Source organism: Oncorhynchus mykiss, chromosome 13, assembly GCF_057628025.1.
Source record: "Oncorhynchus mykiss isolate SJ-2025 chromosome 13, ASM5762802v1, whole genome shotgun sequence".
Lineage (NCBI taxonomy): Eukaryota > Metazoa > Chordata > Actinopteri > Salmoniformes > Salmonidae > Oncorhynchus > Oncorhynchus mykiss.
The window spans coordinates 15,766,414-15,830,000 of record NC_143034.1 but is presented as its reverse complement, the minus strand read 5'-3'; the positions used below and the strand labels follow the sequence as shown (position 1 = coordinate 15,830,000).

General features: G+C 42.7%; 2 protein-coding genes across 2 annotated transcripts; both read left to right on the top strand.

Moving 5' to 3' along the window:
- The first annotated feature begins 3,024 nt into the window (after nt 1–3,024).
- LOC149978733 (uncharacterized) lies at nt 3,025–35,542 on the top strand. The gene is made up of 18 exons (XM_090194529.1): nt 3,025–3,097; nt 3,332–3,676; nt 3,835–4,053; nt 4,206–4,562; nt 4,677–5,009; nt 5,598–5,924; nt 6,419–6,505; nt 6,902–7,165; nt 9,469–9,868; nt 10,828–10,907; nt 32,544–32,879; nt 33,026–33,232; nt 33,460–33,801; nt 33,916–34,146; nt 34,494–34,757; nt 34,951–35,047; nt 35,158–35,209; nt 35,303–35,542. The coding sequence occupies exons 1-18, from the start codon at nt 3,043–3,045 to the stop codon at nt 35,540–35,542; spliced, it is 4,236 nt and encodes a 1,411-aa protein (XP_090050655.1). The 5' UTR covers nt 3,025–3,042.
- Nucleotides 35,543–55,302: 19,760 nt separating this feature from the next.
- LOC149978732 (uncharacterized) lies at nt 55,303–57,710 on the top strand. The gene is made up of 6 exons (XM_090194528.1): nt 55,303–55,708; nt 55,907–56,110; nt 56,652–56,915; nt 57,006–57,093; nt 57,187–57,226; nt 57,348–57,710. Exons 1-6 carry the CDS (start codon nt 55,345–55,347, stop codon nt 57,591–57,593), a joined length of 1,206 nt encoding a protein of 401 aa, XP_090050654.1. The 5' UTR covers nt 55,303–55,344; the 3' UTR covers nt 57,594–57,710.
- Nucleotides 57,711–63,587: the final 5,877 nt, after the last annotated feature.

The following is a 63,587-nucleotide window of genomic DNA, read 5'->3' as shown; positions in this document are numbered from 1 at the left end:
ACCCCCCACAGCAACTCGCCCAAGCCTTCCCCATTTCTCCTTTTCCCAAATCGATTCAGCTGATGTTCTGAAAGAGCTGCAAAATCTGGACCCCTACAAATCAGCCGGGCTAGACAATCTGGACCCTTTCTTTCTAAAATTATCTGCCGAAATTGTTGCCACCCCTATTACTAGCCTGTTCAACCTCTCTTTCGTGTCGTCTGAGATTCCCAAAGATTGGAAAGCAGCTGCGGTCATCCCCCTCTTCAAAGGGGGGGACACTCTTGACCCAAACTGCTACAGACCTATATCTATCCTACCATGCCTTTCTAAGGTCTTCGAAAGCCAAGTCAACAAACAGATTACCGACCATTTCGAATCTCACCATACCTTCTCTGCTATGCAATCTGGTTTCAGAGCTGGTCATGGGTGCACCTCAGCCACGCTCAAGGTCCTAAACGATATCTTAACCGCCATCGATAAGAAACATTACTGTGCAGCCGTATTCATTGATCTGGCCAAGGCTTTCGACTCTGTCAATCACCACATTCTCATCGGCAGACTCGACAGCCTTGGTTTCTCAAATGATTGCCTCGCCTGGTTCACCAACGACTTCTCTGATAGAGTTCAGTGTGTCAAATCGGAGGGTCTGCTGTCCGGACCTCTGGCAGTCTCTATGGGGGTGCCACAGGGTTCAATTCTTGGACCGACTCTCTTCTCTGTATACATCAATGAGGTCGCTCTTGCTGCTGGTGAGTCTCTGATCCACCTCTACGCAGACGACACCATTCTGTATACTTCTGGCCCTTCTTTGGACACTGTGTTAACAACCCTCCAGTAAAGCTGCAATGCCATACAACTCTCCTTCCGTGGCCTCCAATTGCTCTTAAATACAAGTAAAACTAAATGCATGCTCTTCAACCGATCAATACCTGCACATGTCCGCCTGTCCAACATCACTACTCTGGATGGCTCTGACTTAGAATACGTGGACAACTACAAATACTTAGGTGTCTGGTTAGACTGTAAACTCTCCTTCCAGACCCATATCAAACATCTCCAATCCAAAGTTAAATCTAGAATTGGCTTCCTATTTTGCAACAAAGCATCCTTCACTCATGCTGCCAAACATACCCTTGTAAAACTGACCATCCTACCAATCCTCGACTTTGGCGATGTCATTTACAAAATAGCCTCCAATACCCTACTCAACAAATTGGATGCAGTCTATCACAGTGCAATCCGTTTTGTCACCAAAGCCCCATATACTACACACCATTGAGACCTGTACGCCCTCGTTGGCTGGCCCTCGCTTCATACTCGTCGCCAAACCCACTGGCTCCATGTCATCTACAAGACCCTGCTAGGTAAAGTCCCCCCTTATCTCAGCTCGCTGGTCACCATAGCATCTCCCACCTGTAGCACACGCTCCAGCAGGTATATCTCTCTAGTCACCCCCAAAACCAATTCTTTCTTTGGCCGCCTCTCCTTCCAGTTCTCTGCTGCCAATGACTGGAACGAACTATAAAAATCTCTGAAACTGGAAACACTTATCTCCCTCACTAGCTTTAAGCACCAACTGTCAGAGCAGTGCACAGATTACTGCACCTGTACATAGCCCACCTATAATTTAGCCCAAACAACTACCTCTTTCCCTACTATATTTAATGTATTTATTTATTTTGCTCCTTTGCACCCCATTATTTTTATTTCTACTTTGCACATTCTTCCATTGCACATCTACCATTCCAGTGTTTTACTTGCGATATTGTATTTACTTTGCCACCATGGCCTTTTTTTGCCTTTACCTCCCTTATCTCACCTCATTTGCTCACATCGTATATAGACTTGTTTATACTGTACTATTGACTGTATGTTTGTTTTACTCCATGTGTAACTCTGTGTCGTTGTATGTGTCGAACTGCTTTGCTTTATCTTGGCCAGGTCGCAATCGTAAATGAGAACTTGTTCTCAACTTGCCTACCTGGTTAAATAAAGGTGAAATATATATATTTTTTAAAAGGGTTAAGGTTAGGGTTAAGGATTCGTTTTGGGATTAGGGTTAGGGTTAAGGATTGGTTTTGGGATTAGGGTTAGGGTTAGGGTTAGGGATTGGTTTTGGGATTAGGGTTAGGGTTAAGGATTGGTTTTGGGATTAGGGTTAGGGTTAAGGATTGGTTTTGGGGTTAGGGTTAGGGTTAAGGATTGGTTTTGGGGTTAGGGTTAGGGTTAAGGATTGGTTTTGGGGTTAGGGTTAGGGTTAAGGATTGGTTTTGGGGTTAGGGTTAGGGTTAAGGATTGGTTTTGGGGTTAGGGTTAGGGTTAGGGTTAAGGATTGGTTTTGGGGTTAGGGTTAGGGTTAGGGTTAGCGTTAGGGTTAAGGATTGGTTTTGGGGTTAGGGTTAGGGTTAAGGATTGGTTTTGGGGTTAGCGTTAAAGTTAAGGTAAGGGAAAATAGGATTTTGAATGGGAATGAAATCTGTGTCCCCACAAGGTTAGTTGTACAATACTGTGTTAGTGCGTGTGCTTGTGTGTATATGTGTGTGTGTGAGTCACTTGCTGTTTAGCCTCACAGCTTGGGGATAGCAGCTATCATTCAACCTGGTGGTCAGTCTTTAGGCTGCTGTACAGATTGAAGGACCATAGAGGATTGAACATTTATCCTCCTATATTTGGGGTTCTGAGAATAAAACAGCATCAGAATAATCACTGTAGAAATATGTGTTTACAGTAATACAGATCTGTTCCATAAGTGATTGTTGTTGTTGTTGTTGTTTATAATGTTGATGACTACTGTATATATTAGGAATTAATTTTTGCACCATGTCAGTTTAAGTAGACAAACGTAGACATAGTGCAATAGACTTACAGACAGACAGTATTCACATAGACAACCATATAGCACAATACAACACAACACAATATGAGCCTGGTTCATCTTCAGTAATGAGGCCCTGGACCCCATTTACAGTTTCTACTTCAATGTATCAGGTGGAGTTATTCACCAGCTATAGAGTGAGTTGTTGTTTATGTTTCTAAGACTGCAGGGTGGGAGATGCAACAATGGCCTTGAGAACAGCAGGAAGTGTGTTGGTGGTCTTTCTCTGGTCTGTAGCAGGTATGGTCTCATTCATAACTTATATGGTTGTCAATCTACAGACATGTGTATTACATTTGCTTGTGTTCTGTTAGGCATCTCCACTTCACTTTAGTTATGTTTCACACCTCACTGAGTGATGATTATCTGTGGTTTCTAATATGACAACAAAGTGTGGACAAACCCTACCTTCAGTGTGAGCCATAATACCTTGTCCTAATTCTGATACCATTGTGTTGTGTGACTGTGTTTCAGTTGTACTGGGTCAGGATGGCTGGAGTGTGATATACACCACTCAGAGTATCTGTACCTTGAAGGGGTCAACAGTGGATCTGTTCTGCTCTTACACATATCCCAGTGGTACAGTCACAACAACCTTCTGGTTCACTGAATGGGGGACTGGTGTAGAACCTGAAGATCTAGGTCAGGACCCAGAGTATGCAGGTCGTCTGGAGTATCATGGAGATAAGAAGAAAGACTGTACCCTGAAAATCACAGACCTGAGAGAGAGAGACTCAGCTACGTACAAGTTCAGATTACTAACAGATCAGGAAGGAGGGAAATATTCTGGAAGTCCTGGAGTCACTCTGTCTGTCACAGGTACAGTTACATTCAATATAGTTAAACTGTTGAATTTCAATTAGTTCAGGAAAAATGGTTTGTATTTATGTCTGTATAACATAGGATTTGGTCCATCTTTGTATTAGAGTGATAAGTCAGTGATAAAGGGATTTACAGTGATATTGTTTTTTCTCCAGGTCTTCAGTTGAAGGTGACTGGTGGACATCAGGATAAGACACTGACCTGTATCACCACCTGTATTCTGACTGACAACCCCACCTACATCTGGTACAAGAACGGACAACATCTAGATGAGAGCACCTCCCCCCAGTACAAATACTCAGTCTCCAGTAACTATGAAGACAGCTACTCCTGTGCTGTAAAAGGCCATGAGGATCTCCACTCTCCTGCAGTGTGTGAGTGTGAATCTAATATGGAATCTAATACAGCAAGTATACAGAATGATTGTACTACGTCCTGTTGGTCTCACTGTATAATTTGATGGGGCTTTTATGAAAATAACTGAAAATACTGTATAATGTACTCATGTGATTCCATTATGTTTTAGGTGTCCAGGGTCAGGACTGCAACACAGTGACTTACACCAAGAGGACAATCTGTGTCTTGAAGGGATCATCAGTGGACATATCCTGTACTTATTTCAGTCTTTATAACATGACATCATCACTCTGGTTTAGTCCTAAACAGAGATCTAGGTGGAGGGATGAGTTGATCCCTGAGGACCTAACCACAGACCCAGGGTATGCAGGTCGTGTGGAGTATGTTGGAGAGAAGGAGAGAGGTCGCTCCACCCTGAGAATCACAGATCTGAGAGAGGAGGACTCTGCTGAGTACAAGTTCATATTCAACACACAAACCTCAGGATGGGGACACAGCTTCCCTGGAACAACTCTGACTGTCACAGGTAACACTGGATCATGTTTATACATACATTTCTATTAGATGTTTAATTATACATGTTTTTATCCATAATACACTATTGGTTTAATTATATTATTGTCATTGACTCTGTATTCAGACCTGCAGGTGAAGGTGACTCCTGCCACAGAGGCAGGGAAGAGGACGCTGACCTGTAGCACCACCTGTACTCTGACTGACAACCCCACCTACATCTGGTACAAGAACGGACACAAAGTAAAGGAGGACCCTTCCAGCCTGTACCCAGACTCCTTTAGTGATGCAGACAGTTACTCCTGTGCTGTAAAAGGCCATGAGGATCTCCTCTCTCCTGCAGTGTGTGAGTGTAGACTTTTACATACAACATTTGTTTCAGGTTGTCAGACGATCATCATTGAATTTGCTGTGAATTTGACGTCCACTTCTGCTTTAGTTCCGTATGCTTTGCCACACAGTGTTGAATGGGCTTCAAGATATATAATCACATTCATGAAAACGCAGTCAATGGATGAATTTACTTCTACCAGATACCTTTCATTATGTTGTTGTGCCTGTACACCATTGCACTACTTTCTTTGAGCACTGAAGACCCATGAAAAAAAAACTACAAAAGTTCAAAAACTACAAAGCTGAATGATAGTCACTTCCTGGTTACTTTTACAGCATATGATTTAAACATTGTTGTCTTGTTTTCTTCATTTGTACTTGGAGGTGAGGTGCCCTGATTGGTGTCACTCGTTAGTCAGAATGTGTTACAACTGGGGTTTTATTTTGTTTGCCTCTTCTTGGGTAAATGTTGTGGTGCTCATGTCTTTTTGTTCCAGTTGTTGTTGATAGTACATTTTCAATGGACTCCCCCATGAGAGTCTTTCAGAGCCCACTGGTCTCATTTTTGTCTTTGTCAGTGACTCTTTTATTACTTCCCATTTCTGTTTTGTTTAAATTTTGGGTATTCTTGCTGGGGAACGTAACAGCATAAGTGTATACAGTAGATATTGTAATTAAGAATTGTATAAAGGTGTTATATGGTCTTGTATTTCAGGTAAGAAGTGTTGGAAAGTGACTTACACCCATCAGAGTATCTGTGCCTTGAAGGGGTCAACAGTGGACATATCCTGCTCTTACACATATCCCAGTTATCATGAGATCAAACAAGCTTTCTGGTTTACTAAATGGTCTGGTATGGATGCTGAAGATCTAAGCTCAGCACCAGGGTATGAGGGTCATATAGAGTACCTTGGGGATAAGGAGAGTGACTGTACCCTGAGAATCACAGACCTGAGATTGAGTGACTCTGCTGGGTACAGGTTCAGATTCATAACATCTGGAGGAAAGTTGTCTGGCTCACCTGTCTCCCTGACTGTCACAGGTAATCTGTCACACAACTCACATCTATGTCACATATCTAGATAGCTGTAATGTGAGTGTTGTTTTGTATATATGCTAATGAGAATGTTGTGTTTTAATCTGTTTAATTGATTCTATGGAACAAACGACTTCCTGGAAAACAGTGGAAATTATTACAGAGTTGACTGTCCTGTCTAAATATATAAAATGAATGACCGTAATTACCTTATTTAAGGGCAGTCATGCAGACACTGCAGTGTTATGTAACAGGGAAAAAACCAAATATAATATTTCACATAATAGGACATATATAGGAGGAGAATAATGATTTGGTTCCTTTTACTCTAGATGTTGTGTTGGAGATGGATCCTACATCTGTGTCAGAGGGGGAGAGAGTCACACTGAGATGTAGAACCAAATGTACACTGGACCCCATCACAGCCTACAGTTGGTATAAGAATGGACAGCCTATACCAAACAGCAACACCGCCTCTCCTGTCTATATCCTATTCTCAGTCAGCAGTGAGGATACAGGCAGATACTCCTGTTCTGTAGAAGGACATGAGGATCTCCCCTCTGCTGAAGAGACTCTCACTGTCACATGTAAGTACATTGGGGATTTTAATGTCCAGTTTGATATACTGACAATGTTGATACTTGCATTGAGAATAGATTGTTTTACATATAAATATATCTATCAATACATATTTTAGTGTGTAACATCCTGTCACTCCCTGACCATAGAGAGCCCTCGGTTCTCTATGTTGTTTAGGTCAGGGCGTGACTAAGGGGGGTGTTCTAGTCATTTATTTTCTATGTGGCTGGTTTTTATTTATACATATTTTTGTTTGTTTGTCCATTTCCTTGAATTTACCACAGTATCATCATTCTTTTTAATTATTATTTTTCGGATTATCTTTTACTCTGAATTAAACGATTTAAAACCCACCTGTAAAATGTAAACACAAATTGTGTAAAATCCACGGTCTTTTACACCAGATGGTCCATGGAACACCTCAGTGTCAGTCAGTCCCTCTGGTGAAATAGTGGAGGGCAGTTCAGTGACTCTGACCTGCAGCAGTGATGCCAACCCACCTGTGGACAAATACACCTGGTACAAGAAGAACGTAACCTCACCAAAAGCATCAGGACAGAGTTACAGCATCACTAACATCATCTCTGAGGACAGAGGAGAATATTACTGTGAGGCCCAGAATGGAAGAGGATCTATGAACTCTACAGCTCTGATGATCATTGTAGCAGGTAAAGTTACATCTTCAATACTTCTATACAAAAAGATGTTCAATAAGAAATGATGTTTCAAGATAATCTTCTTCTAGTTTGCCTCATTACGCTTTGGTTTAAGTCGGAAGTTTACATACACCTTAGCCAAATACATTTAAACTCTGTGTTTTACAATTCCTTACATTTAATCCTAGTAAAAATTCACAGTCTTAGGTCAGTTAAGATCACCAGTTAATTTTAAGAATGTGTAATGTCAGAATAATAGTTGAGAGAATGATTTATTTCAGCTTTTATTTCTTTCATCACATTCCCAGTGGGTCAGAGGTTTACATATACTCAATTAGTATTTGGTAGCATTGCCTTTAAATTGTTTAACTTGGGTAAAATGTTTTGGGTAGCCTTCCACAAGCTTCCCACAATAATTTGGGTGAATTTTGGCCCATTCCTCCTGACAGAGCTGGTGTAACTGAGTCAGGTTTGTAGGCCTCTTTGCTCACACATGCTTTTTCAGTTCTGCCCACACATTTTCTTCAGGATTGGGGTCAGGGCTTGGTGATGGCCACTCCAATATCTTGATTTTGATGTCCTTAAGCCATTTTGCCACAACTTTGGAAGTATGTATGGGGTCATTGTCCATTGTGAAGACCCATTTGCGACCAAGCTTTAACTTCCTGACTAGTTTGTGAAGAACACCAGTCGCTCCTGCAGCAAAGAACCCTCAAAAAATGATGCTTCACGGTTGGGATGGTGTTCTTCGGCTTACAAGCTTTCCCCTTTTTCCTCCAAATATAATGGTCATTATGGCCAAACAGTTCTATTATTGTTTCATCAGATCAGAGGACATTTCTCCAAAAAGTATGATCTTTGTCCCCATGTGCAGTTGCAAACCGTAGTCTGGCTTTTTTATGGCAGTTTTGGAGCAGTGGCTTCTTCCTTGCTGAGTGGCCTTTCAGGTTATGTCTATATAGGACTCGTTTTACTGTGGATATAGATACTTTTGTACCTGTTTCCTCCAGCATCTTCACAAGGTCCTTTGCTGTTGTTCTGGGATTGATTTGCCATTTTTGCACCAAAGTACGTTAATCTCTAGCAGATAGAATGCGTCTCCTTCCAGAGCAGTATGGCAGCTGTGTGGTCCCATGGTGTTTATACTTGCATACTATTGTTTGTACAAATGAACGTGGTACCTTCAGGCGTTTGGAAATTGCTTTCAAGGATGAACCAGACTTGTGGAGGTCTACAATTATTTTTCTGAGGTGTTGGCTGATTTCTTTTGATTTTCTCATTATGTTAAGCAAAGAGGCACTGAGTTTGAAGGTAGGCCTTGAAATACATCCATTCATTTTCACTTCATAATAATATGTACACATATCATCTATATTTTATTATAGTGAAACAGACCTCAGTTGTGACTGCAGCTGTAGGAATCACAGTGTTTGTTCTGGTTCTCATCCTCTGTCTCTCTGGACTCATGTGGTTCAGGTGAGTGAAGAAGGAAAACTGATATTTGTATTATTCTTTCACCTTAGCACTCTGATTTCTTATTAACTTAATTCATTCATAAATGTATTTATTGGCCCAAAGCCCTGTTTTAGTAACATATCAACTTCCACTAGAGGACAATAGAGAGCAGAACTCACTATGTCCAACTTTACAGGAGATTCACAGGAGGAAGTGATGCCAGAGCAGACACACAGGTGATTCTATCACCTCCCCCCACCCAGGGGGTCCCAGCTCCGAGTTTGGGAAACCCTGAGTTACAACTATTCCATTTTCATTCATTTACTGTGTCACCAGTGTCTTCATACTATTTTCATTGTTACCTCTCTCTCTCTCTCTCTCTCTCTCTCTCTCTCTCTCTCTCTCTCTCTCTCTCTGTCTCTCTCTCTCTCTCTCTCTCTCTCTCTCTCTCTCTCTCTGTCTCTCTCTCTCTCTCTCTCTCTCTGTCTCTCTCTCTCTCTCTCCACAGAGTGTCCGTCCTGACTGTAACAGTGACACGTACACAGCTCTGAAAATGAGGACCATATCCCCTGACTATGACACTCTGGTAGTAGGTCTCTTATAATTAATTTTGATTGTTTGTGAGTGTGTTTGTGTTTTATACAGTACATGAACGTGTTTAGAGAAAATTATGGATTTCATCTCTCCCTCTCCAGAGTGTCTATCCTGACCCTAACAATGATGCATTCAGTGACATGTACACACCTCTGAACATGAAGACCAGGTCACCAGAGTATGACACCCTGGCAGTAAGTGTGTTTTTGTGTGTCCATAAACATTTTAGTGGGAGTGTAAATTGCTAACTCAGTAACTTCTTTCAGAATGTGAGGGGACCCTCCCACTTAAGAGAACCACCACAGATCCTGGACTGAAGAGAACCACCACAGATCCTGGACTAAAGAGAACCACCACAGATCCTGGACTAAAGAGAACCACCACAGATCCTGGACTAAAGAGAACCACCACAGATCCTGGACTAAAGAGAACCACCACAGATCCTGGACTAAAGAGAACCACCACAGATCCTGGACTAAAGAGAACCACCACAGATCCTGGACTAAAGAGAACCACCACAGATCCTGGACTAAAGAGAACCACCACAGATCCTGGACTAAAGAGAACCACCACAGATTCTGGACTAAAGAGAACCACCACAGATCCTGGACCGAAGAGAATCACCACTGATCCTAGACTGAAGAGAACCACCACAGATCCTAGACTGTAGAGAACCACCACAGAACCTAGACTGAAGAGAACCACCACTGATCCTGGACTGAAGAGAACCACCACAGATCCTAGACTGAAGAGAACCACCACAGATCCTAGACTGAAGAGAACCACCACAGAAGCTGGACTGAACAGCTACGGTTCCAATCCAAAGCCAGGCCTCACTCCTCTATTCTCTAGCAACCATATCTAGATGGTTTTCCAGACCATGAACTTTAACTTTTGAGTAAATGCTGGAATATATTTTTTAATTTCTTATTATGATAATTATGTATATTGATGATAAATGGGATGGGTTATGCTTCTGCTTTTTTTCTATGGGATTTTCCCATTTCCATATTTTTTCTTGTGTACCAATCTGTTTCCTATCTATAATTTCAGATTATATTTCGGACCTTTTCCTACAGGATTTTGCTATTTAGGGATTTATAACATCAGTACTTTCCTCAGCAACTAATGTGGATCATATTGATAACAGCTTTTTAATATATTCAGCTCTTGGGCCAAGTTTCTCCGGATGTGTTTAATGATGATTTACTTTGTATTGCTGTCAGACATTATTACTTATTATACATTTTATATTTTATAATATAATATTATTTTTTTGTTTAAAAACATGTAATCAGTTCATTACATACATTTAAACATTTGCAGTTTTTTACATTTTATATTAATTATAATTGTATATTACGTAATAATATATTGTTCAGTGTCATGATATCACGTGTTTTGTCGTCACATTTTCACGTTTCATTATTAAGTATTTTATATATGTTAAATACATGTTTACCGTTTCAGTTTTTACAGTTTAGTGTCAATACAGTAGAAGCATCATGTTGTAAATAAGATCAACATTTAAGACAATAAATACACAGATTATTTGATCAACTAATAATACATTGATTCATAACTATTTCCACTCAGCTCTTGTTTCTTGTATTTCTGCCTATTAGACACATGATGGCGACATTGAATCATTTAACCATGAGTGGCTCGGCCAGCGTCTCCTCAACTCAGTCCTGGGGACCCCAAGGTGTGAACGTTTTGTTTTTTTCCCAAGGACTACACAGCTGATTCAAATAATAAAATCTTACTGTCGAGTTGATTACTCAAACACAGAGGCAGTGTTACTTAGTTGTCTTATTAACCTCAGAAATATGATTTATAGTCACTGAAATTACCCTAGTTTAACCCTGTGTATGTTGCTCCAGTGAAGGGTATTCAGCTGTATAAGCACAGCCAGTATTTATTTTCACTAAAAACAGCTTTTTTGCAATGAATGTCTACAGTAGCCTCAACAGCACTCTGCAGGGTAGCACCATGTAACCGGAGGACAGCTAGTTTTCATCCTCCTCTGGGTACAATGACTTCAGTACAGAACCTAGGAGGCTCATGGTTCTCAAACCCTTCCATAGACTTACAAAGTAATTATGACAACTTCCGGACGATGTCCTCCAACCCATCAAAGCTCATGCAGCATGAACTGACATGTTGTCCGACCAATCAAAGTATTAGATATGTAATCTAGTTCTGAAAGCATAAGATACAGCCAGCTCTCACTACAGTGCATAACATGTGGTGAGTAGTTGACTCAAAGATAATGTCAATAGTTGAACAGTTTTGAAAAATATGTATTTCTTTAAAAATGAAGGAGAAGCAAGAGAGAGTGGGAGAGAGCTAGCAAACTCTACTTTGCTTTTTGCTTTCACTTTCACTTACTTAGCCAGCATCTAATGCAGCTAGCTAGTTAGGTTACTCAAATAACCGTCTCAAACAGAGAGGGATGGTATGTTAACTAGCTGGCTACGGCTATCCTCTTCCAAGCCAAGGTAAGCTTTACGTTTTATTCATTTATTGCCACCTGGGCCCACTGGTGTAACTGCTACACTGCTTGCTGACTGTACACTGTACTGCATGATTGTAGCGTGTTTACTAACATATTAGTTCTAGTAGCTATGTTGTCAATACGTTAGCTAATATGGTAACAACGATTTAGGCTGTGTGTAGCGTTAGCAGTCATGATATGAAGGTTTGGTTTGGAAAGGTTTTTTCTCCTGCTCACAGACAGCTGATGTGTTGTGCACTGAAGTCCACAGGTGAAGGGAAAAGGTGAGAGGAGTATAGTGCAGAGATGTAAGAAGGAATTCTACAATGGGCAACGTGATCATGCTGTTTGTATGTGTCTGCTTTGAAAGTGAACTGTGTTTGAATGTGATCAGAGGTGTATTCATTCCACCGATTCTGTTGAAAAACGTTTTTTTTTTTTATGAAAGCAAACGGAACGAAATTGGATAAACATACCTGAACTTGACCAAGAGAAAGTCTTGTTTGCAACTGTCGGCCTAATGATTACATCCTAGATCAGCTAGATGCAGACCAGAGTGTACAAGGTGGTACTGAATGTGTCACTGTCTGTCACCTTGATTACTCTGTTTCTGTTGACCTGTGCACCTACGTTGTAGCCTTTCTAGCTAGGTTGTAGCAACCTCATGATGGCTATAGGGAACATTAGAATATCATGATATGTAGTAGCTAAAATATATCCGTGTTACATTGAACTGGGCGAATGGAATATGAATGACAGTCATCCTAAATGCTGTGATAGAAATAAGACACGTGTCCTCCCTCATCTTACATGTGTCTGTCTGTCTGTGTCTGTCTGTCTGTCTGTCTGTCTGTCTGTCTGTCTGTCTGTCTGTCTGTCTGTCTGTCTGTCTGTCTGTCTGTCTGTCTGTCTGTCTGTCTGTCTGTCTGTCTGTCTGTCTGTGTCTCTCCATCTCCCCACCATAGTATAGAAAGGCTGCAGTACCAGACCCAACCACAGGGGGCATAGTATATACAGACTGCACAACCAGACACCATCACAGGGAGCATAGCCATTATTAGAGGAGTTTGTTTTCTGATTTTACCAAAACACTACAACAATGAAGAAATACATGTTGTACATCTAACGTTGATTTATTGTGATGTTTAGCTACAATGTTTCCTGATGGAGGACCTCTCCTCCCCTCAGGACTCCAGTGATGGACCTCTCCTCCCCTCAGGACTCCAGTGGTGGACATCTCCTCCCCTCAGGACTCCAGTGGTGGACCTCTCCTCTCCTCAGGACTCCAGTGGTGGACCTCTCCTCTCCTCAGGACTCCAGTGGTGGACCTCTCCTCTCCTCAGGACTCCAGTGGGTGAGTATGTTTATTTCTGGTTATTCCACAGTATACATTTCTACAGTTATAGGTTCTATAGGCTGTCTCAAATAGCACTCTGTTCCTATATTCCTTGTGTTTTGACTGTGGTCACCTCCATCCCTTCCTCTCCTCCTTCTACATGCTGTGCTGTAGGTGAGGGGAGATATAATTAGAATGTAGAACTCTGATACTCTCTATGTTCTGTGCTGTAGGTGTGGGGAGATAGAATTAGAATGTAGAACTCTGATACTCTCTATGTTCTGTAGTGTAGGTGTGGGGAGATAGAGAGTATCAAAGTTCTACATTCTAATTCTATGTTCTCTACTGTAAATGTAAATCTCCCTCGGCCTGAGCTGTGAAACATGGAAATGAAATCATCATTAGAAGTTGAAGGGATCTTTGCCCAGTGAACCGCCTCTATGATGACCATGTTGTAGACACTAAGGGGGCTGACATCTGTTGTTATCATGTGTTTTACTGTGTATGTATGGTCATGTGACTGGACATGTGACCCCTTGTGATGTCATTGTGAGACTCAGTGCCAGCCTGATGCCATAGGGTGCCTAGTAATTGCCCCTACAGGGGATAAATAAATGTTATTTTTGAATTGAATTACAGTTGAATATGGGGCATGTTCCAGGCAGACTATATTGGTAGACCTTACTGTGAAATGGTTATTAAATGATTATTAAGCAACAATGCAGTTTTTTATGTAAGGAATTTTCCTTTTTTTAAATTATAAAAATTGTAAATAAAACTAAAACTAAATCACAATAAAATAACAATAACGAAGCAGCAATAAACAATTATTCAATGTAAAAAAAAATTTTTTTAAACGCATCACTCAGACACAATAAGACACAATAATCACAGAAAGACAGATTTAGTTATATGCATGTCAGGGTTCACTTTGGTTCCGTTGTTCTGAAGATCAGTGAGCTGAAGACATCTCTTTCACACAAGAACACAGTGGAAATTCAGAGCAGCTTGCCTTGGCATAATGACAGCTCACTGTTGTCTGTTGTTTCTAGCTAGTTAATGTTGATAGCTAAAAGTAGGCTCACTAACTAGCTCACTAGTTAACTATGGGGTCTTGCTGTAATTCAGTGGCAGCACATCATATTGTTCACAATCCAGTCCATTCAGAGTAGCTGTGTGATGCAGAGAAATGCTAGTTTATTTAGGAAAAATCTTCATGTAGCTAACAAGCTAGCTGAGCTCACTTGTTCGCTCAATTCAAATGTCAGTTCAACATAAGTCCCAATATCACAGTATTTTTATGTGCGCGCCTGGTTAGTTCTCTATACATTTTACATTTTCAAATGTTATTTTACCTTCTATTTTGTATATTTCCATCAGACTACTAGGGACATATGAGGCCTGGAGTCTGCAGTAATGATGAGATGTCAGTAGGGAGAGCTCTAGTCTAGAACACTGGAACCAAAGATACTCCCCTTTCATCTGTTCTGGAACCTTCAGTACCAGCTGATGAACAGTGATGGGAATGGGTCACATTTTGCCTCTTGTAAAACATGAAGGTCCACTCCTCACATAAAGAAATGCAACTACAGTATTCTGACTTTAGACCATTTTCTATTTTGATACAGTAACATCCCTTATGTGACATGTTGTTGCTGCATGTTAATGACCTGACTAGACTACTCGATAAGTGTCAACCACAGAACTCACACTTAGGCTATGTCTGCTTCTACTAATACTTACAGTAGACTACTTCTTGTTTCCACACAGTGACAGTAAGTTGACTGACTGTTCAAGACCTCTCCCCTTCACTTCACTCTGTAAGTACACTTGACGGAATCTTGAAATATGGTTTACTTTTGTTGTTTTTAGCCATACATCAAATTACTTCCTGTATCTTTGTACTTGTTGATTTATATTGAACTGTGTTTTGGTTGTTACATCAGGGCCTGTATTCATAAAGTGTCTCAGATGGTCCATATAATTATGATCTAAAAGGCTAAACTGATCCCAGATCAGCTCTCCTACTCTGATACACTTTGTGAATACTGACCCTGGACTGTGGTTTCATGTGTTTAGTTTAGATCAGTTTATTCATTTACATGTTTAAAACATGATCAGTAGAGTTTACCAGTAACACCCAGATCTCCATTCAATAGGGTCATGTTCACTGTCATAGTATAACAGGGTCAAGTATAACTGTGTGTGTGTGTGTTTGAGTGAGTGAGTGTACATTTATTTTTACATATTAATCTGATTGTTGGATACAGAGTCATGACCAAAATGATTTGCACCCTTGACAAATACAGAGATATATTGTATGCTATAAAAAGATGGGATGTACATTGTACATGTGGTTTCACATAAAGACTTGTGCTGTTTTAAGAGCTCTGAGAGCAATACAGTTTGAAAATGGCACGAGACACAGTGATGGTGGGTTGTGTTTAGGAGTAGTATTAACATGAGACACAGTGATGGTGTGTTGTGTTTAGGAGTATTATTAACATGAGACACAGTGATGGTGGGTTGTGTTTAGGAGTAGTATTAACATGAGACACAGTGATGGTGTGTTGTGTTTAGGAGTATTATTAACATGAGACACAGTGATGGTGGGTTGTGTTTAGGAGTAGTATTAACATGAGACACAGTGATGGTGGGTTGTGTTTAGGAGTAGTATTAACATGAGACACAGTGATGGTGGGTTGTGTTTAGGAGTAGTATTAACATGAGACACAGTGATGGTGGGTTGTGTTTAGGAGTAGTATTAACATGAGACAGTGATGGTGGGTTGTGTTTAGGAGTAGTATTAACAGGAGACACAGTGATGGTGGGTTGTGTTTAGGAGTAGTATTAACAGGAGACACAGTGATGGTGGGTTGTGTTTAGGAGTAGTATTAACATGAGACACAGTGATGGTGGGTTGTGTTTAGGAGTAGTATTAACTTTAGACACAGTGATGGCGGGTTGTGTTTAGGAGTAGTATTAACATGAGACACAGTGATGGTGGGTTGTGTTTAGGAGTAGTATTAACATGAGACACAGTGATGGTGGGTTGTGTTTAGGAGTAGTACTAACATGAGACACAGTGATGGTGGGTTGTGTTTAGGAGTAGTATTAACATGAGACACAGTGATGGTGGGTTGTGTTTAGGAGTAGTATTAACATGAGACACAGTGATGGTGGGTTGTGTTTAGGAGTAGTATTAACATGAGACACAGTGATGGTGGGTTGTGTTTAGGAGTAGTATTAACATGAGACACAGTGATGGTGGGTTGTGTTTAGGAGTAGTATTAACATGAGACAGTGATGGTGGGTTGTGTTTAGGAGTAGTATTAACATGAGACACAGTGATGGTGGGTTGTGTTTAGGAGTAGTATTAACATGAGACACAGTGATGGTGGGTTGTGTTTAGGAGTAGTATTAACATGAGACACAGTGATGGTGGGTTGTGTTTAGGAGTAGTATTAACATGAGACACAGTGATGGTGGGTTGTGTTTAGGAGTAGTCTCAACATGAGACACAGTGATGGTGGGTTGAAATGTGTCCTTTCCAACAATGCAGAGTTAAAGATAAAAATACAGAGCATTCGGAAAGTATTCAGACCCCTTGACTTTTTACATATTTTGCTACGTTACAGCCTTATTCTAAAATGGATTAAATTGTTGCCCCTCATCAATCTCCACACAATACTCCATAATAATAAATACAAAAACAGTATGTTATACAATTTTGAAAATGTATTAAAAATGTAAACTGAAATATCACATTTCCATAAGTATTAAGACCTTTTACTCAGTACTTTGTTGAAGCACCTTGTCAGTGATAACAGCCTTGAGTCTTCTTGGGTATGATGCTACAAGCTTAGCAAACTTGAATTTGGGGAGTTTCTCCCATTCTTCTCTGCAGATCCTCTCAAGCTCTGTCAGGTTGGATGGGGAGCATCGCTGCACAGCTATTTCAGGTCTCTCCAGAGATGTTCGATCGGGTTTGTCCTGACTCTGGCTGGGCCACTGTTGGACATTCAGAGTCTTGTCCTGAAGCCACTCCTGCATTGTCTTGGCTGTGTGCTTAGGGTCGTTGTTCTGTTGGGAGGTCCTGAGCGCTCTGGAGCAGGTTTTCATTAAGGATCTCTCTCTACTTTTTTCATATTTCCCTCAATCCTGACTGATCTCCCAGTCCCTGCAGCTGAAAAACATCCCCACACCAATATGCTGCCACCACCATGCTTCATCGTAGGGATGTGCAAGGTAACCTCCAGATGTGACACTTGGCTATTGAGGCCAAAGAGTTCCATCTTGGTTTCATCAGACCAGAGAATCTCATTTAGCTGACTTTTGGCAAAGTTCAAGCTGGCTGTCATCTGGCTTCCATCTGGCCACTCTACAATAAAGGCCTGATTGGTGGAGTGCTGCAGAGATGGTTGTCCATCTGGAAGGTTCTCCCATCTCCACAGAGGAACACTGGAGCTCTGTCAGAGTGACCATCGAGTTATTGGTCACCTACCTGACCAAGGCCCTTCTCCTCCGATTGCTCCGTTCTTCCATTTAAGAATGATGGAGGCCACTGTGTTCTTGGGGACCTTCAATGCTGCAGACATGTTTTGTACCCTTCCCCAAATCTTTGCCTAGACCCAATCCTGTCTCGGAGCTCTACAGACAATTCCTTCGTCGTCATGGCTTGTTTTTTTCTCTGACATGCATAGTCAACTGTGGGACCTTATATAGACAGGAATTTACCACAGGTGGACTCCAATCACATTTTAAGGACGATCAATGGAAACATGATACACCTGAGCTCAATTTCGAATCTCATAACAAAGGTTATGAATACTTGTGTAAAAAAAAACAGTTTTTGCTTTGTCTTCATGGTGTATCCTGTGTAGAATGATGAGGGAAATAGTTTATTTATTCCATTTTAGAATAAGGCTGTAATGTAACAAAATGTCAAAATAGGTAAAGGGGTCTGAATACTTACACTGTATAAATGTTTTGAGGGAAATAGTGACACAAGGAATAAATACAGAGTGAAACACGAATATCAATAACGAGTAAGAATAACTGTTTCACAGTACAGAGTCGATGTGCAGGGGTACGAGGTAATTGAGGTATTTGTGTACATACATATAAGGGAAAGGGGGATACCTAGTCAGTTGCACAACTGAATGCATTCAACTGAAATGTGTCATCTACATTTAATTCAACCCTTCTGAATCAGAGAGGTGCGTGGGGCTGTATTATTGGACGTAATCGATGCCCGGGAGCAGTTGTTGTTGTGGGTTAACTGCCTTGATCAAGGGCAGAACTGCAGAATTTACTGCTTTTGCCAGTTCAGGAAGTCAAAACAGCAACCTTTACTGGCCCAACGCTCTTAACCGCTAGGCTACCTGCTGCCCCATAGGTAGAGGTAAAGTGACTAGGCATCAAGACAGATAATATACTAAGTGAGCATAGAAGTAATTTACTGTAGCTCGTCTGGTGGACTTGTGTCACTGGGCAGCTCGCGGCTGGATTTCCCTTTGTAATCCATGATAGTTTGCAAGCCCAGCCACAAGCTTCTCACTTCAGAGCCAGCATAGTAGGATTCAGCCTTAGTCCTGTATTGACACGTTTCCGGTTTGATTGCTCATCTAGATGTGGTCGCAGAATTTCTTTATGCGTCCGGATTAGTGTCCCGTTGCTTGAAAGCGGAAGCTCTAGCCTTTAAATCAAATCAACACCAAAATCAAATCAAATCAAATGTATTTATATAGCCCTTCGTACATCAGCTGATATCTCAAAGTGCTGTACAGAATCCCAGCCTAAAACCCCAAACAGCAAGCAATGCAGGTGTAGAAGCACGGTGGCTAGGAAAAACTCCCTAGAAAGGCCAAAACCTAGGAAGAAACCTTGAGAGGAAGCAGGCTATGTGGGGTGGCCAGTCCTCTTCTGGCTGTGCCGGTGGAGATTATAACAGAACATGGCCAAGATGTTCAAATGTTCATAAATGACCAGCATGGTCAAATAATAATAAGGCAGAACGGTTGAAACTGGAGCAGCAGCACGGTCAGGTGGACTGGGGACAGCAAGGAGTCATCATGTCAGGTAGTCCTGGGGCATGGTCCTAGGGCTCAGGTACTCCGAGAGAGAGAAAGAAAGAGAGAAGGAGAGAATTAGAGAACGCACACTTAGATTCACACAGCACACCGAATAGGACAGGAGAAGTACTCCAGATATAACAAACTGACCCTAGCCCCCCGACACATAAACTACTGCAGTATAAATACTGGAGGCTGAGACAGGAGGAAATCACACACCTCCAAATCGATCCCGCTCCAGAGTACAGGCCTCGGTGTAAAGCCCAGTCCTTTGACGATGAAAGCGAATCCAACCATCACCCCTGGTGATACAAAACCGTGACTCATCAGTGAAGATATATTTTTGCCAGTCCTGTCTGGTCCAACGACGGTGGGTTTGTGGCCATAGGCGACGCTGTTGCCGGTGATGTCTGGTTAGGACCTGCCTTACAACAGGCCTACAAGTCCTCAGTCCAGCCTCTCACAGCCTACTGTTGTACCGATCCTGTGCAGGTGTTGTTACACGTGGTCTGCCACTGCGAGGATGATCAGAATTGGAAATGATTCAGACAATTACATTGATTGAAGCCACAATCTATCTGCAATATTGAAGCTGAACAACCCCCTTAAAAAAGTGTGTGTGTGTGTCACTTGCTGTTTATCCTCACAGATTGGTGATAGCAGCTATCATTCAACCTGGTGGTCAGTCTTTAGGCTGCTGTACTGCTTGGTGATAGCAGCTATCATTCAACCTGGTGGTCAGTCTTTAGGCTGCTATACAGCTTGGTGATAGCAGCTATCATTGAACCTGTTGGTCAGTCTTTAGGCTGCTGTACAGCTTGGTGATAGCAGCTATCATTCAACCTGGTGGTCAGTCTTTATGCTGCTGTACAGCTTGGTGATAGCAGCTATCATTGAACCTGATGGTCAGTCTTTAGTCACTTGCTGTTTATCCTCACAGCTTGGTGATAGCAGCTATCATTCAACCTGTTGGTCAGTCTTTAGGCTGCTGTACAGCTTGGTGATAGTTACTGGAGACTGGGTCTTTGTGCTGGGGGGAGGTGCTCTCATCTAGATGTTGTCCGTTCTTGTACCAGACTACCAGACCCAACTACCAGACCCCACCACAGGGAGCATAGTATATACAGACTGCACTACCAGACCCCACCACAGGGAGCATAGTATATACAGACTGCACTACCAGACCCCACCACAAGGAGCATAGTATATACAGACTGCACTACCAGACCCCACCACAGGGAGCATAGTATATACAGACTGCACTACCAGACCCCACCACAGGGAGCATAGTATATACAGACTGCACTACCAGACCCCACCACAGGGAGCATAGTATATACAGACTGCACTACCAGACCCCACCACAGGGAGCATAGTATATACAGACTGCACTACCAGACCCCACCACAGGGAGCATAGTATATACAGACTGCACTACCAGACCCCACCACAGGGAGCATAGTATATACAGACTGCACTACCAGACCCCACCACAGGGAGCATAGTATATACAGACTGCACTACCAGACCCCACCACAGGGAGCATAGTATATACAGACTGCACTACCAGACCCCACCACAAGGAGCATAGTATATACAGACTGCACTACCAGACCCCACCACAGGGAGCATAGTATATACAGACTGCACTACCAGACCCCACCACAGGGAGCATAGTATATACAGACTGCACTACCAGAACCCACCACAGGGGCATAGTATATACAGACTGCACTACCAGACCCCACCACAGGGGGCATAGTATATACAGACTGCACTACCAGACCCCACCACATGGAGCATAGTATATACAGACTGCACTACCAGACCCCACCACAGGGAGCATAGTATATACAAACTGCACTACCAGACCCCACCACAGGGAGCATAGTATATACAGACTGCACTACCAGACCCCACCACAGGGAGCATAGTATATACAGACTGCACTACCAGACCCCACCACAAGGAGCATAGTATATACAGACTGCACTACCAGACCCCACCACAAGGAGCATAGTATATACAGACTGCACTACCAGACCCCACCACAAGGGGCATAGTGTATACAGACTGCACTACCAGACCCCACCACAAGGAGCATAGTATATACAGACTGCACTACCAGACCCCACCACAAGGAGCATAGTATATACAGACTGCACTACCAGACCCCACCACAGGGAGCATAGTATATACAGACTGCACTACCAGACCCCACCACAAGGAGCATAGTATAGACAGACTGCACTACCAGACCCCACCACAAGGAGCATAGTATATACAGACTGCACTACCAGACCCCACCACAGGGAGCATAGTATATACAGACTGCACTACCAGACCCCACCACAAGGAGCATAGTATATACAGACTGCACTACCAGACCCCACGACAGGGAGCATAGTATATACAGACTGCACTACCAGACCCCACCACAGGGAGCATAGTATATACAGACTGCACTACCAGACCCCACCACAAGGAGCATAGTATAGACAGACTGCACTACCAGACCCCACCACAAGGAGCATAGTATATACAGACTGCACTACCAGACCCCACCACAAGGGGCATAGTATATACAGACTGCACTACCAGACCCCACCACAAGGAGCATAGTATATACAGACTGCACTACCAGACCCCACCACAAGGGGCATAGTATATACAGACTGCACTACCAGACCCCACCACAAGGGGCATAGTATATACAGACTGCACTACCAGACCCCACCACAGGGAGCATAGTATATACAGACTGCACTACCAGACCCCACCACAGGGAGCATAGTATATATAGACTGCACTACCAGACCCCACCACAAGGAGCATAGCCATTATTAGAGGAGTTTGATTTCTGATTTAACCAAAACACTTCAACAATAAAGAAATACATGATATATCAAACATTGATTTATTGTGATGTTTAGCTACAATGTTTCCTGAGGGGAAGACCTCCCCTCGTGACTCCAGTGGTGGACCTCTCCTCTCCTCAGGATTCCAGTGTTGTACCTCTCCTCCCCTCAGGATTCCAGTGATGGACCTCTCCTCCCCTCAGGATTCCAGTGATGGACCTCTCCTCCCCTCAGGATTCCAGTCATGGACCTCTCCTCCCCTCAGGATTCCAGTGTTGGACCTCTCCTCCCCTCAGGACTCCAGTGTTGGACCTCTCCTCCCCTCAGGATTCCAGTGTTGGACCTCTCCTCCCCTCAGGATTCCAGTGTTGGACCTCTCCTCTCCTCAGGACTCCAGTGGTGGACCTCTCCTCCCCTCAGGACTCCAGTGGTGGACCTCTCCTCCCCTCAGGACTCCAGTGGGTGAGTATGTTTATTTCTGGTTATTCCACAGTATACATTTCTACAGTTATAGGTTCTATAGGCCGTCTCAAATAGCACCCTGTTCCTACATTCCTTGTATTTTGACTGTGGTCACCTCCCTCCCTTCCTCTCCTCCTTCTACATTGTGTGCTGTAGGTGAGGGGAGATATAATTAGAATGTAGAACTCTGATACTCTCTATGTTCTGTACTGTAGGTGTGGGGAGATATAATTAGAATGTAGAACTCTGATACTCTCTATGTTCTGTGCTGTAGGTGTGGGGAGATATAATTAGAATGTAGAACTCTGATACTCTCTATGTTCTGTGCTGTAGGTGAGGGGAGATATAATTAGAATGTAGAACTCTGATACTCTCTATGTTCTGTACTGTAGGTGAGGGGAGATATAATTAGAATGTAGAACTCTGATACTCTCTATGTTCTGTGCTGTAGGTGAGGGGAGATATAATTAGAATGTAGAACTCTGATACTCTCTATGTTCTGTGCTGTAGGTGAGGGGAGATATAATTAGAATGTAGAACTCTGATACTCTCTATGTTCTGTACTGTAGGTGTGGGGAGATATAATTAGAATGTAGAACTCTGATACTCTCTATGTTCTGTACTGTAGGTGTGGGGAGATAGAGAGTATCAAAGTTCAACATTCTAATTCTATGTTCTCTACTGTAAATGTAAATCTCCCTCGGCCTGAGCTGTGAAACATGGAAATGAAATCATCCTTAGAACTTGAAGGGATCTTTGCCCAGTGAATCTCCTCTATGATGACCATGTTGTAGACACTAAGGGGGATAACATCTGTTGTTATCATGTGTTTTACTGTGTATGTATGTATGGTCATGTGACTGGACATGTGACCCATTGTGATGTCATTGTGAGACTCACTGCCAGCCTGATGCCATAGGGTGCCTAGTAATTGCCCCTACAGGGGATAAATAAATGTTATTTTTTAATTGAATTACAGTTGAATATGGGGCATGTTCCAGGCAGACTATATTGCAGTCACCTGCGTGCTCTCACAAACATTAGTCCTTATCCTTTTTTACCTAAAGGGGTACTATAATTCAAAATCAAATAGCTAAATGATCCATGGTATGACCACCTTAAAACAATTCCATATGTCAACTAGTAGAATAACCCTCCCGTCCCCGTCCACTGGCGGCTCAGACTTCTAGATATTCAGAATCCCAGTGTCAGAGGGAGTCCAGCGCCTAAACACACGAATCAAATTGTATTTCAAACATGCGCCGATTACAACAGGTAGACCTTACTGTGAAATGGTTATTAAATGATTATTAAGCAACAATGCAGTTTTTTATGTAAGGAATTTTCCTTTTTTTTAATTATAAAAATTGTAAATAAAACTAAAACTAAATCACAATAAAATAACAATAACGAAGCAGCAATAAACAATTACATGAAATATTATTCAATGTAAATGTTTTTTAAACATGCATCACTCAGACACAATAAAACATAATAATCCCAGACAGACAGACAGACAGACAGACAGACAGACAGACAGACAGACAGACAGACAGACAGACAGACAGACAGACAGACAGACAGACTTAGTTATATGGATGTCAGGGTCCACTTTGAGTCCGTTGTTCTGAATATCAGAGAGCTGAAGACATCTCTTTCACACAAGAACACAGTGGAAATTCAGAGCAGCTTTCCTTGGCCTTGGCATAATGACAGCTCACTGTTGTCTGTTGTTTCTAGCTAGTTAATGTTGATAGCTAAAAGTAGGCTCACTAACTAGCTCACTAGTTAACTATGGGGTCTTGCTGTAATTCAGTGGCAGCACATCATATTGTTCACAATCCAGTCCATTCAGAGTAGCTGTGTGATGCAGAGAAATGCTAGTTTATTTAGGAAAAATCTTCATGTAGCTAACAAGCTAGCTGAGCTCACTTGTTCGCTCAATTCAAATGTCAGTTCAACATAAGTCCCAATATCACAGTATTTTTATGTTTGCGCCTGGTTAGTTTTCTATACATTTTACATTTTCAAATGTTATTTTACCTTCTATTTTGTATATTTTCATCAGACTACTAGGGACATATGAAGCCTGGAGGCTGCAGTAATGTTGAGATGTCAGTAGGGAGAGCTCTAGTCTAGAACACTGGAACCAAAGATACTCCCCTTTCATCTGTTCTGGAACCTTCAGTACCAGCTGATGAGGAGTGATGGGAATGGGTCACATTTTGCCTCTTGTAAAACATGAAGGTTCACTCCTCAAATAAAGAAATGTAACTACAGTATTCTGACTTTAGACCATTTTCTATTTAGATACAGTAACATCCCTTATGTGACATGCTGTTCCTGCATGTTAATGACCTGACTAGGCTACTTTTAAAATGTGTCAACCACAGAACTCACACTTAGGCTATGTCTGCTTCTACTAATACTTACAGTAGACTACTTCTTGTTTCCACACAGTGACAGTAAGTTGACTGACTGTACAAGACCTCTCCTCTTCACTTCACTCTGTAAGTACACTTGACGGAATCTTGAAATATGGTTTACTTTTGTTGTTTTTAGCCATACATCAAATTACTTCCTGTATCTTTGTACTTGTTGATTTATTTTGAACTGTTTTTTTGTTGTTACATCAGGGCCTGTATTCATAAAGTGTCTCAGATGGTCCATATAATTATGATCTAAAAGGCTAAACTGATCCCAGATCAGCTCTCCTACTCTGATACACTTTGTGAATACTGACCCTGGACTGTGGTTTCATGTGTTTAGTTTAGATCAGTTTATTCATTTACATGTTTAAAACATGATCAGTAGAGTTTACCAGTAACACCCAGATCTCCATTCAATAGGGTCATGTTCACTGTCATAGTATAACAGGGTCAAGTATAACTCTGTGTGTGTGTGCGTGTGTGAGTGAGTGTACATTTATTTTTACATATTAATCAGATTGTTGGATACAGAGTCATGACCAAAATTATTTGCACCCTTGACAAATACAGAGATATATTGTATGCTATAAAAAGATGGGATGTACATTGTACATGTGGTTTCACATAAAGACTTGTGCTGTTTTAAGAGCTCTGAGAGCAATACATTTTGAAAATGGCCTAAAGCGTGACAGTAAGAGTGATTAAGTGGATTCTTCATAAGAGCTTTAGGAGTAGTATAAACCTGAGACACAGTCATGGTGGGTTGTGTATAGGAGTAGTATTAACATGAGACAGTGATGGTGGGTTGTGTTTAGGAGTAGTATTAACATGAGACACAGTGATTGTGGGTTGTTTTTAGGTGTAGAATTTAACATGAGACACAGTGTTGGTGGGTTGTGTTTAGGAGTAGTATTAACATGAGACACAGTGATGGAGGGTTGTGTTTAGGAGTAGTATTAACATGAGACACAGTGTTGTTGGGTTGTGTTTAGGAGTAGTATTAACATGAGACACAGTGTTGTTGGGTTGTGTTTAGGAGTAGTATTAACATGAGACACAGTGTTGTTGGGTTGTGTTTAGGAGTAGTATTAACATGAGACACAGTGATGGTGGGTTGTGTTTAGGAGTAGTATTAACATGAGACACAGTGATGGTGGGTTGTGTTTAGGAGCAGTATTAACATGAGACACAGTGATGGTGGGTTGTGTTTAGGAGTAGTATTAACATGAGACACAGTGATGGTGGGTTGTGTTTAGGAGCAGTATTAACATGAGACACAGTGATGGTGGGTTGTGTTTAGGAGTAGTATTAACATGAGACACAGTAATGGTGGGTTGTGGTTTTGTTGGTTTATTTGCACACACTGACTGTCAATTTCCTGTTCTGCTTTCCTGTCTGTCCTCTCACAGTCCTCCTGAATCATATCAGAAATCTGTATATTCACATTAGACTATACAGAATATGTTCCTCTGTGGCTCAGTTGGTAGAACATCCTGCAACGTTATGGGTTTGGTTCCCTGGACCCCCCATAGGTCAAATATATGCACACAGACTGTACATTGCTTTTGATAACTAAATGGCAATATTTATGGACAGCAGACTACAATAGACCACACAGTCAGTACAGCAGGCTGAGGTGATGTTCATTCCTGCCTCTCCTAGATACAGCTTCTACCAGTACTGTACAACAGAGGAGGCTCGTATATAGGAGGATGGATTCATTATAATGGCTGGAATGACAGGAACAATCTAGAAGAAAAAGAAACGCACACCTATTTAGGCGAGGTGTTGGCTAGGGGAGTAGAAAACTTGAAAATAAAAGAGAGCCGCACACTAGGAGCTCAGATTCAAAAATGTAATTACCAACTGTCTTCACCAGGTTGTAATCACAAACACTGCGGGATGACTCGGTTATGTAGTGTCAAAAGACACAGGTGTCTGTAATATTGGCCAAGAGTGGCCTAATATCATTGGTTAATTATCAAATATTAAAATGGCATACAAAGAACAGCATACAAACAACAAATGGATTACATACGATCATAAAGTCACAATAATCACAAGAATGGCTTCAGATCAAAGTCTACGTTGAGACCAAAGGGAGCAAGCGTCTTTAAGTTAAAGATCCAGGCAGCCTCTCGTCTTAACAATAAATTATCAAGATCACCCCCTCTCCTAGGGAGGGTGACATGTTCAATGCCAATATAACGCAGAGACGAAATCGAGTGGCCTGCCTCCAAGAAGTGGGCCGCAACTGGGTAAGTAAAGTTTTTACACCTAATGGTGCTACGATGCTCTGCTACGATGCTCTGAGATACGTACTTTTAATTCGCGCTTTGTTTTACCCACATCATTTTTACCACAAGGACAAGTTATAAGATAAATAACTGCCTTAGTGGAGCACGTAATAACACCTTTAAATGGGATCTGTTTCCCTGTTTGTGGGTGTTTGAAGGATCTACATTTATAAGTGCCATTGCATTGAGCACAGCCATTACATTTGTATTTACCATCCAATAGACGTTGTTCAGGAATATCTTGGGGTGGTAAATCAGAGTGTACCAATTGGTCTCTGAGATTTCTGCCCCGCGAGATTACGACCAAGGGAAGGGTCGAAAACACATTACCGAGACTATCATCGGATTTTAGGATGTGCCAATGTTTGTGAACAATTCCCTTAATTTGTTCAGAGCACTTTGAATAGCGGGTAGTTAGAACACAAGAATGCGTCTGTCACACCCTGACCGTAGATTGCTTTGTATGTTTACATTTTTAGTTTGGTCAGGGTGTGATGTGGGTGGGTACTCTGTGTTGTAGGTCTAGGTTTTCTTTTCCTTTGTGTTTGGCCTGGTATGGTTCTTTATCAGAGGCAGCTGTCTATTGTTGTCTCTGATTGAGTGCCATACTTAGATAGCCTGTTTTCCCATTTTGGTTGTGGGTGATTGATTTCTGTCTCTGTACCAGACAGGACTTTTTTGTTTGTTCCGTTTTTGTTATTTTTGTTCTAGTGTTCAGTGTAATTAAAGATCATGAACACATACCACCTGCACATTGGTCCTCTCCTCCTTCCACCTACGATGATCGTTACAGAACTACCCACCACAAAATGACCAAGCAGCGTGGTAAGAAGGAGGAATGGACATGGGAGGACATTCTGGACGGGAAGGGTTCCTACACATGGGAGGAGATCCTGGCTGGAAGGGATCGCTTCCCATGGGAACAGGTGGAGGCAGCCAGGAGAGCGGAGGCAGCAGGAGAGGTGAACCAGCGGTACGAGGGAAGACGGCTGGCAAGGAAGCCCGAGAGGCATCCCCAAAAATGTATTATAGGGGAGGGGCACGGGCAGATTGGCAAAGTCAGGTAGGAGACCTGAGCCAACTCCCCGTGCTTACCGTGGAGAGAGTGTGACCGGGCAGGCACCATGTTATGCGTTGAAGCGCACGGTGTCCCCAGTGCGCAAACATAGCCCGGTGCGCTACTTCGCAGCTCCTCGTATCGGCCGGCTAGAGTGGGCATCGAGCCAGGAAGGATGAAGCCGGCTCAGCGCATCTGGTCTCCAGTGCGTCTCCTCGGTCCGTGTTATATGGCACCAGCCCTACGCACTGTGTCTCCCGTGGGTCTGCACAGCCCAGTGTGCCCTGTGCCTGCGCCCCACAAGTGCCGGGCTAAAATCAACATCCAGCCAGGACGGGTTGTTCAGGCCCTTAGTTCTAGACCTCCAGTGCGCCTCCACGGACCGGTCTATCCTGTGCCTCCTCCAAGGACCAGGCCTCCAGTAGATCTCTCCCGCCTGGTGAGTACTGTGCCTGTTCTAAGAACAAAGTCTCCTGTGTGTCCCTCCAGTCCGGATCTGCCAGAGCCTCCCTCCAGTCCGGATCTGCCAGAGCCTCCCTCCAGTCCGGATCTGCCAGAGCCTCCCTCCAGTCCGGATCTGCCAGAGCCTCCCTCCAGTCCGGACGCTCCAGAGCCGCCCATCAGTCAGGAGCTAACGGAGCCGCCCTTCACTCCGGAGCTGCCGGAATCTCCCGCCTGTCCGTGCTGAGTATCTTGTAAAAGGTGTCGTCAAGCAGCTGTCTATGACACTCATATACATAAACTGTCCTATCCATGAGTACAACCAACCCACCCTTATCAGCAGGGTGAATAAGTACTGACATATCGGATTGTAAATCAAGCAAAGCTTGTTTTTCATCCTCAGGTAAATTATGGAAAGATTTGGACCCCTGTTTATTCTTAAGGAGATGTCCAACATCTTCTTCCACAAGTCTGCAATATGTCTCGATAGAGTGATTGTGATTGGCTGGAGGTATAAAATAACTCTTGCTTCTAAAAGGAGTCGGAGTATGTGCAGGAGAGCAACCTGCTGGTTCAATAGAAGTGTCAGAATTAGGGGAGCTAAAGTATTCCCTTAAACAGATGTTTCTAAAAAACTTTAACATGTCTACATCAAAACATCAATCGTTGCACTGGGTTGTAGGCACAAAAGATAACCCTTTATTAACCTTTCTGATCTCCCCATCCCGGATCCGGGTTCGTGAATACAGACTCAAGCTCATTACCATAACGCAACGTTAACTATTCATGAAAATCGCAAATGAAATGAAATAAATATGCTAGCTCTCAAGCTTAGCCTTTTGTTAACAACACTGTCATCTCAGATTTTCAAAATATGCTTCTCAACCATTGCAAAACAATCATTTGTGTAACAGTATTGATGGCTAACGTAGCATTTAGCATTAGCATTCAGCTGGCAACATTTACACAAAAAAACAGAAAAGCATTCAAAAAAATCATTTACCTTTGAAGAACTTCAGATGTTTTCATTGAGGAGACTCTCAGATAGCAAATGTTCAGTTTTTCCTGAAAGATTATTTGTTTAGGACAAATCGCTCCGTTTTCTGCGTCACGTTTAGCTATGAAAAAACCCCTGTATCCAGGATTGTGTAAATCTATCAGCAAGCTCATTAGCATAACACAACGTTAACTATTTATGAAAATCGCAAATGAAATGAAATAAGCTTAGCCTTTTGTAAACAACACTGTCATCTCAGATTTTCAAAATATGCTTCTCAACCATAGGAAAACAATCATTTGTGTAAAAGTAGCTAGCTAGAGTTAGCATTTCGCGTTAGCATTTAGCGTTAGCATTAGCGTTAGCATCCAGCACGCAACATTAACAAAAACATAAAAGCCTTCAAATAAAATCATTTACCTTTGAAGAACTTCTGATGTTTTCAATGAGGATACTCTCAGTTAGATAGCAGATGCTCAGTTTTTCCAAAAAGATTCCTTGTGTATTAGAAATAGCTCCGTTTTATACATCACATTTGGCTACCAAAAAAAATCCATAAATTCAGTCCTCAAAACGCAAACTTTTTTTCCAAATTAACTCCATAATATCGACTGAAAACATGGCAAACGTTGTTTAGAATCAATCCTCAAGGTGTTTTTCACATATCTCTTCATTGATACATCGTTCTTGGAAACATGCTTTCTCTCCTGAATCCCAGGAGAAAATGCCTGCACCTGAAGATTACGCACAAATTTAGACAAAGGACACCGGGCGGACCTCTGGAAAATGTAGTCTCTTATGGCCAATCTTCCAATGATATGCCTACAAATACGTCACAATGCTGCTAAGACCTTGGGCGAACGACAGAAAGTGTAGGCTCATTCCTTGCGCAATCACAGCCATATAAGGAGAGAATGGAAAACAGAGCTTCAGAAATTCTGCTAATTCCTGGGTGATGCATCATCTTGGTTTCGCCTGTAGAATGAGTTCTGGGGCACTTACAGACAAAATCTTTGCAGATTCTGAAACTTCAGAGTGTTTTCTTTCCAAAACTGTCAAGAATATGCATAGTCGAGCATCTTTTCGTGACAAAATATCGCGCTTAAAACGGGAACGTTTTTTATCCAAAAATGAAATAGCGCCCCTAGAGCTCTAAAAGGTTAAGCAAAGAGACATGGGCAGGGCTCAATATCTTGGAATGACAGGAACATCATTCATTTTATTCCCATTACTTCCCAAATGAATGAGGACATCATGAGGACTGGAGGCTGCAGTAATGTTGAGATGCCAGTAGGCGGAGCTCTAGTCTAGAACACTGGAACCTTCAGTACCACTTTGATGCAGATGATGAGGAGTGATGGTCATGGGTGTTTAAATTGAATGGGTTCTAATTGAATAACATCACGGAACTTTGACCTGTATATACAGATGTCAGAAGGGCAAGGTAGGTCGTTAAAATGTTAATGTTATAAATAGTTTAGTCAACACATTGTTTACATGGTTCTGTATGTAGTATAAAGATCACATTGGAAATGGACAATTAAAAAAAATATATATATATATATATATATATATATGCCCTGACTTGTCTTTTACACAATTTCTGTTCTATTACAGTAACAGCCCTTTTCTGGCGTGTTGGTCTGGTTGTCGTGGATGTTAATGTCTTTACTAAACAGGAAGGACAGTTCTGCATCCACTACTTGTGTTCTGACTGCTTTGATAAGGTTTCAACACTTCTTGTTTTCACTCACTACCAGACAGTTGACTCACTGTACAAGACTCTCCTCTTCACTTCACTCTGGAAGTACTCTTGACAATATCTTGAAATATAGTTTTTGGTTATTTGTTTTTAGTCATAAGTCAAATACTTGAGGGTAATGTATAATTTTACTTCTTGTTATGTTTTTATCTGTGTTTTGGTTGTTACATCAGGGTCAGTATTCATAAAGTGTCTCCCCCAGTGTGGTTGAGTGTGTATGAATGACACAGTGGATTTATCTGAGGGCCCTTTAGGACCAGACTGATAGGGAGGAGGGTTGACATCTATACTGTGTAGGATGTGTGTTTTGACTTTTCTACATCTATAACAACCAGCTCTCTAGACTTTGATACAGACTCCATGGGCCTTCACTACAGACTGTGTGTGTGTTTGAATCACTTGCTGTTTATCCTCACAGCTTGGGGATAGGAGCTATCATTGAACCTGGTGGTCAGTCTTTAGGCTGCTGTACAGCTTGACGGACCGTAGAGGATTGAACATTTATCCTTCTATATTTGGGGTTCTGAGAATAAAACAGCTTCAGAACGATCAATGTAGAAATATGTGTTTACAGTAATACAGACCTGTTCAATAAGTTGTTGTTGTTGATGATATAATGATGATGATCATGGAGTTATTCACCAGCTATAGAGTGAGTTGTTGTTTATGTTTCTAAGACTGCAGGGTGGGAGATGCAACAATGGCCTTGAGAACAGCAGGAAGTGTGTTGGTGTTCTTTCTCTGGTCTGTAGCAGGTATGGTCCCTTTCATAATGTTTTAGTTCCCTGTGTTTCAATTTATAAACATGTCTAAAAGGTTAAGAGTCATAATGTTGTTCTGTGTTTCAATTTATAAACATGTCTAAAAGGTTAAGAGTCATAATGTTGTTCTGTGTTTCAATTTATAAACATGTCTAAAAGGTTAAGAGTCATAATGTTGTTCTGTTTGGCATCTACTTCACTTTATATATTGGTCTTCTACTCCTCATTGAGAGATGCTCATCTGTGGTTTCCATTCACACCCAACTCAGTAACTATGGCAACAAAATGTGGACCAACAATACTGTTAGTGAGAGCCATTTTTGCATTCATTTTCATTTAATAAATGTTGTGTTGTGTGACTGTGTTTCAGTGGTCCTGGGTCAGGATGGATGGAGTGTGACTTACACCACTCAGAGAATCTGTGCCTTGAAGGGGTCAACAGTGGAGCTGACCTGCTCTTTCAGATATCCCAGTGGTCATAAAGTCATATCAACCTTCTGGTTCACTAAAACTGAGACTGAAGACCTAGGTCAGAACCCAGAGCATGCAGGTCATCTGGAGTATCATGGGGTTAAGAAGAAAGACTGCACCCTGAGAATCACAGACCTGAGAGAGAGAGACTCAGCTACGTACAAGTTCAGATTCATAACAGATCAGGAAGGAGGGACATTTACTGGCAAACTTGGAGTGACTTTGTCTGTCACAGGTATAGTAAAAGTGTTTTTATGTTCAATTACAATTAGTTCTTGTTGTGGTGTGTATGTTTGATAGACTGTAGAATTTCCTCCATCTTTGTATTAGAGTGATAAGTCAGTGTTAAAGGGATTTACAGTGATATTGTTTTTTCTCCAGGTCTTCAGGTGAAGGTGACTGGTAAGACACTGACCTGTATCACCACCTGTACTCTGACTGACAACCCCACCTACATCTGGTACAAGAACGGACAACATCTAGATGAGAGCACCTCCCCCCAGTACAAATACTCAGTCTCCAGTAACTATGGAGACAGTTACTCCTGTGCTGTAAAAGGCCATGAGAATCTCCTCTCTCCTGCAGTGTGTGAGTCTGAATGAAACTAGTATTTTATGTGATATCATTTAGAACCAATAAGAATGGTTTTTCTCTATCAATGTTCTTAACTATATACATTGGAATGATACACAGTTTTATAGATGCATGTCAATATTATTTTTTAAATTCAGAAACGAAACTGTCCAATACATCTAAAACACTTGAAAATAGTCTCATTATCGTTTCAGGAATTGATCAGTTCCATTTTGTTTCAGGTGTTGTGGGTGAGAGCTGTATGAATGTGACTTACACCCATCAGAGTATCTGTGCTTTGAAAGGGTCAACAGTGGACATATCCTGCTTTTACACACATCCCAGGTGGCATAAGGTCACAGAAGTGGCCTGGTTCAACAAATGGGAGTCTGGTGTCACTAAAGACCTGAGCCTGAACCCAGAGTATGCAGATCGTTTGGAATACCATCAACAAACAGACAAGGACTCCACCCTGAGAATCACAGACCTGAGAGAGAGTGACTCAACTGAGTACAAGTTCAGATTTACATCTGGTAAGGCAAGATGGGGGTACAGCTTCCCTGGAACAACTCTGTCTGTCACAGGTAATAAATACTACACTATATGATACAACTGTAAATCATAATGAATTACAGGATAAATATATTAACCATCCTGTTAACACAGAGGTGTATGTGGTTTTATACATATTGTTTCAGGTCTGCAGGTGAAGGTGACTCCTGCTGCAGAGAGACAGAAGACACTGACCTGTATCACCACCTGTACTCTGACTGACAACACCACCTACATCTGGTACAAGAACGGACAACGTCTAGATGAGCCCACTTCCCAACAATACTCTAGTAATACCCTAGTAGTGTTGGGTCATTCTGCGGACAGTTACTCCTGTACTGTAGAACACCATGAGGACCTCCACTCTCCTGCAGTGTGTAAGTATGAATTAAACTACTATTCTACTTAGAAAGTATCACAAACTTTATATCAATGAGAAGAGTATTACTTCTTTATCTATATATTCATCATTACATAGAAATTACAGACAATGTCATAGATGTATGCATGTCTATAGTTAGAATGTTCAGTACCTCAAACACTTGAAGAATAGTTTAGTAGACACTCAAGTCCTAAAGTATCTCCAAATGTATTATTGTTCATGTTTTGTCTAAGTGATAGTTTTAGATAGTTCTCTGACTTTAGATATGATTTATTTTTGACATGATGTCATTTGAGGTAGTATACTACAGTCCTGACCCTCTGACATATTCTGCTTTACTAGATGCTCCAAAGAACCCCTCAGTGTCAGTCAGTCCCTCTGGTGAAATAGTGGAGGGCAGTTCAGTGACTCTGACCTGCAGCAGTGATGCCAACCCACCTGTGGACAAATACACCTGGTACAAGAAGAACGTAACCTCACCAAAAGCATCAGGACAGAGTTACAGCATCACTAACATCATCTCTGAGGACAGAGGAGAATATTACTGTGAGGCCCAGAATGGAAGAGGATCTATGAACTCTACAGCTCTGATGATCATTGTAGCAGGTAAAATACATCTCAATACAAACCTACATGTTTCAATCTAATGTTAATCATGATGTTTTGGCTTATTAAACCTTAGGTTATAACTATACATTGGGTTATAAGATCCCTTAACAAGTATTGCATTAATGTCCTGTATTATAGTTCATTTTTAGTTAATTATATAATGCCATGTACTCATATCATCCATATTTTATTATAGGGAAACAAACCTCAGTTCAGACTGCAGCTGTAGGAATCATAGTGGTTGTTCTGGTTGTCATCCTCTGTCTCTCTGGACTCATGTGGTTCAGGTGAGTGAAAATGCATATTATCATGTTGTTCATTATTTAAATGTAGCCCTCTGATTTATTGTTAACTTCATTTATGAAGTAATGTATTTATTAATTAATGTGCAAAACAGGAAGAAGGCCTCCAAACCCACCAACACAAGAGACACAGCAGACGTTGGACAGGTGAGTCTGTTGGAATCAGAAGGTGACTGTGATGACTGTATTCTTTGTGGATCATTTCCACTCCTCATGTTGTGTGTTCTCTCTCTCCATCAGGGAGACTCTAGTCCAGTGTATGAAAACATCTCAGTTATGGCAATGAACCCTACTGCAGCACAGACAGCAGACACTGACGACCAGGATGATGTTCACTATTCCAGCGTCCACTTCTCTCGTCCCAAAAACCAGGAAGTGCCTCTGTACTCCACCGTCCAAGTGCCTCAACCCCAGAAAGAGGATGAGGATGTCCACTACGCTGCTGTGAAATTCAACCTCCCTTGTGCTGCCACCTGGTGAGCATATTCTGCTTTAAGGTCATTTATATGCTGCTGTTTATTGTAGGAAATGTCATCAACAAGCAAAACAGTTGACCCTTTGTGACCACTATGAAGCCAAACTATGAACCCAACAACGGACATCTCAGGACAGTTACTATGACATGTCTAAAATGAGGGAGTGACGTGATGATTGTTTTGAGGAACTGTTTTTCTGTTCCAAATGGCACCCTATTCCCTATTTAGTGCACTACTTTAGATAGAGCCCTATAGGGTGCCACAATTTGGGACACTGTCTTTGTTTCATTTTTGTTTCTCTCTTCAGACCCGCAGCAGCACAAGCAGCTGAGGAGGACTCTGTTCTCTACAGTACAGTCAACAAACCCTGAACCAAGAAGACCTGAACACAACAAACCCAGAACCAAGAAGACCCAAACACAACAAACTCAGAACCAAGAAGACCTGAACACAACAAGCCCAGAACCAAGAAGACCTGAACACAACAAGCCCAGAACCAAGAAGACCTGAACACAACAAACCCAGACCCAAGAAGACCTGAACACAACAAGCCCAGAACCAAGAAGAACTGAACACAACAAGCCCAGAACCAAGAAGACCTGAACACAACAAACCCAGAACTAAGAAGACCTGAACACAACAAACCCAGAACCAAGAAGACCTGAACACAACAAACCCAGAAACAAGAAGACCTGAACACAACAAACCCAGAAACAAGAAGACCTGAACACAACAAACCCAGAACCAAGAAGACCTGAACACAACAAACCCAGAACCAAGAAGACTTGAACAGAAGAAGTTTGACAATAACCTTGTGTATCTGGACCTGTATGTCTAAACTAAGTGATATAATGCCTGTGGAGGTGTGGAATATTGACCATTAAAAACTGGGTGGTTTGAGCAGTGAATGCTGATTGGCTGACATGCGTGGTATACCAGACCGTAAACCATGGGTATTAACATTTTGTATTTACTGGTCTAAGTACATTGGTAACCAGTTTAAAATAAGGCACCTCTGGGTTTGTGGTGCATCCAAGCACTCCGAGTTGCATTGTGCATAAGAACAGCCCTTAGCGGTAGTATATTGGCCATATATCACACCTCCTCGAGCATTATTGCTTAAGTTTATAATGGCAATAATGCACTTCAGGGGTTTGTGGTATATGACCAACATACTGTTCCACGGCTTATTTTAAACTGGTTAACAACATAAATAGAACAGTAAACAAGTATTTTTACGTCATACCCATGGTATATTGTCTGATATACAGTATAGACTTCTGAAATGCTGTTTCAGCCAATCAGCATCCAGGGCCAAAACTACCCAGTTTATAACAGTATTTAATAATATATGCCATCTAGTAGACACTTTTATCCAAGTCATTACAGTTATGTTTGAAAACACTTTTCGTATGGGAAGTCCCAGCAGGAATTGAACCCATGCTCCATGCTGTACAAACTGAGCTACAGGACGACTCTATTCACACTTAGAGTAGGAGTTCTGATCTAGGGTCAGTTATGACTTTGAAACAATGATGAATATGAAAGGGACCTTAACATTTTATTATGCATATTTTACGTTGAAAAATGTTGTATTTCTGACGTAGGAAACCTTGAGTTCCATTTATATCTTACAGTGCATTCAGAAAGTATTGAGACCCCTTGACTTTTTATAACTTTTCCTCAAATTGATGAACTAGTTCTCTCCTCATCAATCAACACACTAAACCCCATAATGCTAAAGCAAAAAAGGTTTTTAGACAATTTTGCAAATGTATAAACACAAAAAAACTGCAATAACACATTTACATAAGTATTCAGACCCTTTAATCAGTACTTTGTCGAAGCACCTTTGGCAGCGATTACAGCCTCGAGTCTTCTTGGGTATGACGCTACAAGCTTTGTAAACCTGTTTTTGGGGAATTTCTCCAAATTTTTATCTCCAGATCCTCTCAAGCTTGGTCGTGTTGGATGAGGAGTGTCACTGAACAGATATTTTCAGGTCTCTCCAGGGATGTTCGATCAGGTTCAAGTCCGGGCTCTGGCTGGGCCACTCAAGGACATTGAGATTTCTCCCGAAGCAACTCCTGCTTTGTCTTGGCTGTGTGCTTAGGGTCCTTGTCCTATTGGAAGGTTGAACCTTCACCCCAGTCTGAGGCCCTGAACCCTCTGGAGATGGTTTTCGTCAAGGATCTCTCTGTACTTTTCTCCATTTATCTTTCCCTCGATCCTGACTAGTCTCCCAGTCCCTGCCGCTGAAAAATATCCCCACATCATGATGCTGCCACCACCATGCTTCACCGTAGGGATGGTGCCAGGTTTCCTCCAGGTGCGATGCTTGGCATCAGGTTTCATCAGACCAGACAATCTTGTTTCTCATGGTCTGAGAAACTTTAGTTGCCTTTTGGCAAACTCCAAGCAGCCTTTCATGTGCCATTGGCTTCCGGCTGGCCACTCTACCATAAAGGCCTGATTGGTGGAGTGCTGCAGAGATGGCTGTCCTTCTTGAAGGCTCTCTCATCTTCACAGAGGGTTCTTGGTCACCTCGCTGACCAAGGCCCTTCTCCCCTGATTGATCAGTTTGGCCAGGCGGCCAGCTCTAGGAAGAGTCTTGGTGGTTACAAACGTCTTCTATGATGGAGGCCACTGTGTTCTTGGACATGAAAAAATAGAGAACTGTTTTGGTACCCTTCCCCAGATCTCTGCCTCAGCACAATCCTGTCTCTGATTCTAGAGACAAATCCTTCGACCTCATTATCTTATCTGACTCTCTCTCCCCCCATACTCTCGATCTCTCTCCCCCCATACTCTCGATCTCTCTCCCCCCATACTCTCGATCTCTCTCCCCCCATACTCTCAATCTCTCCCCCCATACTCTCGATCTCTCTCCCCCTCACTACTCCTTAGTGAATCTCATAAAAATAAAATGTTTTAAATATTTAAAAAGTTATCCTTTTAAGAAAAAACTATGTCATCAACTACATTTTTTTAAACATACTATTTTGCAATGAAGGTCTATAGTAGCCTCAACAGCACTCTGTAGGGTAGCACCATGGTGTAGCTGGAGGACAGCTAGCTTCCGTGCCCTGGTACATTGATTTCCATACAAAACCTAGGAGGCTCATGGTTCCTAGCCCTTCCGTAGACTTACACAGTAATTATGACAACTTCTGAGCGATGTCCTCCAACCTATCAGAGATCTTGTTGCATGAAGTGACATGTTGTCCACCCAATCAAAGGATCAGAGAATCAATCTAGTACTGAAAGCATAATCTACAGCTAGATAGCACAGCAGTGGATAACAATGTGGTGAGTAGTTGACTCAGAGAGAGAGAAAAACAACAGTTTTGAACAAACACAGTACTTTCAAAATGAAGGAGAAGCAGGAGAGATATAAATATTTTTTTTCACTTTCTCTTACTTAGCTAGCAAATGCAGCTATCTAGTTTAGCCTACTGAAACACCCTGCTCAAACAGAGGGATGCTATATTAGCTAGCTGACTATGATGATCCAACACAACACTGGAACTCTTCCAAGTCAAGGGAAGCTTTTGGTTTTACTAATTTATTGCCACCGGGGCTCGCCTGTCTAAGTGCTAAACTGCTTACTGACAGTACACAGTAACTTTACCTCATGATTTTAGCTGGTTTACTAATGCTTTAGTTCTATTAGCTATGTTGACTATGACATCACTTTAGCTAATATGGTGGCAACGATATAGGGTGTGTGTAGGGGTTTGGCTTGGAAAGGTTTTTTCGCCTGGTCACTTGCAGCTGATGCGTTGTACATTGCTACTATAACAACCTCCACTCTTCTGGGAAGGCTTTCCACTAGATGTTGGAACATTGCTGTGGGGACTTGTTTCCATTCAGCCACAAGAGCATTAGTGATGTTGGGCGACTAGGCCTGGCTCGCAGTCGGCGTTCCAATTCATCACAAGGGTTTTTGATGGGGTTGAGGTCTGGGTTCTGTTCAGGTCATTCAAGTTCTTCCACACCGATCTCGACAAAACATTTCTGTATGGACCTTGCTTTGTACATCGGGGAGTTGTCATTTTGAAACAGGAAAGTGTCTTCCCCAAACTGTTGCCACAAAGTTGGAAGCACAGAATCGTACAGAAAGTCAATGTATGCTGCAGCGTTAATATGTCTCTTCACTGGAACTAAGGGATCTAGCCCGAACCATGAAAAAGAGCCCCGCAAAACCCAGATTCATCCATCTGACTGCCAGATGGATGCTTGGCATTGCACATGGTGATCTGATGCTTGTGTGCGTCTGCTTGGCAATGGAATCACATTTCATGAAGCTCCCAACAAACAGTTATTGTGCTGATGTTGCTTCCAGCATCAGTTCAAAAGTCGGTAGTGAGTGTTGCAGCCGAGGACACAATTGTTTTTACAAGCTAGGCACTTCAGCACTCGGCTGTCCCATCTTGTGAGCTGGTGTGGCCTACCACTTTGCAGCTGAGCCGTTAGACAGCTCCTAGACATTACCACTTTATAATAACAGCACCTACAGTTGACCAGGGCAGCCCTAACATGGCAGAAATTTGACAAATTGAAAGATGGCATCCTATGAAGGTGCCACGTTGAAAGTCACTGAGCTCCTCAGTAAGACCATTCTACTGCCTGTTTGTTTATGGAGATTGCTCGATTTTATACATCTGTCAGCAACGGGTCTGTTATGGCCTAATCCACTAATTTGAAGGGGTGTTCACATACTTTTGAATATATAGTATCCTGAGCGTTGTTACATCTCCTAGATAGAGGACAGTCACTTCAAAACCTTAGTTCTTATTAGACATTTCATCACTGTCTTTGCCATTTATGGAAGTGTTACTCAATGTGTTTATATGGGCTATAACAGTAAAGGACTAATTCAATATTTTATCAAATCATTTTTAAGAATTGTATTTTTTTTACCTAAAGGGGTACTATAATTCAAAATCAAATAGCTAAATGATCCATGGTATGACAACCTTAAAACAATTCCATATGTCAGCTAGTAGAACCCCCGTCACGGTCGTCCTCCTCTTCATCTGAAGAGGAGAGGCGAGAAGGATCGGAGGACCAAAACACGGCGTGGTATGTGTTCATGATGAGTATTTAATAAAAGAAAACACTGAACACTGAATACAAACGATACAAAAACAACAAATAACGACCGTGAAGCTATAAATTAGACCTGTGCTGACACAAGCAACTAACATAGACAATCACCCACAAACAAACAGTGCAACCCAGGCCACCTAAGTATGATTCTCAATCAGAGACAACTAATGACACCTGCCTCTGATTGAGAACCATAATAGGCCGAAACATACAAATCCCCAAATCATAGAAAAACAAACAGACTGCCCACCCCAACTCACGCCCTGACCATACTAAATAAATACAAAACAAAGGAAACAAAGGTCAGACCGTGACAGTACCCCCCCCCCAAAGGTGCGGACTCCGGCCACAAAACCTTAACCTATAGGGGAGGGTCTGGGTGGGCGTCTGTCCGCGGTGGCGGCCCTGGCGCGGGACGTGGACCCCACTTCACCATAGTCTTAGTCCACCTCATTGTCCGCCTCCGTGGCTTCCTAACCACGGCGACCCTTCTAAATGACCCCACTGGACAGAGGGGCAGCTCGGGACAGAGGGGCGGCTCGGGCAGCGCTGGGCTGAGGGGCGGCTCCGGCAGCGCTGGGCTGAGGGGCGGCTCGGGCGCCTCTGGGCTGAGGGGCGGCTCGGGCAGCGCTGGGCTGAGGGGCGGCTCGGGCAGCGCTGGGCTGAGGGGCGGCTCCGGCAGCGCTGGGCTGAGGGGCGGCTCGGGCGCCTCTGGGCTGAGGGGCGGCTCGGGCAGCGCTGGGCTGAGGGGCAGCTCGGGCAGCGCTGGGCTGAGGGGCGGCTCGGGCAGCGCTGGGCTGTGGGGCGGCTCGGGCAGCGCTGGGCTGAGGGGCGGCTCGGGCAGCGCTGGGCTGAGGGGCGGCTCGGGCAGCGCTGGGCTGAGGGGCGGCTCCGGCAGCGCTGGGCTGAGGGGCGGCTCCGGCAGCGCTGGGCTGAGGGGCGGCTCCGGCAGCGCTGGAAGCTCCGGCAGCGCCGGACAGGCAGGAGGCTCCGGCAGCAGCGCCGGACAGGCAGGAGGCTCCGGCAGCAGCGCCGGACAGGCGGGAGGCTCCGGCAGCAGCGCCGGACAGACAGGAACACCTGTAGGGAGGAGACAGAGAGACAGCCTGGTGCGTGGGGCTGCCACAGGACCCACCAGGCTGGGGAGACCTCCAGGAGGCTTGGTGTTAGGAGGAGGCACCTGAAGGACCAGGCTGCGGGGGAGCACTGGAGCTCTGGTGCGCAGCCTTGGCACCACTCCCCCAGGCTGGATCACTACTCTAGCCCGGACCCTCCAGAGTGCAGGCACAGGTTGAACCGGGCTGTGGGTAAGCACGGGAGATCTAGTGCCTACTACGCGCACCTCTTCCTTAGGCTCCACTCCCACATTTGCCCGGCATGAGCGGAGCGCAGGCATAGGACTCACTGCACCCTCCCAGCGCCCCGGAGACACAGTACGCAGAGCCGGCGCAGGATACCCTGGACCAAAACTGCGTACTGGCGACCAGACATGCTGAGCAGGCACCATACGCCCTGGCTCGATGCCCACACTCGCATGACACTCTCGGGGGGCTGCCCTATAGCGCACCGGGCTATGGGCACGTACTGGCGACACCGTGCGCTTAACCGTATAACACGGTGCCTGACTAGAGGAGTGAGCTCAGGTCTGCTACCTGGCTTAGCCCCACACCTCGTGTGTCCCCCCCCTCAGCCTCTCGTACCTGTCGCGCTGCCGTGCTGCCTCCTCATATCGCTGCCGCTCAGCTTTCGCTGCCTCCAGCTCTGCTTTGGGGCGGCGATATTCCCCAGCCTGTGCCTAGGGTCCCTCTCCGTTCAATATCTCCTCCCATGTCCAGGAGTCCTGTGATGCTGGCCGCTGTTGTTGCTACTGCTTTCGTCGCTGTCTTTTACCACGCTGCTTGGTCCTTGGTTGGTGGGTGATTCTGTCACGTCGTCCTCCTCTTCATCTGAAGAGGAGAGGCGAGAAGGATCGGAGGACCAACATGCGGCGTGGTATGTGTTCATGATGAGTATTTAATAAAAGAAAGGACTGAACACTGAATACAAACTATACAAAAACAATAAACAAATAACGACCGTGAAGCTATAAATGAGAACTGTGCTGACACAAACAATCAACATAGACAATCACCCACAAACAAACAGTGAAACCCAGGCTACCTAAGTATGATTCTCAATCAGAGACAACTAATGACACCTGCCTCTGATTGAGAACCCTACTAGAGAACCAAACATACAAATCCCCAAATCATAGAAAAACAAACATAGACTGCCCACCCCAACTCACGCCCTGACCATACTAAATAAATACAAAACAAAGGAAACAAAAATCAGAACGTGACACCCCCCTCAAACGGCTTAGACTTTTAGAGGTTCAGAAACCCTGTGTCAGAGGGAGCAATGTCCAGCACCTAGACACATAAATCAAATGAAATTGTATTAGTCACATGCGCCGAATACAACAGGTGTAGTAGATCTACTGTAAAATGGTTACTGACAAGCCCTTAACTAACAATGCAGTTGTTTTTATGTCAGATTTTTTGTGTATATATATATATATGTCAGAAAATAATAAAAATATATATTATAAAAATGCTACAAAAAAAATCACACAATAAAATAACAATAATGAAGCAGCAATAAACAATTACATGAAAGATTATTCATTGTCATTTAAAAAAAACACTCATCACTCAGACACAAATACAGTAGGACACACAGACTTAGTTATATGGATGCCAGGGTTCACTTTGAGTCCGTTCTTCTGAAGATCAGTGAGCTGAAGACATCTCTTTCACACAAGAACACACTGGAAATTCAGAGCAGCTTGTCTTGGCCTTGGCATAATGACAGCTCACTGTTGTCTGTTGTTTCTAGCTAGCTAATGTTGATAGCTAAATCTTAGCTAACTAACTTGCTCACAAGCTAAGTATGGGGTCTTGCTGTAATTCATCTGTTCTGTTCTGGAACCTTCAGTACCAGCTGATGAGGAGTGATGGGAATGGGTCACATTTTGTCTCTTGTAAAACATGTAGGCCCACTCCTCAAATAAAGAAATGCAACTACAGTATTCTGACTTTAGACCATTTTCTATTTAGATACAGTAACATCCCTTATGTGACATGTTGTTCCTGCATGTTATTGCCCTCACTAGGCTACTTTAAAATGTATCAACCACAGAACTCACACTTAGGCAACGCCTGCTTCTACTAACACTTACAGTAGACTACTTCTTGTTCCCACGCAGTGACAGTAAGTTGACTAACTGTACAAGACCTCTACCCTTCACTTCACTCTGTAAGTACACTTGACAATATCTTGAAATATAGTTTTAGTTTTGATGTTTTTAGCCAAACATCACATGACTTCCTGTATCTTTGTACTTGTTGGTTTATTTTGAACTGTGTTTTGGTTGTTACATCAGGGCCTGTATTCATAAAGTGTCTCAGATGGTCCATATAATTATGATCTAAAAGGCTAAACTGATCCCAGATCAGCTCTCCTACTTTGATACACTTTGTGAATACAGACCCTGGACTGTGGTTTCATGTGTTTAGTTTAGTTCAGTTTATTCATTTACATGTTTAAAACATGATCAGTAGAGTATGCCGGTAATACCCAGATCTCCATTCAATGTTCACTGTTTAACAGTTTAACAGTGTACGTTTAACAGGGTCAAGTATAACTGTGTGCGTGGGTGGGTGTGTGTGTGTGTGTGTGTGTGTGTGTGTGTGTGTGTGTGTGTGTGTGTGTGTGTGTGTGTGTGTGTGTGTGTCTGTAAGACATTTTGTAAAGTAAGAGTTATGAGTGATTGAATGAATGAATGCTTCCTAAGAGCTTTAGTAGTAATATTACAATGAGACACAGTGATGGTGGGTTGTGTTTAGGAGTAGTATTAACATGAGACACAGTGATGGTGGGTTGTGTTTAGGAGTAGTATTAACATGAGACACAGTGATGGTGGGTTGTGTTTAGGAGTAGTATTAACATGAGACACAGTGATGGTGGGTTGTGTTTAGGAGTAGTATTAACATGAGACACAGTGATGGTGGGTTGTGTTTAGGAGTAGTACTAACATGAGACACAGTGATGGTGGGTTGTGTTTAGGAGTAGTATTAACATGAGACACAGTGATGGTGGGTTGTGTATAGGAGTAGTATTAACATGAGACACAGTGATGGTGGGTTGTGTTTAGGAGTAGTATTAACATGAGACACAGTGATGGTGGGTTGTGTTTAGGAGTAGTATTAACATGAGACACAGTGATGGTGGGTTGTGTTTAGGAGTAGTACTAACATGAGACACAGTGATGGTGGGTTGTGTTTAGGAGTAGTACTAACATGAGACACAGCGATGGTGGGTTGTGAGCTAGTTAGAGTAGTTGGTAGAGCACCTGCAGTGTAATGAGTTTGGTTCCCAGGACCACCCATACCTAAAATATTCTAAAAACAGGACATGTCAAAGTAAAATAGACAATATGGTCTGGATAACCAGGATAGTCACTGATGTCCAGGAGATTCATCCCGGGGGCTAAATTGTCATGATCAGTGGTTTCAAGTTTGTATCCTTCAATTCTTTTACAAGGCTAATAATAGCGAAAAAATATTTCTGGATTTGTTGCTGTGTAAACACATTGGAAATAGGCTCAGGATAACTCCTCCTGATGAAGTTGGGTGTCTGATATTCAGAGCTTAATAATTAGCCACATTGATTAGTCACATGAATCAGTAAGAACAGGCTGACATGGTAGAATACACCCCCGTAAGAACAGGTCGACATGGTAGAATACACCCCCATAAGAACAGGTCTACATGGTAGAAAACACCCCCGTAAGAACAGGCTGACATGGTAGAATACACCCCCATAAGAACAGGTCTACATGGTAGAATACACCCCCATAAGAACAGGTCGACATGGTAGAAAACACCCCCATAAGAACAGGCTGACATGGTAGAATACACCCCCATAAGAACAGGTCGACATGGTAGAATACACCCCCGTAAGAACAGGTCTACATGGTAGAATACACCCCCATAAGAACAGGCTGACATGGTAGAAAACACCCCCAAAAGAACAGGCTGACATGGTAGAATACACCCCCATAAGAACAGGCTGACATGGTAGAATACACCCCCATAAGAACAGGCTGACATGGTAGAATACACCCCCATAAGAACAGGCTGACATGGTAGAATACACCCCCGTAAGAACAGGTCTACATGGTAGAATACACCCCCATAAGAACAGGTCTACATGGTAGAATACACCCCCATAAGAACAGGCTGACATGGTAGAAAACACCCCCATAAGAACAGGCTGACATGGTAGAATACACCCCCATAAGAACAGGCTGACATGGTAGAATACACCCCCATAAGAACAGGCTGACATGGTAGAATACACCCCCATAAGAACAGGTCTACATGGTAGAATACACCCCCATAAGAACAGGCTGACATGATAGAATACACCCCCATAAGAACAGGCTGACATGGTAGAATACACCCCCATAAGAACAGGCTGACATGGTAGAATACACCCCCATAAGAACAGGTCTACATGGTAGAATACACCCCCATAAGAACAGGTCTACATGGTAGAATACACCCCCATAAGAACAGGCTGACATGGTAGAATACACCCCCATAAGAACAGGCTAACATGGTAGAAAACACCCCCGTAAGAACAGGTCTACATGGTAGAATACACCCCCATAAGAACAGGCTGACATGGTAGAATACACCCCCGTAAGAACAGGTCTACATGGTAGAATACACCCCCATAAGAACAGGTCTACATGGTAGAATACACCCCCATAAGAACAGGCTGACATGGTAGAATACACCCCCGTAAGAACAGGTCTACATGGTAGAATACACCCCCATAAGAACAGGTCTACATGGTAGAATACACCCCCATAAGAACAGGCTGACATGGTAGAATACACCCCCGTAAGAACAGGTCTACATGGTAGAATACACCCCCATAAGAACAAGTCTACATGGTAGAAAACACCCCCATAAGAACAGGTCTACATGGTAGAAAACACCCCCATAAGAACAGGTCTACATGGTAGAATACACCCCCATAAGAACAAGTCTACATGGTAGAAAACACCCCCATAAGAACAGGTCTACATGGTAGAAAACACCCCCATAAGAACAGGTCTACATGGTAGAAAACACCCCCATAAGAACAGGTCGACATGGTAGAAAACACCCCCATAAGAACAGGTCTACATGGTAGAATACACCCCCATAAGAACAGGTCTACATGGTAGAATACACCCCCATAAGAACAGGTCGACATGGTAGAAAACACCCCCATAAGAACAGGTCTACATGGTAGAATACACCCCCATAAGAACAGGTCGACATGGTAGAAAACACCCCCATAAGAACAGGTCTACATGGTAGAAAACACCCCTGTAAGAACAGGTCGACATGGTAGAATACACCCCCATAAGAACAGGTCTACATGGTAGAAAACACCCCTGTAAGAACAGGTCTACATGGTAGAATACACCCCCATAAGAACAGGTCTACATGGTAGAAAACACCCCCATAAGAACAGGTCGACATATTTTGGACATCTTTTTTGGTCATGTCTGAACTGGCAGTCTTTTTTGGTGTTTTAAACAGGACTTCTACAGAGTTGCACACACTGTGCGCAAACCGACAGCTACACAAAGAGAGCCAGAAGAGCTTTATTTCCTCCTTCCTGACTGCTGATGTGCTCTTAAAGTGGCAGTGCACGGTGAAGGCTCTGTGCAGGATTTCGCCACAACATTAGACTATATATGGATAAAAGGCTACATTAGACTCTATATGAAATACATGCTACATTAGACTATATATGGATAACAGGCTACATTAGACTATATATGAAATACATGCTACATTAGACTATATATGGATAACAGGCTACATTAGACTATATATGGATAACAGGCTACATTGGACTATATATGGATAACAGGCTACATTAGACTATATATGGATAACAGGCTACATTAGACTATATATGAAATACATGCTACATTAGACTATATATGGATAACAGGCTACATTAGACTATATATGGATAACAGGCTACATTGGACTATATATGGATAACAGGCTACATTAGACTATATATGGATAACAGGCTACATTATACCATATATGGATAACAGGCTACATTAGACTATATATGGATAACAGGCTACATTAGACTATATATGGATAACAGGCTACATTATACTATATATGGATAACAGGCTACATTAGACTATATACGGATAACAGGCTACATTAGACTATATACGGATAACAGGCTACATTAGACTATATATGGATAACAGGCTACATTAGACTATATACGGATAACAGGCTACATTAGACTATATATGGATAACAGGCTACATTATACTATATCTGGATAACAGGCTACATTAGACTATATACGGATAACAGGCTACATTAGACTATATATGGATAACAGGCTACATTATACTATATATGGATAACAGGCTACATTAGACTATATACGGATAACAGGCTACATTAGACTATATATGGATAACATGCTACATTGGACTATATATGGATAACATGCTACATTAGACTATATATGGATAACAGGCTACATTAGATCATATATGGATAACAGGCTACATTAGACTATATATGGATAACAGGCTACATTAGACTACATATGGATAACAGGCCACATTAGACTATATATAGATAACAGGCTACATTAGACTATATATGGATAACAGGCTACATTATACTATATATGGATAACAGGCTACATTAGACTATATATGTATAACAGGCTACATTAGACTATATATGGATAACAGGCTACATTAGACAATACAGTATATGGACAGCAGCAGTCAATACAGCAGACTATGGTGATGATGATACTGATTCCTCTGCTAACTAATGATACTACCAATACTGTACATAAGGGTCAGCAGTGTAATATAATATGATAGTGGCATGGTGTACTACTACAGATATCAGTGTTTGTGTGATTAAATGTGACTTTGTCAAGTAGTCAGTGTTGTGTTTCACCATTCTATCTGATGTATTGTCAGTTTGTAATGTTGTTATTAGCCCAACATTATTGAGGACATTATTATTAGGAGGGTGCAGTAATGTTGAGATGCCAGTAGGTGGAGCTCTAGTCTAGAACACTGGAACCTTCAGTAGCACTTTGATGCAGCTGATGAGGAGTGATTGGAATGGGTTTGTAGAATAGAATAACTATCACAAATCAAGGTAAGACCCAGATGCAGACTGTCGAAGTAACAATGTTTAATGTTCCAAAAGAGGCAAGCAGTAGACAGCTCAAGGCAGGCAGAGGTTGGTAATCCAGAGGGAGGCAGAGGTACAGGTCGGCAGGCAGGAACAGAGTCAGGACAGGCAAGGGTCAAAACCGGGAGGACTAGCAAAAAGAGAATAGAAGCAGGAGTACGGGAAAACACGCTGGTTGACTTAAAAAACATACAAGTCGAACTGGCAACAAAAAGACAGAGACCCCAGGTATAAATGCACAAGGGATAATAGGGAAGAGGGGTGACACCTGGATGGGGGTGGAGACAAGCACAAGGACAGGTGAAACCAATCAGGGCGAGAAAATAACATCATGGAACTGACCAAATGTGAATGGAACTTTGACCTGTTCCATGTAGAACTCAGAGGGACAAGACAACACATTCTAAGATATTATAAACATTCCATATAGAACAGTCAACGTATTGTTAACATGGCTGCTGCTACTCTCTGTTCATCATATATGCACAGTCACTTTAACGATACCTACATGTACATACTACCTCAATAAGCCTGACTAACAGGTGTCTGTATATAGCCTTGCTACTCTTTTTTCAAATGTCTTTCTACTGTTGTTTTATTGCTTTACTTACCTACACACACACACATACTTTATTTTTGGCACCATTGGTTAGAGCCTGTCAGTAAGCATTTCACTGTAAGGTTTACACCTGTTGTATTCGGCGCACGTGACAAATAAACTTTGATTTGATTTGATATTTAATGAAAAGTGGAAATGGGGGAAATTTTGTCCATTATAGAAATGTAGGGCCCATTTTAATACAGTAACCTCCCTTCTCTGACATGATGTTCTGGTCGTCATGCATGTTAATGTCTTAAAGAGGAAGAAAGGACTCTTCTGCATCCGCTACTTGTGTCCTGACTACATACGTATGTGTCAACCACAGAACTGACACTCATTAGTACTCTTGACAATATCTTGCAATATAGTTTTGGGTAATTTGTTTTTAGTCATTAGTCATATACTTGAGGGTAATGTATCATTTTACTTCTTGTTATGTTTTGAGTTGTGTTTTGGTTGTTACATCAGGGTCAGTATTCATGAAGTGTCTCAGTGTAGGAGTGTTGATCTACATACTGATGAGATGATTAACCAGGGTAAAATAGACAAGCAGACAAACATTGTAACACTGCTCAGTGTGTGGACTCGTGTGTGTGTGTGTGTGTGTGTGTGTGTGTGTGTGTGTGTGTGTGTGTGTGTGTGTGTGTGTGTGTGTGTGTGTGTGTGTGTGTGTGTGTGTGTGTGTGTGTGTGTTGACCTGATAGCCAGCGAGGTGAGTTTTTATGCATTGTTTGTAATTTATTTTGTACATAATGTTGTTGCTACCATCTCTAATGACCAAAAATAATTTCTGGGAATCAGAACAGCGATTTCTCACCTTGAACTGGATGAAGAATTTCTCATTAATGAATTGGACGAGAGGGATTTACTCCAGACACCTGAACAGGCCCTCATCCCTGCAGGAGAAAGAGACGGAAAAGTTTTTGCGGAAGGAGATAGGGGTGCCTTGTGAGGGTCCGCTGACGATTGGCTAATCTGCCATTGCCATCTGTATTATTGGCCAACGTACAATCGCTGGATAATAAATCGGACAAACTAAAATCACATATATCCTACCAACGGACATTAAAAACTGTAATATCTTATGTTTCACCGAGTCGTGGCTGAATGACAACATGAATAACATACAGCTGGTGGGTTATACACTGTATCGGCAGGATAGAACAGCAGCCTCTGGTAAGACAAGGGGTGGCGGTCTATGTATATTTGTAAACAACAGCTGGTGCACGATATCTAAGGAAGTCTCAAGGTTTTGCCCACCTGAGGTAGAGTATCTCATGATAAGCTGTAGACCACAATATCTACCTACAGAGTTTTCATCTGTATTTTTCATAGCTGTCTACATACCACCACAGACCGATGCTGGCACTAAGACTGCACTCAATGAGCTGTATACCGTCATGAGCAAACAGCAAAATTCTCATCTAGAGGCGGCGCTCCTAGTGGCCGGGGACTTTAATGCAGGGAAACTTAAATCTGTTTTACTTAATTTCCACCAGCATGTTAAATGTGCATCCAGATTGAAAAAAACTCTAGACCGCCTTTACTCCACACACAGAGATGCGTACAAAGCTCTACCTCGCCCTCCATTTGGCAAATCTGACCATAATTCTATCCTCCTGATTCCTGCTTAGAAGCAAAAATTAAAGCAGGAAGCATCGGTGACTCGGTCAATATAAAAGTGGTCAGATGAAGCAGATGCTAAGCTACAAGACTGTTTTGCTAACACAGACTGGAAAATGTTCCGGGATTCTTCTGATTGAGCAGTACATCACAGTCGTCACTGGCTTCATCAATAAGTGCATCGATGGCGTCAACCCCACAGTGACTGTACGTACATACCCCAACCAGCAGCATTGGATGACAGGCAACATCTGCACTGGGCTAAAGGCTAGAGCTGCCGCTTTCAAGGAGCGGGACTTTAACCTGGAAGCTTATAAGAAATCCCGAACCATCAAACAGGCAAAGCGTCAATACAGAACTAAGATAGAATCATACTACACCAGCTCCGACACTTGTCGGATGTGGCAGGGCTTGCAAACTATAACAGACTACAAAGTGAAGCACAGCCGAGAGTTGCCCGGCGACAAGAGCCTACCAGCTGAGCTAAATTCCTTCTATACTCGCTTCGAAGCTAGTAACACTGAAACATGCTGTTCCGGACGACTGTGTGATCATGCACTCCGCAGCCGATGTGAGTAAGACTTTTAAACAGGTCAACATTCACAAGATCGTAAGGCCAGACGGATTATGAGGAGGTGTACTCTGAGCATGCACTGACCAACTGGCAAGTGTCTTCACTGACATTTTCAACATCTCCATGTCTGAGTCTGTAATAGCAACATGTTTCAAGCAGACCACCATAGTCCCTGTGCCCAAGAACACTAAGGTAACCTGCCTGAATGACTATCGACCCGTAGCACTCACATCTGTAGCCATGAAGTGCTTTGAAAGGCTGGTCATGGCTCACATCAACACCATTATCACAGAAACTCTAGACCCACTCCAATTTGCATACCTCGCCAACAGATCCACGGATGATGCAATCTCTATTGCACTCCACACTTCCCTTTCACACCTGGACAAAAGGAACACTTATGTGAGAATGCTATTCATTGACTACAGTTCAGTGTTCAACACCATAGTGCCCTCAAAGCTCATCACTAACCACATGACTCTCAAACCCGCATGCGGGAGCGTAACGCAGCCTCAAACTAATTAGCATAACGCAGCGGACATAAATCTTCCTAGAAAATGTTCCTATTCATGAAAATCACAAATGAAATATATTGAGACACAGCTTAGCCTTTTGTTAATCACACTGTCATCTCAGATATGCTATATGCTTTACAGCCAACGCTAGACAAGCATTTGTGTAAGTTTATCATGGCATAATGCTATGGCTAGGCTCTGCTACCAGCAGGCAACATTTTCACGAAAATAAGAAAATCTATCAAATTAAATAATTTACCTTTGAAGAACTTCGGATGTTTTCACTCAGGAGACTCCTAGTTAGCAAATGTTCCTTTTTTCCCAAAATATTATTTTTGTAGGTGAAATAGCTCTGTTTGTTCTTCACGTTTGGCTGAGAAATCGACCGGAAAATGCAGTCACTACAACGCCAAACTTTTTTCCAAATTAGCTCCATAATATCGACAGAAACATGGCAAACGTTGTTTAGAATCAATCCTCAAGGTGTTTTTAACATATCTATTCGATAAAATATCCATCGGGACAATTGGTTTCTCAGTAGAAGCAATTGGAAAAATGGCTACTTGTGTACTTTACGCAAGATTTTCTGCGGGAGCCGTCATGTGACCACTTGCTAAATGTGGTCCCTTACGGCTATTCTTCAACATAAATGCGTAAAAAGACGTCACAATGCTGTAGACACCTTGGGGAATACGTAGAAAGCGTAAGCTCATTCGTAGCTCATTCACGGCCATATAAGGAGTCATTGGCATGCAGAGCTTTCAAAAAATGGGGCACTGCCTGGTTGGATTTGTATCTGGGTTTCCCTGTAACATCAGTTCTGTTGCACTCACAGACAATATCTTTGCAGTTTTGGAAACGTCAGAGTGTTTTCTATCCAAAGCTGTCAATTATATGCATAGTCGAGCATCTTGTCATGACAAAATATTCCGTTTAAAACGGAACGTTTTTTATCCAAAAATGAAAATACTTCCCCCTAGTTATAAAAGGTTAAGAACCCTGGGACTAAACACCTCCCTCTGCAACTGGATCCTGGACTTCCTGATGGGCCGCCCCCAGGTGGTAAGGCTAGGTAACAACCAATCCGCCACGCTGATCCTCAACACGGGGGCCCCTCAGGGTTGCGTGCTCAGTCCCCTCCTGTACTCCATGTTCACTCATGACTGCACGGCCAGGCACGACTCTAACACCATCATTAAGTTTGCTGATGACACAACAGTGGTCGGCCTGATTACCAACAACAACGAGACAGCATATAGGGAGGAAGTCAGAGACCTGGCCATGTGGTGCAAGGACAACAACCTCTCCCTAAACGTGATCAAGAATAAGGAGATTATTGTGGACTGCAGGAAAAGGTGGAACGAGCACGCCCCCATTCTCATCGACGGGGCTGTAGTGGAGCAGGTTGAGAGCTTCAAGTTCCTTGGTGTCCACATCACCAACAAACTAACATGGTCCAAGCACACCAAGCACAGTCGTGAAGAGGGCACGACAAAACCCATTCCCCCCTCAAGAGACTGTGTGTGTGTGTGTGTGTGTGTGTGTGTGTGTGTGTGTGTGTGTGTGTGTGTGTGTGTGTGTGTGTGTGTGTGTGTGTGTGTGTGTGTGTGTATGTCACAAGTGTAGAGAGTCAGGAGGCAGTTGCAGGTTTAGAACTACTGAAATTTATTAAAATAGTAAAGTACTCAGGAAATAGCAGGAAAACAAGCAACATTTACAATGATGGACAAAGACAAATGACAGAGGGAGTATAAATACAGTGATAGAGTGGGGATTGGAACCAGGTCTGTGTAATGAAGACGAACAAGTCCGGTGTTGATGAGTAAAGGGCATTTGCCAGCAGCAGGACAGAAGGGGGAGCCAAAGCGAAGGCCTGTGTGGCAGTGTGTGTGTGTGTGTGTGTGTGTGTGTGTGTGTGTGTGTGTGTGTGTGTGTGGGGGGGGGGGGGGGGGGGGGTTGTGAGTCACTTTCTGTTTAGTCTCACATCTTGGGGATAGAAGCTATCATCGAACCTGGTGGTCAGTTGTTGTTGATGATGATAACAATGATGATTAATGATGATGACTATTTTATATATGTCACAGTCTTCCTCCTCTTCATCTGAAGAGGAGAGGCGAGAAGGATCAGAGGACCAAAATGCGGCGTGGTATGTGTTCATGTTGAATGTTTAATTAAAGAAAGAACTGAACACTGGATACAAAACAATAAACAAATAAAGACCGTGAAGCTATCCTAAGGACTGTGCTGACACAAGCAACTAACATAGACAATCACCCACAAACAAACAGTGCAACCCAGGCTACCTAAGTATGATTCTCAATCAGAGACAACTAATGACACCTGCCTCTGATTGAGAACCATACTAGGCCGAAACATAGAAATGCCCCAAAACATAGAAAAACAAACATAGACTGCCCACCCCAACTCACACCCTGACCACCCCAACTCACACCCTGACCACCCCAACTCACGCCCTGACCATACTAAATAAATACAAAACAAAGGAAATAAAGGTCAGAACGTGACAATATATTAGGAAAATATTTTTGCATCATACAAAATGCCAGTTTAAATAGACAGATGTAGACAGACATGCAACACATCACATTACATACATAGTGCAATAGACTTACAGACAGACAGTATTCACATAGACAACCATATAGCACAATACAACACAACACAATATGAGTCTGGTTCATTTTCAGTAATGAGGCCCTGTACCCCATTTACAGTTTCTACTTCAATGTATCAGGTGGAGTTATTCACCAGCTATAGAGTGAGTTGTTGTTTATGTTTCTAAGACTGCAGGGTGGGAGATGCAACAATGGCCTTGAGAACAGCAGGAAGTGTGTTGGTGGTCTTTCTCTGGTCTGTAGCAGGTATGGTCTCATTCATATCTTTTAGTTGCTCTGTTTATCAAACTACAGTTGTCTTTCACACCTCACTGAGTGAATCTTATCTGTGGTTTTCATTCACACTCAACCAAAGAGTATCTATGTCTCAACTCAGCAACTATGGAACAAAGTGTTAGTGTGAGTCACAAGACATTGAACTTAATGTAACGTCCTTGTGATGTCTAACTGTGTTTCAGTGGTACTGAGTCAGAATGGCTGGAGTGTTACATACACCACTCAGAGTATCTGTACCTTGAAGGGGTCAACAGTGGAGATGTCCTGCTCTTACACATATCCCAGAGGTCATAAAGTCACAACAACCTTCTGGTTCACTGAGTATAATGCTGAGGGTCCTGTAAGTCTGAGTGATGACCCAGACTTCAAAGGTCGTTTGACGTATCTTAGCAATAAGACGAATGGACACACCCTGACAATCACAAACCTAAGAGAGAGTGACTCAACTACGTACAAGTTCAGATTTATAACAAATCAGACTGGAGGGAAATATTTTGGTAGCCCTGGAGTCACTTTGTCTGTTACAGGTACAGTGCTATTATATATATAATGCTAATCTGTTTAATTTGTTGTGGAAAATTGTCTTGATTTGTATTTAAATAATATAAATATGAATGTATGGTATAATAGGAATGTCTGAATTGATGATTTGAGAACGTCCACTCCTGCCTCATTTGAACGAAACAACAGGTCATTGAGGGTTTTAATGTTGTTTTCTACTCCAGACCTGCAGGTTAAGGTGACCACTACATGGTGGTCAACGACACTGACCTGTAGCACCACCTGTACTCTGACTGGTAACCCCACCTACACCTGGTACAGGAACAGTATGATTGTACAAGAGTTCTCCTCCCCCTCATACTCATTCTACTTTCAAACTGAAGACAGCTTCTACTGTGCTGTAAAAGGCATCAATTCTCCTGCAGTGTGTGAGTGTGACTGATACACTTTTTAAAGTCTTTCAAAATCATCCAATCATTGGTCAGTGTTGATGTTTAGTGAAACAGACATGAGGTAGAGCTACTCTTCCATTTAGATTAATGGTGGTTGATGTTTAGTGAAACAGACATGAGATAGAGCTACTATTCCATTTAGATTAATGGTGGTTGATGTTTAGTGAAACAGACATGAGATAGAGCTACTCTTCCATTTAGATTAATGGTGGTTGATGTTTAGTGAAACAGACATGAGATAGAGCTACTATTCCATATAGATTAATGGTGGTTGATGTTTATTGAAACAGACATGAGATAGAGCTACTATTCCATTTAGATTAATGGTTGTTGATGTTTAGTGAAACAGACATGAGATAGAGCTACTATTCCATTTAGATTAATGGTGGTTGATGTTTAGTGAAACAGACATGAGATAGAGCTACTATTCCATTTAGATTAATGGTGGTTGATTTTACAGTTCTAAATACTGACACCATTTCATAATGAGAAGACTAACTTTCACGATGTTATCCAGACGGCCCAAAGAGCACCTCAGTGTCAGTCAGTCCCTCTGGTGAAATAGTGGAGGGCAGTTCAGTGACTCTGACCTGCAGCAGTGATGCCAACCCACCTGTGGACAAATACACCTGGTACAAGACAAAACACAACAGGTCGATGAGACATCTTGGACAGAGATACACCATCCATAACATCAGCTCTGAGGACAGAGAGGGATACTACTGTGAGGCTCTGAGCATTATAGGGAGAGAGACTATCCCTGTCCATATTAATGTTATATGTAAGTATGACACATTCTGTCTATTTTTGGTGCTGTCATTTTACAGATTTCATTCTGACATCATGCATTACTTAACCCATGACCCTGCAGCAGTGTTTCCCTGGGTTCCTGTGGTGGGGGTGGGGGCTGTCCTGACTGCTGGAGCTCTGCTACTCACCATCTACTGCACTCTGAAGAGGTGACTCTTTCATTTACATATACTGTATTAGTAACATATCAACTTCCACTAGAGGTCAGAAGAGAGCAGAACTCACTCTGTCCCTCATTACAGGAGATCCACAGGAGGAAGTGATACCACAGCAGACACACAGGTAATAATGTCAACAACCAAAGTTATTTCAATCCTAATACCATTGACAGTAAGCAAATTAATTTACATAAAAATGTTGGAGGAAGGGGTTCGTAAAGTGCTCATTCAGTGTCTTCTTTCAGAATGTGAGAGACTCTCCCAGTGACACAGCCCCTCAGATAGATGCTGAGCCCTCCGATTATGAGAACTGGAGCAAACCACCACAGGACCTGGACAGTGACACAGCCCCTCAGATAGATGCTGAGCCCTCCGATTATGAGAACTGGAGCAAACCACCACAGGACCTGGACAGTGACACAGACCCTCAGATAGATGCTGAGCCCTCCGATTATGAGAACTGGAGAGAACCACAAAAGAACCTGGACTGAAGAGAACCATAAAAGAACCTGGACTGAAGAGAACCACCACAGAACCTGGACTGAAGAGAACCACCACAGAACCTGGACTGAAGAGCAACAGCATCAAACCAAAGCTAGGCCTCACAATGCTATTCTCTTACTATCATTATGCTTTATAGTCTAGAAGGTTTGAGACAATGACCTTTAACTTCTGAGTGAGTGCTGGAATTTAGATTGTTCTCCTAATGATAAATACAGTATGTGTCTAGATGATCAATACAGTATGTGTCTAGATGATCAATACAGTATGTATATCGATGATCAATACAGTATGTATATCGATGATCAATACAGTATGTGTATAGATTATCAATACAGTATGTATATCGATGATCAATACAGTATGTATATAGATGATCAATACAGTATGTATATAGATGATCAATACAGTATGTGTATAGATGATCAATACAGTATGTATCTAGATGATCAATGGGATAGATTGTGCTTCGGCTATTTTTCTATAAGATTTTGCCATTTACAGATTTGATTAAATTTCACATAGAAATACTTGTAACTCTTTATTAGCAAATTAATAGTGTGAGTCTTGGCGATATAGGCTCTGCTCCTTCAGGGTAGCAGTAAACTATACCACTCCTACAGCAGGAGCACAGAACCTAACAGGTGGAGGCTGGGGTGGTGGGAGGAGCTACTCTCCTGCTCATGATCAGAAAACATTGCTTCTCACTCACTGTAGAGTGACACATGGTTGAGGCTACTTCCTCCTTGTATGGATGAGGGAGAATTCTCCATGATGGTTCACGGAGCGCACTGACTCAGCTCAAAAGCTGATATTGGGAACAAACAAGTAGGCAGTATGATAGGTTACTCTCGATGCTATTTCTACTTAGCTAGTTTGTAGCTGGCTATTGACTGACAACAGAGCAGCAACATCGTTGATCCTCACAATCAATCACATCACCGCAGCAGCCAAACATTGTAACATGAGCATATTGAACGATGTGGGCGAGGTTCAAACACAGCTAGCGAGCACTTACAAAGGACACATTATATCAGACATCAGCAGCATAGCGAGAAACAGCTAGTTACAGCAGCAGCAGAGTCAACGGAGGACAAGAAGCCAGAGTAGAGTAACAGTAACAGAGTCAACGGAGGACAAGAAGCCAGAGTATAGTAACAGTAGCAGAGTCAACGGAGGACAAGAAGCCAGAGTAGAGTAACAGTAGCAGTAGCAGAGTCAACAGAGGACAAGAAGCCAGAGTAGAGTAACAGTAACAGAGTCAACGGAGGACAAGAAGCCAGAGTAGAGTAACAGTAGCAGTAGCAGAGTCAACGGAGGACAAGAAGCCAGAGTAGAGTAACAGTAGCAGAGTCAACAGAGGACAAGAAGCCAGAGTAGAGTAACAGTAGCAGAGTCAATGGAGGACAAGAAGTCAGAGTAGAGTAACAGTAGCAGAGTCAACGGAGGACAAGAAGCCAGAGTAGAGTAACAGTAACAGTAGCAGAGTCAACGGAGGACAAGAAGCCAGAGTAGAGTAACAGCAGCAGAGTCAACAGAGGACAAGAAGCCAGAGTAGAGTAACAGTAGCAGCAGCAGAGTCAACAGAGGACAAGAAGCCAGAGTAGAGTAACAGTAGCAGAGTCAACAGAGGACAAGAAGCCAGAGTAGAGTAACAGTAGCAGAGTCAACGGAGGACAAGAAGCCAGAGTAGAGTAACAGTAGCAGCAGCAGAGTCAACAGAGGACAAGAAGCCAGAGTAGAGTAACAGTAGCAGAGTCAACAGAGGACAAGAAGCCAGAGTATAGTAGCAGTAGCAGAGTCAACAGAGGACAAGAAGCCAGAGTAGAGTAACAGTAGCAGAGTCAACGGAGGACAAGAAGCCAGAGTAGAGTAACAGTAGCAGAGTCAACGGAGGACAAGAAGCCAGAGTAGAGTAACAGTAGCAGAGTCAACGGAGGACAAGAAGCCAGAGTAGAGTAACAGTAGCAGAGTCAACGGAGGACAAGAAGCCAGAGTAGAGTAACAGTAGCAGAGTCAACGGAGGACAAGAAGCCAGAGTAGAGTAACAGTAGCAGAGTCAACGGAGGACAAGAAGCCAGAGTAGAGTAACAGTAGCAGAGTCAACGGAGGACAAGAAGCCAGAGTAGAGTAACAGTAACAGCAGCAGAGTCAACGGAGGACAAGAAGCCAGAGTAGAGTAACAGTAACAGCAGCAGAGTCAACAGAGGACAAGAAGCCAGAGTAGAGTAACAGTAGCAGAGTCAACGGAGGACAAGAAGCCAGAGTAGAGTAACAGTAGCAGAGTCAACGGAGGACAAGAAGCCAGAGTAGAGTAACAGTAGCAGAGTCAACGGAGGACAAGAAGCCAGAGTAGAGTAACAGTAACAGAGTCAACGGAGGACAAGAAGCCAGAGTAGAGTAACAGTAGCAGAGTCAACAGAGGACAAGAAGCCAGAGTAGAGTAACAGTAGCAGCAGCAGAGTCAACGGAGGACAAGAAGCCAGAGTAGAGTAACAGTAGCAGAGTCAACAGAGGACAAGAAGCCAGAGTAGAGTAACAGTAGCAGAGTCAACGGAGGACAAGAAGCCAGAGTAGAGTAACAGTAGCAGAGTCAACAGAGGACAAGAAGCCAGAGTAGAGTAACAGTAGCAGAGTCAACGGAGGACAAGAAGCCAGAGTAGAGTAACAGTAGCAGTAGCAGAGTCAACGGAGGACAAGAAGCCAGAGTATAGTAACAGTAGCAGAGTCAACAGAGGACAAGAAGCCAGAGTAGAGTAACAGTAGCAGAGTCAACGGAGGACAAGAAGCCAGAGTAGAGTAACAGTAGCAGAGTCAACAGAGGACAAGAAGCCAGAGTAGAGTAACAGTAGCAGAGTCAACGGAGGACAAGAAGCCAGAGTAGAGTAACAGTAGCAGAGTCAACGGAGGACAAGAAGCCAGAGTAGAGTAACAGTAGCAGAGTCAACGGAGGACAAGAAGCCAGAGTAGAGTAACAGTAGCAGCAGCAGAGTCAACGGAGGACAAGAAGCCAGAGTAGAGTAACAGTAGCAGAGTCAACAGAGGACAAGAAGCCAGAGTAGAGTAACAGTAGCAGCAGCAGAGTCAACGGAGGACAAGAAGCCAGAGTAGAGTAACAGTAGCAGAGTCAACGGAGGACAAGAAGCCAGAGTAGAGTAACAGCAGCAGAGTCAACGGAGGACAAGAAGCCAGAGTAGAGTAACAGTAACAGAGTCAACAGAGGACAAGAAGCCAGAGTAGAGTAACAGTAGCAGTAGCAGAGTCAACAGAGGACAAGAAGCCAGAGTAGAGTAACAGTAACAGAGTCAACAGAGGACAAGAAGCCAGAGTAGAGTAACAGTAGCAGTAGCAGAGTCAACGGAGGACAAGAAGCCAGAGTAGAGTAACAGCAGCAGAGTCAACGGAGTACAAGAAGCCAGAGTAGAGTAACAGTAACAGAGTCAACAGAGGACAAGAAGCCAGAGTAGAGTAACAGTAGCAGTAGCAGAGTCAACAGAGGACAAGAAGCCAGAGTAGAGTAACAGTAGCAGAGTCAACGGAGGACAAGAAGCCAGAGTAGAGTAACAGTAGCAGAGTCAACAGAGGACAAGAAGCCAGAGTAGAGTAACAGCAGCAGAGTCAACGGAGGACAAGAAGCCAGAGTAGAGTAACAGTAGCAGAGTCAACGAAGGACAAGAAGCCAGAGTAGAGTAACAGTAGCAGAGTCAACGGAGGACAAGAAGCCAGAGTAGAGTAACAGTAGCAGAGTCAACAGAGGACAAGAAGTCAGAGTAGAGTAACAGTAACAGTAGCAGAGTCAACGGAGGACAAGAAGCCAGAGTAGAGTAACAGTAACAGTAGCAGAGTCAACGGAGGACAAGAAGCCAGAGTAGAGTAACAGTAGCAGAGTCAACAGAGGACAAGAAGCCAGAGTAGAGTAACAATAGCAGAGTCAACGGAGGACAAGAAGCCAGAGTAGAGTAACAGTAGCAGAGTCAACAGAGGACAAGAAGCCAGAGTAGAGTAACAGTAGCAGAGTCAATGGAGGACAAGAAGTCAGAGTAGAGTAACAGTAGCAGAGTCAACGGAGGACAAGAAGCCAGAGTAGAGTAACAGTAACAGTAGCAGAGTCAACGGAGGACAAGAAGCCAGAGTAGAGTAACAGCAGCAGAGTCAACAGAGGACAAGAAGCCAGAGTAGAGTAACAGTAGCAGCAGCAGAGTCAACAGAGGACAAGAAGCCAGAGTAGAGTAACAGTAACAGTAGCAGAGTCAACGGAGGACAAGAAGCCAGAGTAGAGTAACAGTAGCAGAGTCAACAGAGGACAAGAAGCCAGAGTAGAGTAACAATAGCAGAGTCAACGGAGGACAAGAAGCCAGAGTAGAGTAACAGTAGCAGAGTCAACAGAGGACAAGAAGCCAGAGTAGAGTAACAATAGCAGAGTCAACGGAGGACAAGAAGCCAGAGTAGAGTAACAGTAGCAGAGTCAACAGAGGACAAGAAGTCAGAGTAGAGTAACAGTAGCAGAGTCAACAGAGGACAAGAAGCCAGAGTAGAGTAACAGTAGCAGAGTCAACAGAGGACAAGAAGCCAGAGTAGAGTAACAGTAGCAGAGTCAACGGAGGACAAGAAGCCAGAGTAGAGTAACAGTAGCAGAGTCAACGGAGGACAAGAAGCCAGAGTAGAGTAACAGTAGCAGTAGCAGAGTCAACAGAGGACAAGAAGCCAGAGTAGAGTAACAGTAGCAGAGTCAACGGAGGACAAGAAGCCAGAGTAGAGTAACAGTAGCAGAGTCAATGGAGGACAAGAAGCCAGAGTAGAGTAACAGTAGCAGAGTCAACAGAGGACAAGAAGCCAGAGTAGAGTAACAGTAGCAGCAGCAGAGTCAACAGAGGACAAGAAGCCAGAGTAGAGTAACAGTAGCAGAGTCAACGGAGGACAAGAAGCCAGAGTAGAGTAACAATAGCAGAATGATGTGAGATCAGACCCGGTCAGTTTAATAGACCACAGAATAAGATGGTGGTGAATGATACTAGTCTCTAATTGGACACTCAGGTTTCCTTCCTGAACTGGCCTACTGTTCTTGTGTACTTATCTGTTTACTATCTATAGATTGTAATTGCTTATCTTTTTTTATGGGATTTAGCCAATTCCAGATTTTTATAACATATAAAGTTATGTCTTGTCTTAGTGACACAAAAATGAATTATATTGACAAGAGATGTTAAATATTTGTATCTCTGGAGTTGTTCCTGATGTGTTAAAATATGTTTTACTTTGTATTGCTGTCAGTCATTACTGGTCATTTTATATTTTATATTATGTAATACATACATTGAATACAGTATAAGCATCATGTTGTAAATAAGCTCAAAGGTAGACAATAAATAGACAACAAAGAAATTGATTGTTTGACTAACATGCATTGATTCATAACTAAATCCATTCTGCTCGTTTCTTGTATTTCTACCTATTGGAGACATGATGGAACCATTGAACCACATAGCTAGGCTATAGGCAGGTCAGGGATACTACATTACTGTCAGGAGACACTGTCATAGATCAACACCAAGCACTGTTCATCACCTCTCTCTCCCTCTCTCCCCCTCTCCACCCCTCTCTCCCTCCCTGTTGTTTGGTTATTCCACATCTAAATTATACATACTTTAATGTGAGTGTATATACCTACAGCTATAGGTTCTATAGACTGTCCAAAATAGCACCCTATTCCTACATAGTGCACTATTTTCTACCAGAGCCTCATGGTCACGGTCAAACATAGTGCACTGTGTAGGGGATAGGGTGCCATTTAGGTCACATTCATAATGTTGGGTTGTTTTAAGGTTGCTGTAATGGATTTATTCTGAACATGGTCCCCTCCCTTCCTCTCCTCCTCAGGTCCCCCTGTCCCTGTCTCTGGGTGGGGAACGTCACCATGGACCTCACTGAGAAACACATATTGGATCTTTTCAAAACGTATGACCATCATGCCCCATTTCTATCTG

What these genes read in the sequence shown, in the direction of transcription:
- LOC149978732 (XM_090194528.1), top strand. Translation starts at nt 55,345, where the DNA reads ATGTCTAACTGTGTTTCAGTGGTACTGAGTCAGAATGGCTGGAGTGTT. An exon ending in ATCTACTGCACTCTGAAGAG is followed by an intron (nt 57,094 to 57,186) that starts GTGACTCTTTCA and finishes CCCTCATTACAG; the next exon opens with GAGATCCACAGGAGGAAGTG. An exon ending in ATACCACAGCAGACACACAG is followed by an intron (nt 57,227 to 57,347) that starts GTAATAATGTCA and finishes GTCTTCTTTCAG; the next exon opens with AATGTGAGAGACTCTCCCAG.
- LOC149978733 (XM_090194529.1), top strand. Translation starts at nt 3,043, where the DNA reads ATGGCCTTGAGAACAGCAGGAAGTGTGTTGGTGGTCTTTCTCTGGTCT. An exon ending in TGTCTCCCTGACTGTCACAG is followed by an intron (nt 5,925 to 6,418) that starts GTAATCTGTCAC and finishes TCCTATTCTCAG; the next exon opens with TCAGCAGTGAGGATACAGGC. An exon ending in TCTCCTCTCTCCTGCAGTGT is followed by an intron (nt 33,233 to 33,459) that starts GTGAGTCTGAAT and finishes ATTTTGTTTCAG; the next exon opens with GTGTTGTGGGTGAGAGCTGT.